Source organism: Podarcis melisellensis, assembly GCF_964234715.1.
Source record: "Podarcis melisellensis genome assembly, chromosome: 3".
NCBI classification, from domain to species: domain Eukaryota; kingdom Metazoa; phylum Chordata; class Lepidosauria; order Squamata; family Lacertidae; genus Podarcis; species Podarcis melisellensis.
The window spans coordinates 643036-703983 of NC_138530.1; the positions used below are offsets into that span (position 1 = coordinate 643036).

The 60948-nt window shown below is 54.2% G+C and overlaps 3 protein-coding genes and 1 pseudogene across 15 annotated transcripts; 1 reads left to right on the forward strand and 3 right to left on the reverse strand.

Annotated features, from left to right (window-relative positions):
- Positions 1-1969: 1969 nt before the first annotated feature.
- LOC309366611 (glucosamine-6-phosphate deaminase 1 pseudogene) lies at positions 1970-3307 on the reverse strand (annotated as a pseudogene). Its single transcript has one exon. The product of its transcript is annotated as a glucosamine-6-phosphate deaminase 1 pseudogene (transcript).
- A 19937-nt stretch (positions 3308-23244) lies between these two features.
- Positions 23245-24122, forward strand: OST4 (oligosaccharyltransferase complex subunit 4, non-catalytic). Its single transcript, XM_081904581.1, has 3 exons — positions 23245-23353; positions 23446-23590; positions 23948-24122. Exon 2 carries the CDS (start codon positions 23447-23449, stop codon positions 23558-23560), a length of 114 nt encoding a protein of 37 aa, XP_081760707.1. The 5' UTR covers positions 23245-23353; position 23446; the 3' UTR covers positions 23561-23590; positions 23948-24122.
- On the reverse strand, positions 24068-42773 carry AGBL5 (AGBL carboxypeptidase 5). Of its 12 annotated transcripts, none has more exons than XM_081903759.1 (19): positions 42673-42773; positions 39980-40286; positions 39285-39456; positions 38237-38403; positions 36764-36898; positions 36207-36384; positions 35261-35439; positions 34412-34931; positions 33707-33876; positions 32851-32986; positions 32439-32626; positions 31329-31531; positions 31005-31193; positions 29524-29694; positions 27189-27274; positions 26899-26945; positions 26488-26648; positions 24870-25001; positions 24068-24673 (listed from the first exon to the last, which is right to left on the reverse strand). In XM_081903759.1, exons 2-19 carry the CDS (start codon positions 40219-40221, stop codon positions 24354-24356), a joined length of 3396 nt encoding a protein of 1131 aa, XP_081759885.1. In that variant the 5' UTR covers positions 40222-40286; positions 42673-42773; the 3' UTR covers positions 24068-24353. The 12 variants fall into 12 exon arrangements, 11 of the variants coding, with proteins under 11 accessions (XP_081759885.1, XP_081759887.1, XP_081759886.1 ...); XM_081903761.1 differs by lacking the exon at positions 42673-42773 and adding an exon at positions 40911-41045; XM_081903760.1 differs by lacking the exon at positions 42673-42773 and adding an exon at positions 40889-41044.
- A 1661-nt stretch (positions 42774-44434) lies between these two features.
- Positions 44435-60652, reverse strand: TMEM214 (transmembrane protein 214; the record flags this gene model as incomplete). Its single annotated transcript, XM_081906728.1, has 17 exons — positions 44435-45745; positions 45980-46131; positions 47011-47179; positions 47329-47425; positions 48212-48329; positions 49158-49271; positions 50363-50411; positions 51619-51710; positions 52830-52971; positions 53659-53760; positions 54277-54358; positions 54676-54781; positions 55158-55240; positions 56235-56369; positions 57865-58015; positions 59514-59813; positions 60434-60652. The coding sequence occupies 17 exons, from the start codon at positions 60650-60652 to the stop codon at positions 45619-45621; spliced, it is 2238 nt and encodes a 745-aa protein (XP_081762854.1). The 3' UTR covers positions 44435-45618.
- Positions 60653-60948: the final 296 nt, after the last annotated feature.

The following is a 60948-nucleotide window of genomic DNA, read 5'->3' on the forward strand; positions in this document are numbered from 1 at the left end:
CTGTGTGTATGTGTGTTGCGCGCCTTGCTTGGGCTGTTATTGCGCAGGGAGCAGGGCTTCAATCTCTGGCGGGGCTTGCCATAAAATGCCTCCGCCCTCCTAATGGCTTTTGAGACAGCCCCCTCAGCTACTGTTTGCAGAAGAGCAGAAGGGATGATCAGAAGTGAGGAGGAGCCGAGGTGGGGTGGGGGTTGTGGGCCCCATTTCCTCCCCACCCCCATAATTTGATCATTGTGCATGAGGGGCTAAAGTGACCTCCCAAATGAACCCCCCCCCCCTTATCAAACCACACCAAGTCTTGCCTTTTCTCTTGGACAAAGGACTTTTCAGCAGCCAGCAGGAGATTCGGCGGGTGCTGCTGATCCCTCAATGCGGGGCTGACCCTACCATTAGGCAAAGTGAGGCAGTTGCTGCAGTCTCCCCCTCATCCTTCACCTGCAGGCAACAGGTGTGGTGGAGGAAGTTGCCCCATTGACAGAGCTGATTCAGCTGCCAGCCTGGTCAAATTCTATGCAGGGACTGTGGGGACGCCATCTTGTCCTTTGCCTCAGGCAGCACAAAGTATTGGGCAAGCCCTGCCTGCATCAGTGTGCTTCCATGCTGGGGGAGTGTGTGTGTGTGTGTGTGTGTGTGTGTGTGTGTGTACACGTTTTACATTTCTGCCCTAATAACCATGCAAGAGACTTGCAATGCTGTCAAAAGTTGCATTCCCAGATTGCTCACTGATCTCAGGTGACTAACAGAGAAAGAGCGAGAGAGAAATATACTCTTTGCATGCTCAAGTGCATCCTTTTAGTTTGGAGCATTGAAAACAGCAGCAGGCAGGAATCCAAGTCTGGTTCCTAGTGCTGTGAAGCAGGGTTAGCCCTGAGCTCAGAGGAACCAGCAAGCAGAGACCCCCCCCCCACCTCAAAAAAAAACCACTCCTCCTGCACTACAGCCAAGAGCAGAGCTGTGATGGGTGGGGGCCCCTCTCTCCTCCGCCAGCGTCCCCTTGAAGACCCCTCAGTCACATGTGTTACATTATGCCTCCAACTCATGATGCTCCCTTCCCCGCCGTGAGTGGGGGGGGTCTTGAAGAAAGTGCAGCTGCCCCCCAGAGCTGTAGCTAGGTGATCTTGTGCTCCTGGCAGAACCATCCAGAAAATAGGGAAAAACAAGGCCCCTGCATATCATATAAAGACCCTTTATTTAAAACCTTTTCTTACGAGGCAATAATCAATATTTTTATTTATAGGCATATTTATGGACATATTTTAAAGCCAATTTTGTGGGAGGGGCCTCGTCTGTGCCCCTGGTGGGGGCCTTCCTCACCACCCCCTAACTACGGCCCCGCTGCCCCCTTCCTCTGTGACCTGACTTGGACAACTAAGGTTCTGCCCCACAGGTGTCACATGACACACACACCCCCGAGACCCCCCACGACCACCACCAGAGAGGAGGAAAACCTTGGGTGGAGCTGATTGCTTCCTGTAGAACAAAGAGGGCTTTGTGTGTGATGCCCCAACACAAGCCCTGCATCTGCCTTCTGGGACCTACAGCCAGCCAGGGCGACCCCCCATGGACTGCCGAGTGGTTGGGGCCGAGCAGGTCAACGGCAGTGATACCCCACTCCTCACCAGGGTGCCAGCTCTCCCCTCTCCTTCCTGCTAGCGATGCCCTCCATCCCCGCCCCTCAACTGTTATGCACTGAGTTGAATAGGATCCAAAAGGCAGCAGTCTGATTGGTCCTACACAATGGGCCCCACGTGATTGGCTAATTCTGGGATTCACCTGTAGGCCAATCAGGTTGTGGATTCACTTCCACCTGGAGCTGGATTGGGTGGCCAATCAGACTGCTGCCTTTTGGATCCTATTCAACTCAGTACATAACACCGACACCTTGCCTCAGGTAGCTGATGAGGTGTGTGGAGAAGACCCCTCCTCAACATGGCTCCATTGGGAAGCAGAGATGACCCAGAAAGGCTCCTTGGTTGTTGGTTTTTTTAATGTACGGAGGTTAATGTAAAAAAAGATGAGTAGCAAAAGCTCCACATTTTCACGTCCCATTCTTGGTTACAGATCATCTTTTTGCTATGCAGATAACATGTTCACATTTTCTTCTCCGTAACCCTTAAGTTATGCAGTGCTCTGTTAAGGAGAAGAGACAGCCTCGGTTTCCTCATTTGGACTTTAAAAAGGGGCAAGCTGACAATTAGTTCCATGGTGCAGCTGCATCTGTTGCTACTGCCTCACCACTGAGAAAATGACATTTTCCAATAATGCGTTTTGCCATAGAGCGTTCCTGAGATACAGAGGCAGAGGCTTTCAACCAGCTCCACGTAAGCGTAAGGACCAGGTGCTCCGAATCGCAAGAGGCTAGTCCTTATAGGGCTTCTTGGACTGCCCTCTGCCTGCTCCCATTTCTTTTATGCTGTATAGTGGATCCACAAGCTTGTTGTGAACCAGCATCAGACCTTGGAAGTGCTTCACAGTTTTCACTTTGAGCTCCAGCGTGGCATCTTCATCGCACACAAAGACAGTGCGGGGGTGTTGCTGGAAAGCAGACACCGTCCACATGTGGCTGACTCCTTCCTCAATGGCCTTGTACAAAGCAAACGCCTTGTGGGCTCCTGTGATCAGGATCATCACCTCTCTGGCGTCCATCACTGTGCCCACCCCAACGGTGAGTGCCATGGTGGGCACTTTGGAGAAGTCTCCACCAAAGAACCTGGCATTGGCCAATATGGTGTCCATCGCTAAGGTCTTCACTCGGGTTCTGGACACCAGGCTGGAGCCGGGCTCATTGAAAGCAATGTGACCATCTGGGCCGACACCTCCAACAAAGAGCTCGATTCCTCCAGCCTCTTTGATTTTCTCTTCAAAAGCCTCACACTCCTCTTCCAGGTTTGCCGCCTTTCCATCCAGAAAGTGGGTGTTTTCAGAGGATATGTCGATGTGCTTGAAGAAGTTGTTCCACATGAAGGAGTGGTAGCTTTCGGGGTGATCCTTCGCAAGACCCACATACTCAGTCATGTTGAAAGTTTTCACATACTGGAAAGAGAGATCTCCGTTCTTGTAATATTCTATTAGTTTCCCATAGCACCCTAACGGAGTACTTCCGGAGGGAAGTCCAAGGGTGAAATATTTGCTTGGACCAGGACTAAACTGGATGATCCGATTCCTAATGTACTTTGCTGCCCATTCGCTGACCTGAGCATGGTCCTCTAGAATGATGAGTTTCATGCTCAACTTCTACAGCCCCGACTTCTCCAGTCCACTCCTGGCCCGCCTCCTCCTTGAGCCGAGAGAGAGGCTCCTTGGTGACATCACTTGCGCCACAGTTCACTGCTGTGGAAGTGATGATGTCACAGAGCAAAGAAGAATGACATCACTGAATATATATTCAGCCAGCCTGGCTGTTATCATTGGGAGGGTTCTGCCTGTGCTTGTGCGTAGAAGGCCCTGGAGACTTTCCTCACAACAGTTTGTTGTTAGTTTATAAAACTATATACAGTACCACTATATCATAGAAATACTGTACGTCACAGTGGTTTACAACTTTATAAAACCATAAAACCATATTGTTGTTGTTTAGTCGTTTAGTCATGTCCACCTCTTCATGACCCCCTGGACCAGAGCACGCCAGGCCCTCCTGTCTTCCACTGCCTCCCTCATGCTGGTAGCTTCGAGAACACTGTCCAGCCATCTCATCCTCCGTCGTCCCCTTCTCCTTGTGCCCTCCATCTTTCCCAACACCAGGGTCTTTTCCAGGGAGTCTTCTCTTCTCAGGAGATGGCCAAAGTATTGGGGCCTCAGCTTCAGGATCTGTCCTTCCAGTGAGCACTCAGGGCTGATTTCCTTCAGAATGGAGAGGTTGGATCTTCTTGCAGTCCATGGGACTCTCAAGAGTCTCCTCCAGCACCATAATTCAAGAGCATCCATTCTTCGGCGATCAGCCTTCTTTATGGTCCAGCTCTCACTTCCATACATCACTACTGGGAAAACCAGAGCTTTTACTATACGGACCTTTGTTGGCAAGGTGATGTCTCTACTTTTTAAGATGCTGTCCAGGTTTGTCACTGCTTTTCTCCCAAGAAACAGGCGTCTTTTTATTTCCTGACTGCTGTCAGCATCTAGTAAAATAATAAAAACTTGCCTTTTTAAACTATTTGCTTGCTGGCCATCCAGTACTTAAATGAATAAAAACAGAGCAGTTTTAAATATGTAGTTTAAAATAGAGCATCAAAGTGCATTGCCCTTTCCCTCTCTCCCTCTCCACTTTCAGACTTGTGGTCCAAGCTGCCACATCTAAAGGGAGCCCTCGTCCTCCCTCCATTGTGATGGGGGGGGGGTTAAGGAAGGCCATGCCCTGAGGCTGGGACTTATTCCAGCCCCCTGAGCTCCTGGGGTTCCTCGGCCTGTCTGCACAGAGACTGCGCTGACTGCCGCATAATCCCTGGGATGTGGCTGATTGGCAGGGGGGGGGGGCTGAGCAAACCAGCTTGGAGGGGCAAGCAAGGCAGCAGCTGGCATGTGAAGAGAGATCAGATCCCGGATCAGCACAACATGGGTGGATCTGGGTGGAGCGCCTGAGTCAACAACAAAGCAGAGCTTGCCCTCCGCAAACAGGCAGGCGGGGGGGGGGGGAGGGGAGCAGAGACAAGGTTGGGCTTGGTTTGTGCCAACCATTTCTATAACATTTTAGTTTCTCCCCAAGAGGTTGCAAAAGGGATACAGGGAAGTCCGTGGAAACGGAGCACGACATCATAAAAGCTTCCTTAAAGTGCCTGCTGCAATCATAGCAATGTAAAAACTCTCCAGCAAGTACTGGAGGTTCGGCAGGGAGAGGCCCCTCTGAGCTCAGTCAGGGGGGAATTCCACAGAATCGGGCCCACAATACTCCTAGCAAGTATTGTGGGGAGAGAGGAGGGGGAGTCCCTGGTTAGCAATGGCAGGGGAGACGACAACATCGCGCCTCCTTCCTCCTTCCTAAAACAGCAGCCTCGGGCAGCCTGGTGCTTTCCATATAGAATCGTGGTTGGGAGGGACCCCCCAGGGCCATCTAGTCCAACCCCCTGCCATGCAGGGATCTCAGCTGAAGCATGATAGATGGCCATGCAGCCTCTGTTTAACAAGCTCCAAGGAAGGAGAGTCCACCACTGCTCCTGGGAGTCTGGTCCACTGCGCAACAGCTCTTTCTGCCAGGAGTTTCTTCCTGGTGTTTAGTCGAAATCTCCTTTCTCGTAATTTGAAACTGTTGGTTCAGGTCCTGCCCTCCAGAGCAGGAGAAAACAAGGTTGTTTCCTCTTCTATGTGACGGCCTTTGAGATACTTGGCTCTCACAGCTCCTCTCAGTCTCCTCTTTTCCCGGCTAAACATCCCCAACTCCCTCAACCGTTCCTCATCAGGCTTGGTTTCCAGACCCTTGAACCTCTTGGTCGTCCTCCTCTGCACACCTCCCAGCTTGTCAACATCCTCCTTAAATTGTGGTGCCCAGAAGTGGACACAGGACCCCAGGTGGGGTCTGACCAAGGCAGAAGAGAGAGGGGCTATGGGGGAAATGACTGGCAGAATCCGAGACCAGGGAGAAGAGTTGGTGGAAGAAGATTGGAGGAAATTTAAAATTTATTTACAGAAACATTGTAAAATTTCTGAATGTTGATGACATTGAAATGAAATGAAGGGGTTCTAGCAACAAGGTAAAATGTAAGATTGAATTGATAATAGATGAAAATTTGAAATTATAATATGTGAGGAAAAATAACTAAGGATAAACTAATAGGATATGAATTTGCTGAACCAATTTTTAAAAGGGATACAAAAAAGGGAGGCGTGAGGAAGTCAGGAAAATAAGTTAATTAAAGATGAGAAATTAAAAGAGAGGGATTTTTTGTGTGTGCTTTTTTCTTTTTCCTTTATATGTTAAACGTTTGTATTTTTGTATTTTGTAATTTTGTATTTTTGTTTTTTTCTATTTTCTTGTGTATTTCTTTTTTTCTTTTTCTTTCTTTCCTGTTTTTTGCTTTGGAATTTCTTTATTGTTAAAACTTAATAAAATATTATTATAAAAAAATAGAGAGGGGCTATGGGGTCCATGGGGTCACGAAGAGTCGGACACAACGAAACAACTAAACAACAACAACAACATGACTTCCCTTGATCTGGACACTAGACTTCTGTTGTGTGGGATGTGATCCATGAGAGGCAGTCATGTACAACACTCCTTGTGATGCTCGAGGAGACATGCGAGGGAATGTTTGGTCCAGCCAGTCAAAACTTCCTGTTCCTCCTGGCTGGAGCACCTAACCTGTCCAGGTAACAAAAGGATGAGTCACACAGCACCCTCCCCCTTCTTTTTTGTCTTTCTTCTTCGTTTGACCAGCTTTGTTTGCTCTCAGCTAGCAGAAGCACTGGGATTATTCTCCCATATGGAGTAGATCTGCATGTACATATTTGTAACTAAGTCTGCCTTCAGGAATCCAACCGTGAACTGATGTGAGTAAACTTCTTTTATTGACTTTGAATAAGATTGTGGTGTCTTTATTCTTTTAAGAGGAATTAAAGGGAACTTGCCAGGAACGTACAATTCGATCTGAGACAGACTGAATTGTGTAATAATGAGAGGCTCACACGAGCCTGCAACCAGCTATCTGCTGGGCATGTAAAGGATATTCATAAAGAATATATCCTCTCTTGCCACCCTGAACATTCCCACATTTTGGAGAGTCCATCCCCTTCCGCTGTCATGTGTTTCACTGTCGCGCTGCTCTTGCGGACCAAAATCTTTCCCTGGTGTTTAATCAGAATCTTGTCCTTTAAATCCCTTGGCTGGAGTCCTACCCTCTGGAGCAGCAGCAGCAGCAGAAAACAAGCTGGCTCCACCTGAGCCTCTGGTGATGGGTCAGACTAAAACTCCCAACAGGTTGGAAGCCTCACTTGTGCTAAAGCATCACCACGTGTGATTCCTGCAGGGGGTTGGACTAGATGACCCTCGGGAGTCCCTTCCAACTCTACATTTATATGATCGCAAAAGTTGGGGAACCCATCGCCGCCACTCCTTACAGCAGGCCCATCTGGTCTGGCCTCTCCTTCTCCGAGGGTCGGGGTCTCCCCCGTCACCTGATGCAGCGCCATACTCGCCCGGCCCCCTGAACACGCACACCCGGCCCCTCTCCTCTCCCGAAACACCCCCCGCCCTTAGCCACAAGCTTCCTCCTGAATCCGGAGCCCGGCTGGTCCCTTCCCTTCTCGCCTTCGTCTCTCCCGCCTCGGTTGCGGTCTGCCTTGTGTCTCCCGCCTCCTGCCAGAAGCAGCCCCAGGGAGGGAGCGGCAGGGGGGGGACACGGGGGGGGGTCCCAAACAGGCCATCCGAGTCCCACGCTGGATGTTGGGGGGGGGGGAGGCGCTGGAAGAGGTTTCTGAGTGTTTCTGGTGGGGGGGGGCATCGCAAGGGCTGCCGCTGTTGACACGGGAGGGGGTATTTCTCCTGCCCCCCCCCCATTTTTTTGAGCTTCTGGAGCCAAATAAAAGCTTTGGCCGGGGAAGCAGCTCTGGTTACAGCCGCCAGGATGCTGTTGGTGTCCCCCTCCCTCCCCTCCCTCGCCCCCCGACTTTCCTAAGGCAAACAAACCGGGGAGGGGGCGCTCCCTTCCCCCCTCCACACACCCATCAGGCGCTGGCAGGTAGAGCATCCTCCCCCAGACAGAAATAGGACCCTGCCCTCCCCCTCCGGCTATTTTTAGCTGCCTACAAATAACTTGTTTTGAGCCTGGAAATGGAGGCAGTCCTCCCCCCCCCCAGAGACCAGGAATTGGGGTGCGTGCCATTTCCACCCACAGTGGAGAGCCGAGATTGCTGAGTGTTTGTGTGTGTGTTGGGGGGGTCCTCTTTGCACGTGCCCTCACCCCGAAAGCAGCCACCCCGGGGACGTTTAGGAAGCTGCTCATCAAAGGACACTCTCTATTTTATTTTTTTTGCTGGGGCGCAGGGGGCCAGGCAGGCAGCTATCCCCCCCCCAATACCCCTCTTTCCATCTCCTGCCTTTTCCCTCCCAGCCCTGCAGCACCTCCTCGTGGCGGCAGGAGGAAGCGCTGGTGCCTCAGTGGCTGCCGGCCCGGGATGCCTGCGGCTGCCTGCCTGGGTCCGACGCCCCAGGCAGGGCGGGCGGGGGGCTCCCCTCATCTCTGATGGAACCCACGACCGAGGGGTCTGGGGTGGAGGCTTAGGGGGCGCTGCCTGCCCGGCTCCCCGACCCCCTCACCCCATGATGTCCTCGCAAGCGGAGGCTTCTGGTCCTCGCCCCCCCCGTCCCCTCCCCGACTGGCTCCCATCTGGCGGCTCCTTCCCAGTCGAGGCTCTTTTGCCTTTTATGGGAAAAGCATCTGGAAGGCGGTTGTGGGGGGGAGGGAGGGGGCGGCCACTCCCCACCGCAATTCAGCCCAATGGCACTTTCCTGGCCGAACCCCCGAGAGGGGCCTGGGGGGGGGAGGCAGGGAGGAGCCTCTGCTGGGAGAGGGAGAGCAGCCCTCGCCCACCGTCCAGCCCCCCCCCCGGACACAGGAGAGCCCAAGATCCGCGGGGACAGGGGCTGCCCCCCCCCCCCGGCTCAGGTGCCTTTCCTTCTGCGCATCTCTTCCCCAGGCGCTGCCCAGAACCCAAAAGGAGCTGATCTTGTAGTGGACACGTGGCTGGGGTGCCCAAGGGGGGGGGCAGCAGGCGAAAGGACCTGCCCTGAGTCCCATTCAGTGGCGATGGGGCGGGCAGGGTCCATATTCTCAAGTGCCAGACTGAGCCAAATCTGAGCTGGGTCTGGTCTGCGAGGCCTGCAAGAAGCCTGGTTCTGCTTCTGTCTCCCTCAGAGTGTTAAAAAGAGTCGGGAGAAAAGGGGAAGGAAGTGTGGAGGATTTGAGGGTTTGTTGGTTTGTTTAAAGGGAAAGGGACCCCTGACCATTAGGTCCAGTCATGGCCGACTCTGGGGTTGCGGCGCTCATCTCGCTTTATTGGCCGAGGGAGCCAGCGTACAGCTTCCAGGTCATGTGGCCAGCATGACTAAGCTGCTTCTGGAGAACCAGAGCAGCACACGGAAACGGCGTTTACCTTCCCACCGGAGTGGTACTTATTTATCTACTTGCACTTTGACGTGCTTTCGAACTGCTGGGTTGGCAGGACCTGGGACCGAACAATAGGAGCTCACCCCTCGCGGGGATTCAAACCACATTCCTTCTGATCAGCAAGTCCTAGGCTCTGTGGTTTAACCCACAGTGCCACCTACGTCCCTGTTGGTTTGTTTAAAGAACATTTAAAGAAAGCATCCATCTCTCCTGGATGCACTAACTGAGATTGCAGGGGGTTGGACTAGATGACTCTGGGGGTCCCTTCCAACTCTATGATTCTGTGAGGGGTTTGACCAGCAATGCTGTTTTCCTGAGTTTTTCCCCTGCAAAGCTAGTTTACCGTGGTTTCCGGTTAACCAGGTTGTGATAACTCTGCCACCTCTATAAAAGCTGCTAAGTTCTGTATGTGAGCAGAACACCCTGTGGATGAGCTCAGAAGGAAGTCTGTCCGATGGGGTCTTCTCCAATGCAATTGAACAGACCTTTGCCCTATTATGTACTGAGTTGAATAGGATCCAGAATGCAGCAGTCTGATTGGTCCTCGAACAATAGGATCCAGAATGCAGCAGTCTGATTGGTCCTCAAACAATAGGATCCAGAATGCAGCAGTCTGATTGGTCCGCAGGAGCCACCCAATCCAGCTCCATGTGGAAGTGAATCCGCAACCTGATTGGCCTACAGGAGAATCCTGGAACTAACCAATCACGTGGGGCCCATTGTGTAAATAATGTATATAAAGCAGACATTTTTTGGGGGGGGGGACTCCATTCCTCACTACTATGAGCTGAATAAAGAGCATGAAATAAATCCACACTTGACTCTGGGTATATTTCATACCCCAAACACAACGCAAAGGCCTGATTTTCTCCCACACCTGGGAGATGGTGTACAGGAGACAGGATGGGGCCGACTTTGGGGTCTAGAGCTATTCCGGTCTCCCTTTCTTCAGCTGCGTCTGCTCATCTCTCCTGGCCGCAGGGATGTATCAGGAGAGGCTGCAGCTGCACCAAGCCAGTGTTCTCATGGGGGCCTCTTCAGGGAAGCCCCCCAGGCAGGACTTGAGTGCAGCAGCCAATGGCAATCGGGATCATACCGCCGGAGGCAGAAAGTGGTCATCTTGGCTAGTGGCTATTGAGCCCTCATGCTCTGGTAACGTCCAGATCCGATGACTTTCAAGCGTTATATGTGAGGCTGCCTCCTAAGACACTTTGGAAATGGCCAGTAGTTCAAACACGGAAGCTGGCAATGGGGCCGGCCAGTTTCACCCCATGCCACCCATCTTAGAATCTCTCGTGGGGCACCATTGACCAACCAAGTGGCAAAGGGCTTGGGAGCCACCAGATGACTCTGAAGGGCTGCCTGCCTTAACTGTTCGTTTACGGTGTTTATAAAAGTATTTATAAAAGTATCTCTACCACCACATCAAGGCAGTGTTCACTCTAAAACATCATTTAAAAATTAATAAATAAGTAAACAAAGCCTTCAAGTCAGCATTCCAGTGGCAGGAGAATCGAAAGTTCGTCAGCTGCCAAGGCTGTTCAGATAAATGCTCCTGCTTTCAAAGTCTGCTTCAGGAGTCCTTCTTCTGAGATCTGCAAGGCCCCAACTTGATTCTCCTTTGCTTCCCACTCGGGAAGCCTCTGAGTGCCTGCTTTGCAGTTTGGCTGCCGCTGACTCTCTTCCCTTGCAATGTCTGCTGTTCTCTTTAGTTGCTGTTTCTTGCTCTCTGGTTTTATAGTTCCTGGTCCTTTTATTATTGTAATGTGTCTTGAACTTTTTTATTTTATTTTTTTGCTTCGTGAGCTACTCTGAGGACTTTGAAGTAAACAGTATTTTAAATAATCAAACCATCTGCTTATTGATATTTTAAGCATTTATAGGCTGCCTTCCTGGACAAAAGTCCCCTTGGGGCAACATGCGAAGCAAAAAGCTCTGGAGCTGGGCATCAGGGCATCACTTGCGCCAGGGTCAAAGGGGTCTGCAATGCTCAGGCTTGGGTTCCGGCACACCTGCAGGCGGGGAGGGTCCCACAGGTGTGGAGGCAGCCTGTGGGGACACCTCAGCTCTGTAGGTGTCTCACTTGGGGGTGGCTGTCAGGGGACAGTTCTGCCATCCTCTCCTTAGTGCAGAAGCTGGGCTGGGGAGAGGGAACTGGGTGAGTCCCCCGTCTTCCTCTGGGTTGTTGTTTTGGTGGTTTCAATGACCTCTCTGCCCACCCGGTCACTCTTCCAAGCGGAGTTCTCCCCCCATTGGCTCCCCCCTCCCTGCCCGCCTCCCAGGGAAGGAAGCAAAGGGGAAAGGGCAGCAGGCAGCAGGAGCCGCCTGCCCCACAGCACAGATGCAAGGTGGTTCTGCAGGTGCTTCCTCCCCAGTGGCGACACTGGACAGGCTGCCCGGATGCCTCCTCCCTCCCTCCCTCTGCCGGGATGATTCCTGGAAGGGCAGTGACACAGGGCCAGCAGCAGCACAGAGCAGGTGCCCCCTGGAATATCCGCCTGCGCCATCAACACCCACAGCATCCCCCACTCCGAGAGAGGAAAGGGGGCAAGCCCCAAAACAGCGGCAGGCCACAGAGGGCCCATCAAATCCTGCCTCCTGTTTTTGGAGTGGCCTTTCCTGGGAGCCCATCAACTTAAAATAGCATTTGGTTCTTAGTTGTTGCAGCATCACACTGTCAACTTGTGTTATGCTTGTGGTCTACTAAGACCCTGAGATTAAGGTTACCAGACGTCCCCGGATTTACAAATCAGTTCCCATGCAAAATCAATTGAAGTTGAAAAGTGTCCCCGGATTCGTTGGGGAAAAAATCTGGTAACCTTACCCTAGAGCCTTTTTTCACTTGCCCTGGGGAAACTCAGCCAGATGGGTGGGGTATAAATAATAACTACTTCTTCTTCTCCTCCTCCTCCTCCTCCTCCTCCTCCTCCTCCTCCTCCTCCTCCTCCTCCTCCTCCTTCTTCCTATTACTGCTGGCAAGCCAGGTGTCCCCCATCTTATATTTGTGCACTGTCTTAAGTGCAGAACATTGCATTTGTTCTTCCTGAAATTCATTCTGTTAGCTTGGACCCAGTTTTCCAATCTGTTAACATCATTCTGAATTCTGATTCTGTCTTCTGTGGCATCAGCTCCCCCTCCCAGTTTGGTGTCATCTGCAAATTTGATGAGCACCCCCTCAATTCCTTGATCCAAATTTATAAGGACATTGAACAACAACGGGCCCAGGACAGGCACATCCTTATTTTTTGGTTAAAAAGTGTGACACTTACTGTGACGACTTCATGATGAGTATTTGCACCTATTTTTCTGGGGGGGGGGGGGACACTGTTTTTAACCTCTCTTGCAAGCCTGAGCTCATTCTGAGCTTTCGCCAGCCTGAACTCCCCCTTGCAACTGTTGGCTACCCCTGCACACTCCTCCTTTGTGATCTCCCCATTCTTCCGTTTCTTAGACATGCCCTTCTTAACTCTCAGCTCATGTTTAAGCCCCTCATGCAGCCGCACCGGTTTCCTTGCTTCCCAGGCTAGAAACCTGGAGCCTCATCTGCTAGGAGCTGCCCTTGGACCTCAGCGGGGAGATCTGGCCCCCTGCCGCCTTCAGCTGTTCGCTCCTTTGCACACGAGGAGTGTTGAAGAATTCAGAAAGAGCCACCTGTTTACATACAGATCTCTTGGAAACGCATTTTTCCCCAAACGCGGCTTTTCTGTCCGTTTAAATTTGCTTTTTGTAATTCTCTTCCCTTTTTATCCGAGCATGTTCCAGGTGCCTTGCCAACACATCCCTTAACAAGAGAGCTTTTCCATGTAAACTTCCACTTGCAGAAGGGAGAAAGAAGGGCGCCTGGTGGCTCCTTATCTGCCGCATCTCGATGCGTAACCCGATTCCCGCGGCACCTGGGAGGGGGCCACCTTGGCGCGGAGCCTGGACTCCGGGGCTGCAAGCCCAGCCTGGTTCTTCTAAGCCTTCCCTCCTCCTCTGCTCCGCGCAACATCCTGCTTGGCAGAAGAACCCTGGACAACTTTGAAGCTTCCCACACTTTCGTGACATGCTGGCAGCTCCCAGCTGCGCCTTCTGCAAGCCAGCCGTCGCTGTTCCAGGCTGCGAGCTGCGCTTTCGGGTCCAGCGGCTGCACCCAGTTCCCTGCCGCTGATCCAGGGCCAGCTCGGTGCGGTGGTTTGTGGGTCGGAGCAGGGTTTGAATTTCCGCTTGGGCTTGAATGAAGCTCACCGGGTGACTGTGGGCCAGTCGCTGCGTCTCTGCCTAACTTACCCTAAAGGGTTGTGGTGGGAGTTAAATGAGGGTGGGGGAGAACAACGCAGGACACCGCGTGGGATAGAAATGAAATAAATAAAATAAATACAAAGAAAATAAATGGAAGGAGATTTAACACCTGGCTGAGGCCAGCGCAGCTATTTGCAGTACTTAATTCGCCCAATTCTCTGGAGAGTCCCATGGACTGCAAGAAGATCCAACCTCTCCACCCTGAAGGAAATCAGCCCTGAGTGCTCACTGGAAGGACAGATCCTGAAGCTGAGGCTCCAAGACTTTGGCCACCTCAGGAGAAGAGAAGACTCCCTGGAAAAGACCCTGATGCTGGGAGAGATGGAGGGCACAAGGAGAAGGGGACGATGGAGGACGAGATGGTGGGACAGTGTTCTGGAAGCTACCAGCATGAGTTTGACCCAACTGCGGGAGGCAGTGGAAGACAGGAGTGCCTGGCGTGCTCTGGTCCAGGGGGTCAGGAAGAGGCGGACACGACTAAGCGACTCAACAACAACAACTCGCCCAAAGCATATGCACCCTTACCTGTGAGCCCACCACAACCTTGAGAGGCAGCTCAGGCTGAGAGCAGTAAAAAAGGGGGATTCCATGCTATGGAGCATCAAGGGATTGAAACTAAAACTGCTAATATTATCATATCATTATATAAATCTATGGTGTGATCACACTTGGAGGAGGGTGCGCAGTTCTGGTTGCCCTTCGAGGCTCATCGCTGCTGGGAATGGGGGATGAATGTGAGAGAGGGAAGGCTGGCCTGCTGGGAGCCTGAGGGCCCCGATCCTGCCTCTTTCCACCTGACAGGCTTCATAAGAACTGCTGCTGCCCAGCAAGGATGGGGGTATTCTAGGGGAAGTTTTGTTTGGAGTTTTTGCTTTTACTGATATTAATTTTTTGTACAGTGGTACCTCGGGTTACAGACGCTTCAGGTTACAGACTCCGCTAACCCAGAAATATTACCTCAGGTTAAGAACATTGCTTCAGGATGAGAACAGAAATCATGCAGTGGTGGTGCAGCAGCAGCAGGAGGCCCCATTAGCTAAAGTGGTGCTTCAGGTTAAGAACAGTTTCAGGTTAAGGATGTACCTCCAGAACCAATTAATTACTTAACCCGAGGTACCACTGTATCTTTATTTTTATGTGAAAATTGTTCAGTTTGGTTATGTAGATTTGATGTGTTTTAAATGATAATAATAATAATAATAATAATAATAATAATAATAATAATAATAATAATTTATTTATACCCCGCCCATCTGGCTGGGCCTCCCCAGCCACTCTGGGCGGCTTCCATAAAAACCAAAAATACAGTAAAATATCACATATTAAAAACTTCCCTGAACAGGGCTGCCTTCAGATGTCTTCAGAATGTCAGGTAGATGTTTATCGCTTTGACATCTGATGGGAGGGCGTTCCACAGGGTGGGCGCCACTACCGAGAAGGCCCTCTGCCTGGTTCCCTGTAGTTTTGCTTCTCGCAATGAGGGAACCGCCAGAAGGCCCTCAGCGCTGGACCTCAGCATCCGGGCAGAATGATGGGGGTGGAGACGCTCCTTCAGGTATACTGGACCGAGGCCGTTTAGGGCTTTAAATGTCAGCACCAACACTTTGAATTGTGCTCGGAAACGTACTTTTTACTTTTATGACTGCTATGTTTGTAAATCTTTTCCTATTGCAAGCCGCCTTAAGCATTGCTTTAACTGTGAAAAGGCGGAATACAAAAAAAATGATGATGATGATGATGAAGTCTCTCCATCCCTCACTGCTGGATGCAGTAAATGCCTCTGGATTCCAGTAGCTGAGAATCCCAAGTGGGGAGAGGAGGCACTGCTGCTGCTGCTGCTGTTTGCATCTGTTTGCATCTGGCTGGTCTCTGAGAACAGGATGCTGGAGTTAACCCCCTCTGGCCTGATCCAGCAATCTCTTCTCCCTCTTGCAGCCCCTTCCTGCCTCTTGTCCTCCAGGGTCCCTGCAGCTGGCTGAACCCACTCCTGGAAAGGTGCAAATATTTTCTCTACAGCTACTAACCCAGAAGCAAAAATAATTGTAGGGGGCGCTGAAGGGGGTGGGGAGGCCATAGCAGCAGCAAAGGCCGGCAGTGCACTGTGGGGACTGGAGTCTGGTCCAGCTGTTCTTCCCCCTTTTCCTCCCCCCCCCTCACTCCTTTCCCAGACCCCCCTTCTCCCCAATCCATCTTTCCTGATCTCTCCCAGCTGCTGCTGGAGGAAGGAGAAGGTGACAGGAGCCTCCTGGACTGGATGAGCGGAGCTGAGTCAGCAGAAGCACAGGTCATGCAGGGCCCCTGGGAAAGGAAGAGGAGGGGGCTTCCCCCGCTGCTCGTGCTCTGCAGGGTCCCAGAGAGAGAATCACAGAACCACAGAATTGGGACCCCCAGGGGTCATCTAGTCCAACCCCCAGCCATGCAGGAATCTCAGCTAAAGCATCCATGACAGATGGCCATCTAACCTCTGCTTAAAAACCTCCAAGGAAGGAGAGTCCACCACTTCCCATGGGAGTCTGTTCCACTGTCGAACGGCTCTTGCTGTCAGAATGCTCTTCCTGATCTTTAGTCAGAATCTCCCTTCTTGTAACTTGAAGCCATGGGTTCGAGTCCTAACCTCCAGAGCAGGAGAAAAGAAGCTTCTTCCCTCTTCCACATGACAGCCCTTGAGATATTTGAAGATGGCTCTCATATCTCCGCTCAGTCCCCCCCTTTCTCAGGCTGAACATCCCCAGCTCCTTCAACCATTCTTAATAAGGTTTGGTTTCCAGACCCTGGATCATCTTGGTCTCCCTCCTCTGCCCGCCTTCCAGCTTGTCAATATCCTCCTTAAACTGGGATGCCCAGAACCAGACACGGGGCTGCAGCTGGGCAGAACAGAGTGGGACTGTGACTTCCCTTGATCTGCACACCAGATTTGGTCACATCTTGGTGACATGTCCAGCCTGGTCTGGCCAGACAAGGGGCTCCTCCATCCAGGCTTCTCCTGATTCTTCTTATCCAACAGGAGCTAGCATAAGCCTACCAGATTTTTTTCAAAGAATCCAGGGACACTTTTTTTTTTTTTTAAAAAAAAGAGAAGTCAGTTGACCGGGTGGCCGGGCGCACTCGTTCCTGGTTTGATTTGGGTCATGGTATGTGTGTGTCAGCAGTTCCCCCTTGGCAGTGGCAGTGGCAGTCTCAGCAGCCCGGAGTCTGCCTGGTAGCGCAATCGGCTCTGGCTGGCTTCAGGATCTGCTCTCTGCCGTGGCGCCTGACATTTTGCCTCGTCGGAAGTCCCCATATGATGTGTCTTGTGCCGTTGAACCGATCACGCAACGTTCATTCCCTACTAATAAACCTACAACTCTTAAAATATAAATCCGGCGACATTAAATCAAATCCGGGGACATCCCGGGGACGGATTTTGTCTGGGGACAGATTTGTGAATCCGGGGACTGTCCCTGAGAAAGGGGGACATCTGGCCACCATAAGCTAGGAGGGTGTGTGTGTGTGTGTTGGGTCTCTCTCTCTAGAAAGTGAGACCCATGCCTTTCCTTTCGGGGGGCATCCTTGGGCTCTCCTGTCCCAGGGATCATTCTATCTTTGCTCTATCTGCTTCACCAAGTTGGCTGAGAGAAGGTTCGTGCTTAGGATTGCTCCTAAAGGCAGAACGTCCAAGAACCAACCATTTCCCCAGAAGGGCCAAAAACACCAGAGTGACCACCGAACAAACCGACCGGATGCAACTCAGACACGAAGGTGCACCATCCAGGCTTTTGAATTCCCACTGGGTTTGCTTGGGCCAGAAGTTCTGAAAACTTCCAGTGAAAGAAGAGCCGATTCCATGAAAACCCTTTTCTCTGGAATTGTCATCATTTGTTCTCTCTCTCACACAGACACACACACACAACCTCCCAGGAGAGAATCCAGATGGCATTGCCAAATCACAGAACTGTAGAGTTGGAAGGGACCCCAAGGCTCATCTAGTCTATCCCTTGTCGTGCTAGAAATGCAGCAAATTCTTGCCCTTAATCTTCCAATATTCAGTTTCCTTAGTTGTCCATGAGTTCTAGAGTAACGAGGAAAAAAACACCACATCTCTCCACTTTCTCCCTGCCATGTGTGACGTCTATCATGTTGCTTCTTCCTGAGAGCAAGACAAAATTCAGGCCGCCAAGTTGGTGACCATTCCTGCCTCCAGTAGGAGAGAGTTCCATAGTCTAACTACACGCTGCATAAAGAAGAGCTTTCTTTTGTGTGTCCTCTCCTCCCTTGTCGCTGGGCTCTGCCCTGGCCTGCCCACTTTCTCCATCTCCCCACTCGGCTCTGCTTTCCTTCGTTTCCCCTGGATCAGGGCCTCCCCCAGCACACCAGGCCTGCCGTTTCTCTCCCAGGCCTATGCTGCCCCGGCCATCGCCAGATAAAAGGCCTGCAAGCATTCCATGACATCAAACGCAGCCAATCTGGGACGCGGCCCCCACAAGTCCCACCCCCATGTGCTCTGGCTCTGCAGACCGCTCTCTTCCCAAAGGCGGCTTTGTCCCCACTTTCAGCTGTAGCAAAGCGCACCAGGAGGGTTTCCGCTCCGGAGTCCCAGGACCTGGAAGAGAGGAGCCTGGAGCCTTGAGCCGCCTTCCTGCTGTCACATCAGATTTGACTGGGAGGTCAAGGAGAAGTTCCTGCTCTGTGGAGGTTTCCTGCCTGATGCAGCTGACGTGGTCAAAACTGGGGCTGCCCTGCATTCATTTTTATTGATTTTCCAACAAAAAACAATCAATTAAATATCCAATCATAATACTTCAATTAAAAAATTAAAAAACTAAAATAAAAAAGATCAAATGATAGTCCAAATTGTATTTGTTAATTTCTTGGGGCTCCCCACGGTCTGGACCTCTGGAGCATATCTCCTGCCCTGCATTGATTTATTCAGAGAGTTTATACACTGCTTTTGCTGTTTTAAGTGGTTTAAATCTCTAAGTGGTTTCCAGCACATCTGAAACCTTCATAGATAAAGATCAGCAAGGACAGGCCTTTGCCGGCAGTGAGGGGTGGGGTGGGGAGTCTCTGGGTCAGGCAGCCCCAGCAGATAACACCAATTCTGGCCCGCCTGCAATGAGTGCCAGTCGGGGTCTGGTCCAACTCAGAGCAAGGGCTTGGTGCTGTAAAGGGCCAGATCCAGAGGGCCAGATCCAGAGCTCTCCCATCCCTCTGGGCAAGTGAGACTTGAATCAGTCAGATCTCGAATTCCAGATACAGCTGCAATGGAGCTTCTTCAATGATTGCATTCACATCCCACCTCCTTTCTCCAAGGAGCTCAAGGTGTCCTGCACCCTTCTCCCCCTCCTCATTTAAGCTCCACAACAACCTTGTGAGGTAGGTTAGGCTGAGAGGCTGGCCCCCAAATCACCCAGGTGGGGATTTGAACCCTGGTCTCTCCCAGGTCCTGGTCACTCAAAGCGACTGGGCAAGCACTCATCCCGTCCTCCCCATTGCTAGAAAGCCTTTAATTGAATTTTACTGTGATTTTATTGGTGTTAGCCACCCTGAGCCTGGCTCTGGCTGGGGAGGGCAGGGTACATCGTATTTTTTGGTCTATAAGACTCACTTTTTCCCTCCTAAAGAGTAAGGGGAAATGTGTGTGCGTCTTATGGAGCAAATGCAGGCTGTGCAGCTATCCCAGAAGCCAGAACAGCAAGAGGGATTGCTGCTTTCACTGCGCAGCGATCCCTCTTGCTGTTCTGGCTTCTGAGATTCAGAATTTTCTTTTCTTGTTTTCCTCCTCCAAAAACTAGGTGCGTCTTGTGGTCTGGTGAGAGCCAGTATGGTGTAGTGGTTAAGAGAGGTAGTCTCGTAATCTGGTGAACCGAGTTCGCTTCCCTGCTCCTCCACCTGCAGCTGCTGGGTGACCTTGGGCCAGTCACACTTCTTTGAAGTCTCTCAGCCCCACTCACCTCACAGAGTGTTTGTTGTGGGGGAGGAAGGGAAAGGAGAATGTGAGCCGCTTTGAGACTCCTTAAAGGGAGTGAAAGGCGGGATATCAAATCCAAACGCTTCTTCTTCTTCTTCTTCTGGTGCGTCTTATAGAGCAAAAAATATGGTAAATTATTATTATTATTATTATTATTATTATTATTATTATTATTATTATGATGTTCAGGACCCCAGGATCACAAGGTCTGCGTCTCCCCAGGCTGTCCTCCCCAAGAAGCCTTCCTTGGAGGCAAGTGCAGAGGCTGCCAATGGGAGGAGAGGCCTTGCCAGTGGTGGCCCCTTGGCTGTGGGCTGCCCTCCCCCTGGGAGGCTCACCTGGTGCTTTCAGGCAAAGACATTCTTATTCTCTCTTTGATGAGGTTCAAGGTTCTTCTGCTTGGGGCGGAGAAGGATCTTTTCCTAGCTTTCAGTATTCCATATGATGCGACTGTTTTGACTCTCCTGTTGCCTTTTCTTCCAGCCAACCCAACTTGTTTTTGTAAAAAGTGATGGATGGAAGAATGAAATAACCCAAGGCTGCTTGAGACAGGATGGAGCCAGGCGCCCATTTAGGGGTCCAGACTCAATCAAGGGCCAAACCAGTTAAGCTTTTTGTTATGTAAATAACAGCTGCTAAGGAGCCTGAGCAGGATCAGAGCTGGAGGAGTTTTGAGAGGAGGAGGAGGAGGGAGCCAAGTCTGTCCCTGAACAGAGCCTCTTCCTCCCTGGGAGGGGGGGGGGGAGCCCTGTGAAAAGACCCTTTTTAGCGCATTGCTGACATCTGCAGGGCGAACATGCAAAGGAAGCCGAGCCGAAGCGAAGGCTGCAGAGAAGAACACTTACAAAGTTGTCCTTAGAGTCACTGATAACAGAACCATAGAACTGTTGACTTGGAAGGGACCCCGAGGGTCATCTAGTCCAACCCCCTGCAATGCAGGAATCTTTTGCCCAATGTGGGAATTCGAACCCACAACCCTGAGATGAAGACTGTTGCAGGAATTTATGTATAGTTTGGGGAGGGGTTGCCCCTCCAGCAGATATCATGCACTACCAAAATCAGCACAATCACTTTTGTGACTTTTGTGATTTATCCCCACAAAACACTTCATCACAGTTTCTTCCTATTTATTCAAAGGGCTTTTGCTGCATGATACCAAATGTAAGAATTCGCTGATCAATGTATCTCTGTACAGGCTCACTGGGAAAACTCCAGAAATTCCTATAGACATGTGAGCTCAGGTCCTCAGCAGCCCCTCTGCCTGTGGGATAATCCCTGGCCTCCTGATACCTGAGGGCCAGACAGGTAGCCATGCCAGAAAGAACAAACCCAGATGAAGACAAAAGGGTGGGATTGACTTGGCTGGGAAACAGGGAAATGTAAATCTCTCTTTTGTTCCACTTGATGGGTGTTTGGTGGAGGGCAAGGGGAACCACGGGGCAGGGTCCAGGGTGCTCAGATTCCTGCCACCAGACCTCCCCTTTCATGATGTAACCATGATGTATGAGTGATGTAGTTGGGGTGTAACATGGGGATTATCAGCTAATAAAAGTTTGGGGGCTCTTTTGTTTGGGGCTTCCATCTTGTTCCACCTGGTGGCAGGTGGGAGTCCTGTCGCGACAGTCTTCCATAAAGACCAAGCCTTCTGGCTGCTGTTTTGCTCTGGGATTCCTGGCTGGTGTCCTTGTTTTTGGTCCAAAGGATCCTCAGATTTCTCTGTTAACAAGACTAAGCACCTTAAAACTCCCAACTCCATGGACAGAACGGGACTCAGGCTGGGCGCCCAGAGAGGCTGAGCTGCTTGTAGGGTTGGCGGCCACTGGCTGGACCTAGCAAGGGGAACTGGCATCTCCAGAGTGACCAAGCAGGCAATGGGGTGGCTTTGGGCTGCTTCCCCACTGAGTGCTGCCTCAGAGGAGCGAGAGGAGCTCTCCATCAGGACCAGTTGCCCTTCTCTGCCCAGCCTACAGCCAAAGGTTGCAGCCCTGGCAGCTGTTTAGTCTGGAGAAAACACGCATGAGAGGCGACAGGATGGAGGAAGACCCCATGGGACCCCAAGGGGCTCCTCTCCTCACCCCCCTGCTGGGGACCCCACACGCCTCTTGGGCAAAAAATGCTGCCCTTGCTGGTCCTGGAATAACAGACATGTAGAGTTGGAAGGTCCGTATAGTTCAAGCTCTGGTTTTCCCAGTAGTGATGTGTGGAAGTGAGAGCTGGACCATAAAGAAGGCTGATCGCCAAAGAATGGATGCTTTTGAATTCTGGTGCTGGAGGAGATTCTTGAGAGTCCCATGGACTGCAAGAAGATCAAACCTCTCCATTCTGAAGGAAATCAGCCCTGAGTGCTCACTGGAAGGACAGATTGTGAAGCTGAGGCTCCAGTACTTTGGCCACCTCATGAGAAGAGAAGACTCCCTGGAGAAGACCCTGATGTTGGGAAAGATGGAGGGCACAAGGAGAAGGGGACGGCAGAGGACGAGATGGTTGGATAGTGTTTTCGAGGCTACCAGCATGAGTTTGACCAAACTGCGGGAGGCAGTAGAGGACAGAGGTGCCTGGCGTTCTCTGGTCCAGGGGGTCACAAAGAGTCGGACACGACTAAACGACTAAACAACAACAATACACTTGTGTTAAAATTAAAAGACACCTGCTTCTTGGGAGAAAAGCAATGACGAACCTAGACAGCATCTTAAAAAGCAGAGACATCACCTTGCCAACAAAGGTCCATATAGTTAAACCTATGGTTTTCCCAATAGTGATGTATAGAAGTGAGAGCTGGACCATCAAGAAGGCTGATCGCCGAAGAATGGATGCTTTTGAATTCTGGTGCTGGAGGAGACTCTTGAGTCCCATGGACTGCAAGAAGATCCAACCTCTCCATTCTGAAGGAAATCAGCCCTGAGTGCTCACTGGAAGGACAGATCCTGAAGCTGAGGCTCCAAGATTTTGGCCACCTCATGAGAAGAGAAGACTCCCTGGAAAAGACCCTGATGTTGGGAAAGATGGAGGGCACAAGGAGAAGGGGACGACAGAGGACGAGATGGTGGGACAGTGTTCTCGAAGCCACAAACATGAGTTTGACCAAACTGCGGGAGGCAGTGGAAGACAGGAGGGCCTGGCGTGCTCTGGTCCAGGGGGTCACGAAGAGTCGGACACCACTAAAGGACTCAAGAACAACAACAGTTGGAAGGGATCCCAAAGGCCATCTAGTCCACCCCTCGCAATGCAGGGAGGTGCCGAGGGTGGATTCGGGGTCAGCCCCGCCAGAAGGACCAGCAAGAGCAGCGGGGGGGGGGGGTGTCCTCTGATGTGGGGCTCGGAAGGCGGGGGGGGGCCATCCCAGGGTCCAGACGGGAGCGAAGGAGCAGAGCCCAGGCTCCGCGGGCAGAACGAGGCGAGGGAGGAGCGGCAGCTGGAACATGCTCGTATAAAAAGGAGCCATTCCTTGCAAGAGGCGCTGGTCTCTCCCTTGAGCGCTTCTCCTTCCAAGCCCCCGCGCTCTTCTTTGGCGGTGCAGCGCCTTGCACGCCTGACACGCGGACTGGGCGTAACGTGTGAATGTGCGGGGCGGGTCTCCCGTGCAGGAAGGCGATGGGCTGCCAGAGGGAGGGCGAATCGGGGCCGGGAAGGGCGCGCGGCGGGGAGCCCAGTTCCCTTCGCTCGCCTCCGCCAGGGGGCGCCCCAGAGCCGCGCCTCCTTCGCCCGGCGGGGAGACGAAGAGCGCTGCCAGACTCTGCCCGCAGGGGGCGCCGCCTCTCGGCGAAAGAGAGAGGCGGAGCACAGAGTAGCCGAGGGCCAGAGCGGAGGGGAGCGCGAGAGCGTGGGATGTTTTGGGGCCTACAACTCCCATCACCCCTTTGCTAACAGGCCCAGCGGTCAGGGATGCTGGGAATTGTAGTCCCAAGTCATGCCTGGCCTAGAGCGTCGCCGGACGTCCGGCCCGCTTCCCACAAGGCGCCGCGGCTGGAGCTGGGCAGACGTGTCTCCGCGATCGCCGGACCGAGAGATCGAGGGAGGGATCGGGATCCGCCAGGTGAGGAGACTCGGCCCCCCCCGCGCCCCTCCCTCCCTCCCCCCCTGGCTCGCCTGGCCTGACCCTCTCCCCCTCCCTCTCCCCCCCCCCAGGATGGTGACGGACGTGCAGCTGGCCATCTTCGCCAACATGCTGGGCGTCTCGCTCTTCCTGCTGGTCGTCCTCTACCACTACGTGGCCGTCAACAACCCCAAGAAGCAGGAGTGACGCCCCGGGGGAGCCGCAGGAGGAGGACAGGTACCAAGGGGGGGGGCAAACTCCTAGCCAGAGGGGGATCAAAGTCTATAGCTGCCGCCCTGGCAGTTCTCTGCCTCCACTCTTGCAGGCAGTCATGCTGGTGAGAACCAGCTGGTGGAGACCATGCGGGGGGGGGGGAGTGCTCTTGGGCTTGAATCCTGCTTGCTGCTTTCTCACAGGCCTCCAGTTGCCACTGCAAGAAGTTCTTAGTTCTAGCTAAGCTGGGAACGCAAAGGAGTCAGGCTTGCTCCTTGAATCTCTGCAGAAGAAAGAGACCAAGATGTCTCCTCTGCAGAGGTGAGCTCGAGAAGCCCCCACCCCCGCCTCACCTCTCCCCATTTCTCTTCCCACCCTCAGGAGCTGCTGCTGCCACCAAGCAGGGAGCCATGGCTGGAGCGACACCCCCCACCCGACACCCTTCCGGGTCCACGCGGCCCCTGCAGACGCCGCCAATGACGCCCGCCGCTGGTTGTTTTGTATTTTTCATTTTGTCAAACAAAATTTATTAATAGAAACGTGTTCACAAGACAAATCTCCTGTCCAAAAATAGCTTCCGAGCCAGTAACAACTATGTACACAGCTGCTGTGGAAAGAGCCTGGTGGGTGGGTGGTGGGCGAGGCTGGTCTTTCCCAGGGGCTCCTTCCCAGGCCAGCTGGTCCGCAGGGCAGAGAAGGTGGATGCCAGGGAGCTAGGCCCTGGGCGGCGCCTTGTGTAGCTGGCCGCCGCTGGGCGAGAGCGGCCCCTCGTAGGCAGGGAGGCGGCTCAGAGCCAGGACCATGGGCTGGCGAGTCCCAAAGAGCAGCTTGGGCTTGAAGGGGCAGGGGCGGGGGGGAGGGCTGGGGGGAGGCCGGGGCAAGCGCTCGCCGGACGGGGAGGGTGTCTCGGGCGGTCTCTGGCGCACCACGGGGGGAGGCGTCGGTGTCGTCGGCGTGTCGCTGGCGCGCTGCTGCGGGGCGGCTGCGGAGGCGCTGGAACGGGTGGGCCGCAGCTGCTCCGGCCCCCCTGGCGGATCAGGCCTCTGTGCAGAAAGACAGGATCTTGTGGTAGGTGAGCTGGGGGGGATCTGCTCGCCCCGGGATGTGCTGCAACAGAGAGATCTGGCTCAGGGGGGGAGGCGAGCGGCGTCACCGTCGGGGCGAGGCTGCCCCCCGAGCTGCTTCAAGGGGGAGGGTGGCCGCTGCCTACGCCGCGGTGGATGCGCTTCGGCTTCTTCTTCTTCCTCTTCGGCCTACAGGGCGGGGGCTCTAGGGGAGGGCAGCGGCTGTAGGGGAGCCATACCTCGTCCAGCAAGACGTTGGGGGGGTTGCACAGAAAAAGCGGCTCTTCCCTCTGGCCCGTGACCGTCAGCTCCGGCACGTCCAGCGGAAACTCTGCAAGGAGAGCAGACCATCAGCAGCAGGAGCAACTCCACTAGGGGGAAAGGGGAAACACGGGAGGGAGGCTTCGCAGGAGGGTAGTCTAACAGGAAGTAGCTGGTCAATGGGGGGGGGGGGAGGCCCAGCCTGCCTGCCAGGGATGCTGTCAGGGTGGCACTCCTGAATCAGTAGGGGCTGCTTAGACTAGATGATGCTGGATACCACTTTCTTTATAATATATATATATACACCTCTGTATCACACAAATATACTGCAGCGATTTACAACAATATAAAACAAAACCATGCAGTAATACCATAGAAAGTTCAGAACAAGTTAAAAGCCTCATCAGCTCTGGGAACTTGCAGCCCCCATTCTAAGGAGGGACATGTTAGAGCAGGCATAGGCAAACTTGGCCCTCCAAACTCCCATCAGTGGTCAGGGATGATGGGAATTGTAGTCCCAAAACATCTGGAGCAGGGGGCAGCAAACTTTTTCAGCAGGGAGCCGGTCCACTGTCCCTCAGACCTTGTGGGGGGCCGGACTATATTTTGAAAAAAAAATATATGAATGAATTCCTATGCCCCACAAATAACCCAGAGATGCATTTTATATAATAGGACACACTCTACTCATGTAAAAACATGCTGATTCCCAGACCGTACACGGACCAGATTTAGAAGGTGATCGAGCCGGATCTGGCCCCCAGGCCTTAGTTTGCCTACCCATGATCTGGAGGGCCGAGTTTGCCTATACCTGTGTTGGAGGCTTACAGAATAATGGATAATGTGGAGAAAGTGCCCCCCCCGACTCCTAATACTAGAACCTTTGAATGTGGGATGCCATGAATCTACTGCAGGAGAGAGAACAAATAGGAAGGACTTCCCCACAGGATGTAATTAAAACAACTACATTCACTTCTACAAAATGTGATGTTCACCAATATTGCAGGTGGCTTTCAAAGGAGACTACTAGACAAATTATTTCATTTATGGGCTCCTTCTCTACAAGGCCCCCCAAAGTGGTTTACTATGCAGTAAAAGCAAACAGAACAATTGTATTTGTGTGTGTGTGCCTCCATTGAAAGGCTTGTGTTAAAAAAGGAAGAAAATGTGCCTGTTATATGACAGGGAGTTCCAAGGGGCAGATGCTGCTACAGTGAAGGCCCAATTCTGACACTATGGATTGGACCTCCTGGTGCAATAGTATCTCTGCAGGTGTCCCCTCCTGTAGAAGACAGTGACTGGTTGGGCGTGTAGGAATTCATGGAGGACAAGCCGTCAGTGGTTAATAACTAGGCAGCCAACCTCACATGCTAGGGGCTTTGCAGGGAGAATGACGTTGTGCTCTAACTTGGAGGCTTCCCACAGGCATCTGGTTTCCACTGTGAGAGGGTCTGATCCAGCAGCAGGCTTGCCTTATGCTGCTGTCTGACCCAGGAAATGAGGGAGCTGAAGGCTCCCAAGGTGCCATCTCTGGAAGCCCAACAGGCCTGGGCATAGGGCATCTCCTGCCCCCGGGCACTTAGCAGAGGAGCCTACCTGGCAGGGAACTCTGAGCTGGCAGCTGTGAGGGGGCATATTTCCACACCTTGAGAGAGGAGTCATCACTGCAGCCATTGAGCCTGAGCAGATGCTGGGACTGTCCAGCCGGTCTCCTGCGGATAGGGATCCGGCTCGGCCGAGGCATCAGTATTTCCAGCCTGGGGAGAGAAGGCACGGCTAGGAGGGGGCTCAGCAGCCAGGTCACTCAGGCAAGAGAATGGGGCAATGTTGAGCAGCAGCCCGAATGTCTGCCTCGCTTCCTGGGGAGGGATAAACTTCCAGAGGGCCGAGGCAGGCTCTGTTTTCCTGATCTCATGCCTGTTCCAGCTCAAGCACAGCAGGGGGGTCAGTGCACTCTCCGCCCCCCACCCCCGGTGCTTCCACGGTCTGCTGTCTTGCAGCCATTACCTGGGTGTCTCTGAGAGCTGCTCGCTGTTCAGCCGCCTTGAAATATTCTGCCAAAGAAAGAGAAGTCAGAGGCTGCCTGGCTTGCTTGAGTTGCCATGAGCAGTGGGTGAGGGGGCAGGGGAGCCTTAGTTTGGGGAGGAGGGGGAGTAAATCGAGGCCCGCGCCACCTGTTGATTTCTGGTTGCAAAAGAGGACTGCTGCCCATGACGTCTGGCTCAGGGCCGCAGTCCAGCTGCAAGCTAGGAGCTGAGTCCATCCCCCCCCCAGCTGTTTAACCACTGCCCCTTTACCTGCAGCAAGGCTAGGCCACAAGGCGGAGGCGGTTTCAGCTCCTCACTGGGGTGCTCTGCCTCCTGCAGTCCATTGCAGCCAGGCCCTGCGTGACCAACGAGAGAGGGAGGGAGGGAGATGAACATCCTTGGAGGCAGCAAGAGGTGTTCCTGGTTACAAGGACTGGCTGGCAAAGGGTTGTGCTGCCCCACAGCACAAGGAGAGAGGCCACCAGCCAGGCCATGGTAGCCCTTCTGGGCAGGAGGGACCAGTTTCTGCTGTCCTCTGCCTAACCAGCCTCCAGGAAGCAGCAACACAAGCTCCAAGGTTTGTCAGAGAGGGTGGGGTGATCCCCTGAGAATATTGGTCCTTGCATATACAGTGGTGCCTCTGGATATGAATGGGATCTGTTCCAGAGCCCCATTTGCATCCTGAAGCAAACAAAACCGGCGTGGGTTGTGATTCACCGCTTCTGTGCATGTGTGTGACGTCAATTTGACTGTCTGCGCATGCGCGAGCAGTGAAACCCAGAAGTAACGCGCTCCGTTACTCCTGGGTCGCCGCGGAGCACAACCCGAAAGCGCTCAACCTGAAGCAACTTCAACCCGAGGTATGGGCTGCACCATGAGGCTCCAGGACTGGTTGTACCCTCAAGCAAAGCCCTGGAAATTATGGAGAACTCCCCTTGTTATAGGTCAGCAAATCTTCCAAGTAATCGGCCAAGCTCAAAGCAAAAGTACTCAGGCTGAATGCCAAGCTCCAGAGAGGCAGCGATGCCTCTGAGTACGACTTGCTGGAAGCAACAGGAGGGGAGAGGGCTCTTGGGCTCAGACCCCGCTAAGAGGTTGGCCCCTGTGAGAACAGGATGCTGGACTAGATGGGCCACTGGCCTGATCCAGCAGGCTGGTCCTAGGAGAGCCTGGCACATCCCTTTCTCCACCTGGAACAATTCCAGGCCTCAGTGACAAAAGTGGGTCAAACCGCTGGCTTGCCTACCTGCCGCCCCCCCCACCCCCCAAATGCAGGGGCAGGAGCTGCTGCTGGCTCCCTGCTGCTATCTTCTGCTGGCTTTTTCTGAGCAGCTCCCACCCCCAGTGCCAAAACAGCGCCAGAGCCTCCATCTCTGCTCCTTTGCCCCAGCCTGAGAAAAGGCTCTCCCACCAAGGCCCTCGCCCTGGGTCACTTTGCAAGGGAATAGAAAACACTGGTGTGTATGGCCAATCTGTGGCCCTCCAAGGGATGCTAAACTGCGGTTCCCATCATGCCAGGCCACGGCCTGAGGAGAGCTGGGAATCTGACAATATCTGGAGGGTCGCATGTGCCGCCTCCCCCTGCTGCCATTTGGGCAGGGCGTTATCTGAAGAACCCCCTCTTCTAAAACCAAAGTTTTACATTATCTGACTGCACTACTGGCCACCCCTTTTAAAAGATAAAAAAAAATTGAAAGGCTCGAGTTTTACATGCTAACAGGAAGGGAATACAGTTGCAATGCTGGGTTTTCTCGGTCACTTTGTGTCCTCATGTTCCACCACCCCTGGGCAGCAATGCAAATTTCTGGCCAGAATCCTTAATAGGGTCCCAGGCAGAAGCTGCTTCAACCATCTGTTACTTAGTGTCAAACCATGTCATATTTAAAGGGTTACAACTGGAAAGAGACACTGAAGAAATTATATATTTTAATACTTTGAAAGCAGGACGAGACCCAGATGAGGTGAAAAGCAGGGGGCACACTTAACAAGAAATCACTATGATGCTGTGACTGGGGTGGGGACCCTCTGCTCAAATGTGCTTCCCAGAAAGACCCTGCAGATCCTAGTCTTGCCCCCTGGAGAAGCAACAGAGAAGACGCCTCATCTGCAGGCCTCTCTGAAGGCAGCTCTCCTGTCTGCCTTTCCTTCTCTTCCCCAGGGTGAACAAGCTAAGGAGGGAAGCGGCACCAAGGGTTCAGCTCTGCTCCCTCCGGCTGCCCACGCAGGACACAGCTGAGTCAGGGGCTGTGCTGGGAAGGAGAGCAGGAACTGGGAGGCAGTCCCCGCTCTAGTAAGACCTCTGAAGCTATTAAGTTCAGAAATATACACCGTGGGTCTCTACTTCTTTTATCACCACCTCCCAACTGACTGGGGACTTTTGGTAGGAGAAAGGAAGGCAAGAAGTTCCCTGCTTCTGCTGCTTCCGTCTCTCGCCTGACTCAGGCATTGGCGGCACCCGAGAACGGGCAGGAAGAGGCCAATGTTTGACTGGCATGCCGGCCTCTGCCCCGGGCTTGCTCCAGCAGCCAAGAGGCTCACCCTTGTGTTGCCCAGGCAGCCTTTAGTCAGGCTGGGTGGGGGGCAGGTTGACCGAAGGAAGACGCACCTGTCATGTTGAGGGTGGCTGGGAGGGGGCAGGAGCTGAGGCCGGTCGGCAGCTGGAGGTGAGAGGCCGTCCTGGTGGAAGAAGAGAGAGGTGGGGGCGCCTGGATGTTGCTCACTGCTGCTCGCAGCAAGGACTGGTGCTGGTGACGGCGCTTCTCCTGGACGCGCGACTCTGAGCAGGGAGAAAGGACAAGGCAAAGCCAAGTTCTGCGAGGGGGCAGCGGGGTGGGGGTGGCCCCATCATGCACCTCCCCTCCTACACAGGGCTTCAACACATTTTGCCCAGAAGAAGCCGGGGGTGGGGGAAATCCATTCTCTTGTCTCCAACAAAGGCCAGTTCTTGAGAGCGTGGCTCTTCTGTTCACTTGGGGAGGGGGGCAGATCTGTGCCCCCTATCTGCTGCTCCAAGGGAGCCCAAAGCGCCTGCACAGTGGCAGCCAATTCTGGAGGGCTGTCGGGCACCAGACACCACCGAGAAGGGGGGCAGCAGTGGGGAGAGGCAGCGGCTCGGCCGGGGCGATGTGGCCTTTTGAGGGCCTCCAACCTCAGCCCAGGGAGAAGCCCATTTTGTGGGGGAGGAGGGAACAGCAGCAGGTTGCTGCACCTGCAGAGCTACAAGGTGGTGAGCCCCGCCCCTCCTGATACACTCCCAAACCGGATGCTTTCCTTGGGTGGGTGGGGGCACAAATCCCACAATCCTTTCATGCATTCAGTGATATATATATCCGTCCAGGCTATCTCTATCCTTCCTTCAGCAGCAGGAGAAAAGAGAGAGGGGCATCTCTGCAGCAGTGCGAGGGCTGCCTGCCTGTGCGTTGCCCAGGTCCTTCCTCCTTTTTCAGCAGACCATTATCTTCTTCTCGAGGTGGCACTTGCCTGATGGTGCTCTATCAGCCCAGCCGACCCCCGGCTGAACTCCTCGACAGTGGGAGGGAGGGAGGCGGCTAATCCATGGGGAAAGCTGGCTGGGTCAGCAGAGCTGGTGATGGAGGACGATTGGCCCTTGGCAGAGAGAGGCTCAGGATCTCTGCCTGGGCACAAAGCAGCTCACTGGGCAGCCTCAATCAAATTACTCTTGGCTTAATCTGTCTCGCAGGGCTACAAAGGATCCCAAAGGCCAGGGGTGGCCCAGGATGTCTTTGTGGGCAAAATGCTCAACCCCACTGCCCCTGCCATTGCCCCCCACTGCTGCTGGCAGCTGCACCCTCACCTGCCATGGCATCTGCAGTGCCACAATGCAGCAGTAGCCGGGATGGCAAGGGGGCGTTGGTGCAGGTGGGGCTGGCAGCGGTGCAATGGCAGGGAGCCCAAGGCAAATGGCTTTGCCTCACCTCATGGAAGCACCCGGAGCTTCTTGCAGGAAGCTTGGGAGAGGAACGTGGCCCACTGCCACACGGGGGTTGGCCTGGGAGAAACGCCCCCCCTCCCTAGCAGGCGCCCTGCTGCTGGAGAGCCCCCTCCTTCCCTGCAGGACCAGCTCACCTGCCACTTCCTCAGGAGTAGCGCCACCACCAGCAGCAGCAGCAGCACAGGCCTCTGCCCAGCGCTCTACATAAGACCCCCACGAGTCCCCTGAAGCCTGGGGTTCCCCTCGGTTCAGAGAGCAGGGTGGGGGGCTCGGGTTGACTGGGGGCCAGCTCTCACAGGATGACTGGGATCTATTGTGGAACACTTTTATTTCACGAGAAAGAGGGAGGGAGACAGAAAGAGAAAAGGCGAGGTTCTTGCAAGGCTGTCACTTCTGCCAGCGCAGCCACTCCCAGATCCTCCGGATTGCGCCCAGCACGGATCCTCCGCAGAGCTTACCTCGCACGAGCGCCAGCACCCTTGAAGCACCTTTCGGAGGCCCCTGGCCCATGCCCAGGGGGCCATCGTGTTGGGAGCAGCTGAAGGTGAAGCTGGGCGAGGTCTTGACCTGTGGGGACGCCGCCTGCTGGTTGCTGCTGCTCCCGTTGCTGAAGCTGCGGCCCCGGCAGAGGGAGTTATCGGAGCTGGAGGCAGAGACCCCGCTGGGAGGGAAGGCCAAAGGGAGGGCGTCACTGCAGTGGCAGAAACCCAGCACGCCCACCCTGTGGGCCCAGGAAGAGGCAGCCTCTGACACACCAGGCTTCATTTCTCAAGGTGTCTGAATAGAGGCACAGGTGGGGATTCCGCCCCCCCCCCCCAGGCCTCCATCACTGACTCTGTCTTGCAACATAACACCATCCCTTCTTTAGCCCAACCTCTCAGTCCCTCTATCCTGCTGGAAAAAAAGTATGTGGGCAATGGGCACAAATGCACATTCTCTCCCTTCCCCCGCCGATATTTAAATCCGCGCAGTTGCATATTGCCAGTGTCACTGTGGTTGTGGGCATTTATCCCATGCTGGTTCCAAAAGAGTAAAATGGGCCCTCGTTGACCCCTGCTGAAGCCATGAAGCCATGGGGAACCAAGGCTGGGGAAAAGGAGGCTTCTTTCTGCAAAATCTGACTGGGATCCAATGCTGTGCTTCAGACCAAGCCTCCCCCTTCCATGCTAAGACATCCCCGTCCCTTTTGAAAACTGCTGTTTCAAGCCTCGCAACCTGAAGGTGACTGAGTGGGCCACCCAAAAATGAGACTTAGCAGTAATTCCTGCACTGCAGGGGGTTGGACTAGATGGCCCTAGGGGTCCCTTCCAACCCTACAATTCCATGATTCTATGATAATCCTCTGGGGAGAGGGGCGTCCGCCTGCTCTACTGCCTGGTCCTCCTCCTGAGCCTTCGATGGGACCAGGAGGAAGAGGCTTTGGCGGCAGCAGGTGCAGAAGAGCAGCAGGGCCCCAGGGGCTTGTGGGACATAAGCCAAGGTCCTGACTAGTGCAGGAAGGCCTGTCGGAAGGGACCCTGGGAGCCCTGGCATCACCCCACCGGCCTCCCCAGCCCCAGCCTCCGTACTTGGTCCCCTTGGGTGGAGTCTTGGCCCCCTTCCTCCGGGAGCAGCCGGCCACGCCCCTCATGCTGCGCACATGCTTCATCATCCAGGCACGGAGGTTGCTAAGGCAGCTGTGTTCGGAAAGGACGATCCGGGGCCAGGGGTTGCATTCGGCCATGTCCAGCGCTGCGATGGCCAAGGCCCTTCCCACCTGGGCAGAGGGAGAGAGACACCAGGAAGCCCTGAGCACTCTGAGGCCCCAGGCAAAATCACGGCTCTCGCAGGCAACTAGGAGAGGAAGACTTGCTGCTGCTTTTTCTTTTGCCTGACCGAAACCACTCAAGGCGGCCCCATCCGCCCCGGGGGCAAGTCCCTGGAACTAGGCACCCGCTGACACCCACACAAAGCTCATCTGATAAAGAGGGGGGCTGATACCTGTTCAAAGAGCTCCACTGTGTATTTGGAGGGGAATGCTGGCAGAGGAGGGGGGGTCGCCCGCCCGTTATCGTGACAAGCGGCTGGAACTGCGTTGACAGACCGTCCCGTGTTGTAATTGCACTCCAGCGTGTAGCTAGAAGGAACAGAGGGTTATAGGTTGCCTCCTGCAAACGTCTCTACACTTGTTACAAAAACACACACAGTTTAAAAGACAGCAGTTCAGTTCTTGTGAATGTTATCAATAAAACGTGTTCCTGTGGACACCCAGCTACACTGACATGCTCACCACAGGCTCCCCCCCCCCCTTTTAAAAACTGATCCCACACCAAGAAGCAGCCAGGTAGGATAAAAGACATTTCCACCTGGCAGTGTTTAGGATCCACCAAGTACCAGGCTTTAACGGTGGAGGGGAAGAGGGCTAACTTTCGACCGAGGAGGAGGAGAAAGAGGAGGAGTGCCCCCAGACCAGAAAGACAGATCGGAATATAACCACCCTAACCAACACACTCTACCTCTGCCCAAATGCAGACTCCGATCCACAATGAACTGGGCCTCATCCATCACTCCTGCCCTCAGCCAGCACTGCCACTATGGATGCAAAACTACTTTGGCCACCCAACTCTCCCTGGCTGCCTATTCTGCCAGGATCCTCTAATGAGCGGCTCTCAAAGGAGGAGAGGACTGATGCTCCCGACCGTATTTATTCCATGGTCCAAATCAGCTCTGAACTGATCTAGAGGGGGTCTCTCTTTACGGAGGCAGAATCTTTCATATTCTGAAGCTGTCTGAAGGCAGGTGTGGAGCAGAAGGCATAAGTGGCTGGTCTGTCGGTGAGGCTGTGTCCTCTGCTCACCTGTGAATGATGCCCAAGGCCTTGTAGATGGCCACGCGCCCGCTGCCCTCCTTCGACTGCCCGTCCCGCTTGTCCTTGGCGTACATGTTCTTCTCGGAGAAGTTGCAGCCCGAGAAATCAAAGTGAGCAGAGTTCATGGCGATGAGCTTGGGGAAGAGCATGTTTTCAACCTGCGAGATCAACCAGAGAGGTTGAGGCTGCCGTTTCTCACCGCTCAGGCACTGGGAGCTGAGCTCGCCCAATGAAACTGACACCAGCAGAGTCCCCAGTGCTACTCAGCAGCCACCCCCAGCGGACAGCTGCGCCTCTCCAGCCCAGCTCAGCCTCCTGCCACAAGGCCAACACAACATCTGGCTGGGCATGCGCAGAAGGGAGCATGCCCCATGTAGCTGATGGAGTTGGGATCCGAGGCAGCAAATGATAGAGACCAGGAGAGGAAAAGGCTGAGGCTCAGCCGACCAAATGGAGACACCCAAGAAGGGGAGGAAGTCTGCAATGGCCCTCCCTGATTGCGCCTAGAAATAGGAGAAAAAAGCACAGCAGCAGCAGCTGTTGCTCTTTAAGTGGCACTAGAGCCTTGGCTGGACTTGGAAGGGGGATCTTCAATCACCTCAAGCCTGGGACTGTGGGTCCCGTTCCCCTCCCATTCCCTTCTTGCCCACTGTTGGCTCACGGACCTCCGGCTCCTCTCCTCTTCCTCCTCACCTGGAGAGCCTCTTCGAAGATGTTGTTCCCGTACATGAAGCAGCCTCTCTTGGAGGCATGCCCGTGCAGGTCGACGTAGTAGGCCAGGCCACTCTGCTGCGGTGGGATGGCTTCCGGGGCGGGAGGAGAGCGGACCTCGGCTTTCTCCTCACAGAGCGTGGGAGGCAGGTCTTCCGAGAGGATCCAGACATCCTGGTCCTTGCTCCCTGGCGCCTCTGAGGGCTGGTGGTCCTGAGGCGAGGGGATGCCAGCATCCCTGGGACAGTTGCGAAGGTTGTTGGCCTTCTCCAGCTCAGAGAGGGGGGCCTCCTCGCTGGGAGTGCAGTTGCGGGTGGAGCGCTGGTTGGCAGCCTTGGTGCCGAGGGGAGGGATGCAGGCCCGCCAGTCAGGCGAGCCCGGCTGAACGCGGTTGTGGACGTGGTGATAGAGCATGACGGCCTTGGCCCCGTAGACGGCCGGGTGCAGATCAACGTCAGGGTTCAGATACTGGCGGTTGAGGTTCACGCCACGAGAATCTGTCCTGTGGGGAAGAGAAGGAGCCAGAGGGGTCAGCCACGCTGGGCAAAGACCCCTTCCTCCTGGGTACTGTCGCTTGGGTGTCTCAGGCAGGAAGAGACAAGCACCAGCCAGCACCAGCTCCCTTGAGATGGGTTGGGGGTGGGAGAGGAACACCCCCCCCCACCCAAGGGTGTCTCCCTCCAGGCCAAGTGAACTGGCCAGTTGCCTTCGCCCAGCCTTCACCTAGCATGAGTCTGCAGTGATAGATGCTTCGTAGAGGGATCTGCCCCACCAGCCTGGGACTTGAGCTGGGGCTGGCTACCCCTCTGTGTTTATGCTGGCTTTACTCACCGGTAATGGCCCCGCACCACTCCGTCCGGGTTCAGCATGGGGATGAGCTTGAAGACAAACATGCGGCGCAGCATCTGGGCCCGAGGGTCCTCTTCACGGAGGATGAACTCCAGGAAGCCGTTGAAGACGAAGCTGGAGGGTGTCTCTCCTGGGTGCACCCTGCTGCTTAGGAAGAACACCTGCTGGGGCAGTGGGGGCACAAAGAGAGAGAGAGGGGGGGAGGATGATCTGCTCCTTTCCCAAACTGGACATCTTCCGGGGTCTCCGCAAGGACTCTTGCTCCTCTCAAAGCTACCACAACAGGCCTCCTGCCCACCCATCTGCTTGTGTGGTCATTTATTTCCCCACCACTTTGGAACTAGTTATCCCCAGGCATCAGTTGGAAGGAGCTCACTCCTGCCTGCAGCCTCACCCAAAGGAAAGGGGGAAGAGAAGCAGAAGGAAAGAAAAGCGGGAGGCTGACAGATCCGAACTTGGGAGAGGCAGCTTTAAAAGGGGTTTTCTATGCTCTGTTTAAGAAGAGCAGAGCTGGGGATCAGGAGGAAGGCAAGAGGATGGCAGGAGAAGGAAGCACATGGCAGGAAGACAGAGGGGAAACAAGGAAGGAACAAAGACCTAGGAGCCAGAAGCAGAAACTGAAATGGGATATGCTGAGGCACGATGAGCCAACACAGAGCAGGAAGGAGGCAGAAATTGGAAAGGGTGGGTGGGTGAAACGGGGGTGGCGGTTGCAGAGAAAAGCACAGGCATAGAGGAAGATGCTCAAGAGGCAAACCAGGAAGGATGGCGGCGTTGAGGTGGCTGCCTGAGGCAATGTGGGCCAAAAGGGCTTCTGCTTGTGTCCAGAAACAAGGGCAGGCCACGCTGCCCAAGCCCCATGCTCCCCACGTGGGCACCAGCAATGGCGGGGTGTCCTGCCCAACGGGGGCGGCAGCAGCCAACTCACTCTCTTGCCCACGAAGCTGTGGGGCCGGGGGGTGTGCTTGTCCGGGAAGAGCTTCTCCAGGCGGGCCTCCCTCTCCTCCCGCAGGCCGTGGAAGGAGCTGATGGTGAGCAGGTCCACGCGCAGCTTCTCCAGGGAGTAGCACAGCAGCTCCCGGTGGTAGTAGATGGAGTCCAGGGAGCTGCAGGGAGAGAGCAGAGCAGACAGCTTGTCTCCCAGCCAGCAAAGCCCCGCAAGGCCAGAAGGAAGGTCTCTTTCTTTTCTCAAACTTTCTTTCCCACAGTCTCCCCTTCACCTGCCCAGCATGCAAGGAAGCCTCTTCTTTCCCCTCCCGTGATCTGATTCCCACTCCAAGATCCCAAGGATCCTCCCTTGCGCTCCTTCCCTCACTCCTGTGGCGAGGGAGGTGGCCAGTGGGGCTTCCTGTCCTCTTCTCCCCCTGCAAAGCCAGGCTCTTGTCCAGGAGGGACCTCTAGGCAGCCTGACTTTGCGCCTGGGGCTCCCCTCCCTCGTCAGTGGGGCCACCTGGACCTTGCGAGGGAACCAAAGCAGGCACTTACGGTGTCCCCCGAAGCAGGGCCTCCTTCCTCCCCTTTGCACGTCCTCCTTTAGGGCATTTCCTCGCTCTGTGGGCGGTGGGGCGTGGCTTCCCCTCCGCCTTCCGAGAGTCCGCACCTGCCTTCCGACTGACTGTGCTATAATGTTGGACATGAGTTTAGATGGGAAGGGAGGGTCTTCCCGCCTTCTCCTGACCCCCGAACCCACCCCTTTCACTGGTTCTGGCTCCACAACCCTGCCTGCCTCCCTCAACAACAGCAGACCAAAGGAGCCTCTTCCTCCCCACCCTGACCAAGGTGACCTCAGGTGAGAAAGCGGGAACAGTGGGATGGGGATCCTCTTCCCATTCAGACCAGCCTTGCCCTTGGGTCCCTGCCCATGCCAGGTATCTTGGAGAGCAACATAGGAAGTGCAAATGCCCAAGGCTGACAGGCTGGCAAAGGGGCAGAGTCCCCGGCCTCACCAGCCAGTCTGTCTAGACAGCTGTCCCTCTGGCTTCTGTCCTTGCCGCTAGGCTAGCAGTGGCCACTGCAGATATACAAGGGCAGGCAGCTGGCAGGCCCCCAGCAGAGCAGCCTGAAATCAGGCTGAGCAGACCTTCCTTCACGCAATGCTCATTTTGCCTGAGGAATACTCCTTTGCACTTGACCAGGTCATGGAGTGAGCTCAGATAACTAAGGAAGAAATCTGCACTGCTCGGAAGCAGCCGTGTCCCTCACACCACCCAGCAATGGCTGTTCCATTCATCCAGGCTGCCACGGAGGCTCTGGCTAGCCATTACTGGACTGGAGAGGCCCTTTCCCAGGAGGGCTATTCTTCTGCCCGCAAGTGCTGCCAAGGCAGGAGGTGGCAACAGAGGCCAAAGGAAAGCAGCGGTCCGAGAAGAGCCCTGCCCAGCCTCAGCCCAGGAGGGCTCCTGCAGGCTCCACTTGTGGAAAGCATTCAGAGCCCCCTTCTCTCATCCCGAACAACATAGAACAACTAAACACATACAGCAAAACACATCTTCAAACAACAGCCAGCTGGGGGAAAGGCAACACAGCAGAAACCATTAGAAATAAGGTGGCATTTGTGCAAAAGCTGCTCTGCCCCCGAGCGCTTTCAGGAGGGGGGCGGGGCATGGAGCTAGGAGGTGAAGGGCCAAAGGGAGCTCCTGGGGACGGTTACCAAGAAACCGCAAACAAGCACAGGTGGGAAAGGAGCCAAGTGTTCCAGGCGGTGCCAGAGTCTGCACCAAAAGGGAGACAGAAAGTCCCCACTAGGATCTTTGCCATGACACAGAACCCTGGGAGAGAACCACAGTCCAACCAAGGACCTATCTCAGGGCACCCCAATAACCTCCCTGGCAGCACCCCAACTCTTCCCCACCAAAGGAGTTTGGCCAACTTCGCAGGAGCCGGTGTGGAGTGACCAAGCGGGAGGGGGTTGGGGGGCAGAGAGGAGGATGGCAGCCATGTGTCAGGGGCCAGGCTCACCTGCTAGCAGAGAGGTGCCTGCACTCTGCAAAGTGGGCATCCAGCTGTGCCAACATTTCCTGGCACTCTGTGTATGAGAAGGGGTAGCAGAAGGCAAAGAAGGTGGTGGCACCTCGGCAGTCCAGGAAGCGGTGCACAAAAGAGAGGACAAACTGGGTCTCCACCATCTGTACGGGGAAAAGGAAGAGGCAAAATGGGCACTGAGTGGCCATTGCCCAGGCATAATCCTTGTGGCTGAAGCACAACAGACATCAGTCAACACACGCAGCCTGCTATGGTTCAGGGCCGGGCTGAAGAGTCTTTGCTCTCTGCCACAACCTGAATCAGATACCTGGCAATGGACACCATGCTCACAGCCCACCTGCCAGGTCTCCTGACCTCCAGCACTCTGCCCTACACTTTTGTGGCAGGGTCATAACACAAGCCGGTTGCGGGGAGAGGGTCATTTCGCTGCTCAGAGCCCATTCAAGGGGCCAGGGCAAGAGGAGGCAGAGAGGGGAATGATCCTGGCTAAAATCCGGGACTCTTGTTAGGAGGGCGGTGTAGGCCAAGGGCTGCCCTCAGTGCCAGCCTCAGGGTCATGCCGTTGCTCCCTGGCACGACAGTAGGGAGCCAAAGGGAAGCCTGGCAGACATAATCTGGAGTCTGGCTCATCTTTCTGGGCTGCTTGCGTGCTTTTTCTCACACAAATAAACACAGGCACGTCTATGTGACTGAGCAGAACAGCCTGAAATCAAACCAAGCAGGCAGTCGACTCTTGGCAAGGGGGAAGCAGGCAAGGAAACGGCTTTCTGGTCCCTTGGAAGGACGATGGAAGGAGTCTTCAGGCAGGGGAGCCAAAATGTCAGAACTCCACTGACTGGAGCCTGGAAACCTCCTTGCGCCTCTCCTTCTCCAGCCATTTGCAGCCCAAAGCTGGTCTCGTCTCACAGAGATTCACGTCCTCCCCACAAGGGAAAGCCAAGCCCTCCCCCGTGACACGCTGCTTTCAGAAGCCGTGCCCACACCAGTCCAACGTCCTTCCCCAAGGGTCTTGCCCAAGAGATACCTCGAAGGCAGGCCGCTCGCGGATGCGCTCCCAACGAGGCCTGATGGGCACCGTCTTGACCAAGGGGGCCATGCCCTGCGAGTACAGCTTGGTCTGCTTGTTCATGTTCACAATGTGGATCTTGATCAGCTTGCCTGGGGCTCCGCCCCTCACGCTAAAGTAAAACCAGGATCTGGGAAGTGAAGGCAATCGGGAATAGTCAGGGAAGGGTCTGGCAGGGGTCCTGCCCCCCCCCCCACAACAGCCCAAGGCCCTCTCCACCTCTGACCCAAGAGGACAGGTGGACAAGGAATCCAGATGTCTCATTTGCTATGCAACCTCCCAACACTCCACCCTGGGTGCCCAGGGGACAAGCTGCCATGCCTCACACGGGAAGGAGGCAGCCACAAGACCTTTGCAGCATCAGGCAAGCACAGAGCCAGGGTGAGGCATGCCTTAGCAAGGGGCAGCAGAAGGAGCAGCATTTTTTAAAGAAACCCACAGCTTTGCCATGGGGGCAGCGGCTGCCTAATGCCACAGGCAATGTTATCTTCCATTTGGAGGAAGACTTTGGAAGCGACAACCCGAGAAGTTTCAGCACTTCCAGGGGAGGTGAGACGAGTGCTGGTGTAAAGACCTGGGCGAGAAAGGCCTTACCTGACAACCCCATGCCTGGTGCCTAGCAAGACCTCACAGAGGGCTGCTACCTCCTTTACCTGTTTGCATTCTCGTATTCTGTGTCTCCGCAATCCGGCTTGGTCCACACATTGAACTCGTAGTCAGCAATGGGGAGGGAGGTGCCAAACACCACTGAAGTAGCAGAGGTGCTGCTGCTGCCGCTGCCGCCATTCCCGGCACCGTCCCCATCGCCCTCCAGGTGCTCCACCTTCTCCACATGAGCCAAGTTCCCCGAGTCAAACTTGGAGCTGAACAAGAGGCCACCGCAGCGCACCTCCATCGTAACCTCGCCGGCAGCAGAGGGGGCTCATTCTCCTCTTTGCAACAGGTGGTTCTGAGGATTTCCTACAGGGCAGAAGGGAAGAGCTGTGTTTGGTATGCACAATTCCTCTTTGCTGCAGAATGAATCCAGTTTCCTTATCCTACTAGTGGAAGAAGGCTGCTAGGAGAAGAAGCCCACAGCCTAAGGGAAAAACCCCAAGGGTCCATTTCTGGCCTTGCCAATCACAAACCATCTTCTCTTCTCTTTCCTTCTTCTCCCACTACCCTGAGATGTTTGTCTGGCACACTCCAAGTACAGTGGCACCTCGGGTTACATACACTTCAGGTTACAGACTCCACTAACCCAGAAATAGTACCTCGGGTTAAGAACTTTGCTTCAGGATGAGAACAGAAATCGTGCTCCGGCGGTGCAGCGGCAGCGGGAGGCCCCATTAGCTAAAGTGGTGCTTCAGGTTAAGAACAGTTTCAGGCTAAGAACGGACCTCCAGAACGAATTAAGTACTTAACCTGAGGTACCACTGTACTGCAAAAGCAAAAGACAATTCCCTTGAAGGCCTTCCTAAGCACAACAAGGGAGGTGTTGCAACTCCCCCCAAAACCTAGGGGTGGGGACCACTACACAATCCAGAATACAAAAGCATAAACACATACCCTTGGTCATTTACCTGCTGTGGGGAGCAGGCTTACCAAAGCAACCTCTTTGTCCAGCAGCACCTAGATACAGGACATCACCCAGGGAAACAAGCCCGACTCTTTGATGTTGGGGACTATTTGAGCGGCTGGGCAGCCTCCATCCCGCCCTTTCCCCTCTCCCTTCCCACTCTAGGACTGGGCCAGAATGAAAATGGCATGCCAATAGGGAGACTTCTTGCAAGAGGCCCATTGTGCCATCATCGCCACAACTATCGTCATCACCAGCATCACCATCAGGGCCACCTGCTCCTCTTACTCTCTGGCCCCCTCCAGCGTTGACAGAGAGCACCAGGCTTGGCTTAGGAAGGAAAGAAGGACCTCAAGGGGGCACCCTGCCTGCCAACAGGAAGACAAGAAGGCTGCCCAGCCAGATGGCCCAGCTGGTGTTTCCGAGGAGGAGACCCTGGAATGGCACAGGTCTGGCTGCTTGGCTGGCAGCACCCCGGGGACAACATGTCGTGGGGAGGCAGGGTCTGCCAGGCACCTAGTGTTGGGGGCAGAGGCAGCAATAGGAACCTTGAGCAAGCAGCCACCTGCACCATTGTGAGCCTCTCTCCATGGAGAAGGGCTGGTCCTGTCCTGCAAGAGGCCATTCCACTCAGCCACAGAGATAAGAAGCTGGCACAGCCAGCACTATGTGGCAGTAGAAGGAAGAAGAGCGTGAGGTGTTCTCTCTCTACCCCCCAGGATCCAAGCTGGGAACTGTGCTTTTTACCCAGAGTTATGAGTGAGCAGTGGGGTAGTACAGTTTGTGGCTGGCACACAACTTTTCAAGGTGGTGAAAACCCAAGCAGGCTGCAGGGCTCCAGAAGGATGTTTAGACACCGGCTAGATGGGCCACAAAACAGCAAATCCACCTCAATGAAACTGAGGGGGGTTGGACTAGATGATCACCAGGGTCCCTTGCAACTCTACGATCTAAGATTCTAGGATGCACCTCAGGGCAAAACCCCTTAACTGCTTATATACTGAAAGCACCAGAATTTGCAGCAGCTAATCGGGGAACAGGCTTAAGTTGTCCAGGGACAACAAAATGGAAAAACATCAGCCTGGTTTGCAGCAACCGTGGAAAAAAAGATCATCAGGAATAGGAAGGAGGCTGGAAACCAACCTGCCGGTATCACAAGCCCAGTATAGCAAATCCACGATGCCCAGTTCGGGTCTCTGTGCCTTTAAAGCAGCAGACTGCGGGGCTGAAGAAGTTTCAGAAAAGGGCAACGGAAATGGATCGGCGGGAGGGAGAAGCTCTCCCGCGAGGAAAGGCTGCCGGGCCGCTTGGAGCTTGTCTTGCTGCCCCCCCGCCCCCCCCCCGGGTGGGGAGAGGAAGAGCAGAGCCGGCGAAAGGGGCGGGGACGGGGGGCGGGACGTAGCTGTCAACTGTCCCCCTTTTTAAAGGGAAATCCCCTTCTTCCGAATAGGATTCCTCGCAAGGAAAGGGAAAAGTTGGCAGCTGGGGGGGGGGGGGAGGAAGGGAACCCCTCTCCCCTTGACGTCATAACTGGGGAGGGGGCCCCAACGAGGCTGGCGGCAGGGAGCTTCCTCTGGGCGGGCAGGTCCTGGGGAGCCCAGTCGAGAGCGGAGCCTCCCTGCCCCGGGGCAGTCTACCCGAGGGGGCGAGGGAGGGGCCCGGCGCCTCCGCGGGGGGCGAGCTGGGGGGCCCCTCTGCCCGCCCCCTCCCACGAAGGGGCGGGGCCCCGAGCCCGGCGCTCCCCGTCACGACCCTCATTTGCATGCGGCCTGGCCCGCCCCGACCGACCTGCCTCAGCCGCCTCAGTCGCCGCCGCCTCAGCCGCCCGGGGCCCCGGCCAGGCCAGCCCTTCCCTCGCCCGCTGCCAGGCAACAAGAAGGCCGCCGCGCATTGGCCGCGCCTCGCGCCCCCCACCACCCCGGCGCGCCATTGGCCCGCCCGCCCTCTCCATAGCAACGCGACGCGCCATTGGCTGGCCGCGCCCCGCCTTCCGGGGAGCTGTTTGGTCGCCATGGGAACCGCGCGGGGGGGGGAGAGGCGGCACGTGACTGCGGGAGGAGGGCGGGTGGGCGGAGCAAGGTGCCTGCCGAGGTTATAAAGCGTCGGGGCAGCACGTGGTGTCTCAGTCCAGCCCGGGAGGAGCCGAGGGGAGGGTGGTGGAGAGTGGCCTTCACGGCCTCAGGAGGGGTTGCTTCAGACTGCCAGGGGAAGAACATGGCACGCCGGTTGAATGTCTTCCACTGGCAGGTCGTCCGTGGAGAGATTGACAGGGAAACGGATCAGACCTGAGGTAAAAATCTTGGATTTTATTTTTTGCTCTGGGGAGGAGGAGCAGCATGGGATTAAACTCTGATACTCTGTAAAGGTCATTTTCTAAATCGGGAGACTGAGAAGCTTGTCAGCTCCTGGGAGTTTAAGAGAGGAGGATTCAGCTTGCCCTGGAAGACCTCTATTGCGAGTTGGGTCTGCAAAAGCCTCTCTCTAGCTATTTTAGAGACGGTTATAATTTATCACTGAGAGGTTTCTGTGTCTGCTGCTTGAATTTTACATCTGGGGTGGGGCAACAAAATGCATGTTCTCATTGTTTCAACCTTTAAAGTTTTAAGCAATCAAGGAAGCTCTGAATGCCAAGAATCTTTATTTTCTCGTTCTGTTTTGCCAACAAAAGTGTTGCCTTTGTTGAACTGAACATAATTTTTCTACGTCACATTTCCTCTGTAGAAAAGGAATGTGGTTTGATAAAAGATAAAGCTGTAAAGTTATTAAGGTGCAGACTGAATTGTTAATAAGACCAGGAATATGCAGTATGGCAAATTCATCATCGGCCATTCCATTGACTGTTGGCATTCTTCAGCAATTGTTTGATGAGCAAATCAAAGAGTTTAGAGCAGAGATTTGAACAAAAGTGGACCAGAGAAAGATGAAGTGGAAAGGAGTTAAACAGGACAAAGAAACTTAGGACAATATTGGTGAAGGAATGCCAGGAGGAGGATGAAATGCTAAAGAGTTGGAGGCAACAGAAGGTGAAACAGAGAAGTCCTTCACACAGGTGTTTAGAGGAATGAAACAGTCAAATGATGGAGCTGTGATGTTGGAGGAGTGGAAGGAAGCCATGGATGGAGAGATAAGAGAGAAAGGGCTCTGTACATCTTGGCGTGAATTTAGAGGAAAAGGCTATCAAACATCTGCTTCCCTTCTCTTGCTTCTGCGTCATCAGCTTCCATTGGACCCCGCTGCCCCCAGCATGGGATAGATAATGAGGGAGGCAGCTTGTTTTCAGACTGCATGGCTGATGGTTTTCTTCCTGCTTCTCTACAGACCCAATTCCACAGGGACATGAAACAGGAGTGTGGGGGAGAACCCCCAATCCCCACCAGTCATTAGACTGGATCTCCTACTGCCCCAACCACTGGCCATGATGCTCAGTCATTTTTCCTCCCAATACTAGGCCCTAAAAAGCAACTTATTAATATGTTTTAAAATAAAGAATTGGGGCCAACCTCAGCAAAAAAGGTCTTACAGCAAAGAGAAATAATCAAAGCACAGCGTGTAACCAAAGATATTTCCTTTATTGCACATGACAAAAGCCGCACACCGTTGTCATGACAGGGTCCCATCACCTCTGGAGGTCTGGCTGCAGGAGAGAAATGTAATTGGGGCAAAGCAGCCCCAAAGTCCCCACATGGGTCTGGCAACTCACACAGCACCTGGTGAGCAGGAGCTGCTTCTTCTGACCCACTATTTCCCACTGTGCCCTCCCAAATAAGGGCTCGTCCTTATGCCTGGCTGGGAGAGAGGAGGGCAACTCAAGGTATTCAGGACATGCTGGGAACAGGGTCACCACACAGACTTCAAGGCCACCCACAGGCCCTGGGAAGAGACCAAGGAGTGGGCATTACAGAAGGCGAAAGACGGACCCCAACTAAGCTAGTTTTCCTTCAAGCCAGGAGTTGGCACAGTTCTTCTTTATGGAACTTGCAAGAGGAGTGGCAGCCCTTCCTTGAGAGGGATCCACCAGCCTAGCTGACTAGCCCTCTCTCCCCTCCGCCCTGTTCCTACTCTCTGGGCCCTGCAGTCATGAGCGCTCCCTGCTGCATAATATGAGCTCTCCCCTCCTGGGTCCACGATAAGGCAAAGGCAGCTCTTTGGGGGAAGGCGAAGACTCACAGTCACCTGAGAGAAGGGGGCAGCTTAACGGCTCAGGGAAATGCCCACAGAGCCTCTGCTCAGGCCACAGGGCGATGGGTGGGAGACTGGCAAGGCAGGGTCCCAGGCAGGCACCAGCCCTTGAGACTGGCTTGAGCTGCCAGGGGCAGTTGCAGGAGCCGCAGAGAAAAGGCTGAGGGCAGCAGCAGGCGCTCCATGCATAGAGAGATAGGGAGGGGGTCACTGCCCCAGCAGCCTATTTATTTGGGGTAACAGCACTGAACGTAGGATACAGAAAGTGCTTGCTTCCTGGGTGTGCACTGCTGCCTCCCATCAAACGGACAGCAGACAACTGGCTTTTTCAGCAAGGCTGGAGTGGAGACAAAGAACGACTGCACAGTGGGTGGGGAGCTGGGAGGCTTCCGGCCTGCTGGGCAGACCTGGGCTTCAGCGGCAAGTCAGAGGTGGAGGCTGCCCCTCGCTTTGTGGTCTGCCCGCGGAACAGTGAGTTGGCACATCCTGCTGCCAGCAGCAATGGGAGAGCAGTGACCCAGACCTCACGCCCAGCTCCTGAGCCCTGGGCTTCGACTAGTGCCCGGAGACGATAGCCAGAGCCCAGTCTCTGATGGCCACGGTGGTGTCTTGCAGGTACGTCCAAGAGGAATGGCTGAGGCTGGTCACATGTTTCCGCAAGCACTCCCAGGACCCTTCGCCACTGGAGGAGAGAGCAGAGGGTGAGCATGCATGCTTTGAGGCCTCCTGGATTACTTTGGGACATGCCTTGTTTTGTCTCCAAGCAGTTTGGTATCCCCCCCCCCCCCCCGGAACCTGAAGTGGGTTCCCCCTCCCCATTCTGTGTTCTTCTCTTCCTACTTCTCTTCCGCAGTCAAGCGGCCCCTGCTGTCTGCTTTGCGTGGCACCAAGGATGCTGTGCGCAGACCATACTCACTTGCAGGAAGCCACCCAGAGTTTCCAGGCCCCCTCCAGCGACCCAGCAACGTAGTCCACCGCAGGCAGGAAGTAGTTCCGCATGAGGAAGAGCAGCAGCTCCTTGAGGTATTCCGCCCCGTGCAGCACGGAATCTGGAACTCTGGTCTGGAGCTGGCAGGGAAGACAAGGCGGCTCAGCCAGGCTCAAGTGCCAGCCCTGCCCTTGCTAGGCAGAGAATCTGTGGCTGGCCAGACACACCCAGAAACTGGAACACTCCTAGCTAGAGGGTGGGCAGGGCCCAGGTCCCTGTTCCTCTATTACAGACTGGCATATGAATCAAAAGGAACTGTGGTCTAAGAGAACAGGGTGGCCACCAGCAGAGGGGGAACCATAAGCACAGGTCCAGATCCCCTTAAGGAATTTACAGGGAAATAGGATCCAGGGATGGGGTGGGGAAGAGAAAGGCAGGCAGGCGGACAGACTCTGAAAATACTGGGAGCAATATTTGGCTTCTCTGCAAAGGGAGCTCAGGTCAAGGGCCTTCAGCTGCCACTGCCACCTCCTCCTCACAGCTTCTGCCCATTCTTGCTACTCAATGGAGTGGCGGATACCTCTGCAGCTGTATTTCCTCAGCGGCACTGCCCACATGCGCAGAACCGGAGCCTGTTGACCCAGGTGAATGGGCCGGTGCAGAGGGTGCTTGCCAGTGAACTGGCTTTCCCACCCTCCAGCTTAGCAGATAAACGGTTGATGGCCCCAAACAACGACATCGCTTGACAGTTCACAGCCCAGCTGTGCCTCTGAAGGTGGGGCAACCATCTGCCTGGCTCATTCTCTGCACAGAACTCTGCCTTGCCTCGTCTGCTGCTGACCCCCTTAAGAGGCGGCAGTGTCAGATGCCTCTTTTGGGTGGTCCACTGTCAGGGCCTGCATCTCACTGCCACTTTCAACAACCCTCTCTGCTGATGCCCACCTCTCTCCTTTGACGCCCCAACACATCTCGCCTTCCCTGCCTCCAGCGAGCAAGCGGGGGGGCGGCCCCACCCTTACCCATTCGATGAACCTGGGGAGGTTGTCACTGAGCCAGGTGAGCTGAGCAGAGCACTTCCCAGAGATGTAGGCGGCCGTTTCGTTTGTCTTTGCCCACACCAGCTCCAGGTTGGGTCCCAGCACGGTGGCCACGCGAGAGTAGTAGAGAGGCATGTTTGCTTCCAGCCAGCTGCAAGGAACAAGGGGCGGCAGCAGGGTGAGACCCTGGCAACAGGCTCCCTCCCAAGGGCCGCCCAGAGGGAGAGCGCTCTTCTGCGCTGGTCCCCCTTGAAGGGAGGGGGCCTCCCTGCCGACGGAGTGCCAGCGCAAGCCACTGACCTGTACCCTTCCCCAGAGAAGTGGGAAACTCTGCTCCAGGCTTGCTGGGATGCGGAGAGGATGCCGGAAGAGCGGAGCACCTGAGCCGAGGCAGAAGCTGGAAAACACAACATGCTCCCCTGAGTGGGCTGCTGACACAGGGGGGGGGTGTCTTTGGGGCAGCCCCCTCCCACGTGCCTCCTGCGGTGGTCAGGTGGGATTGCTATGAGGAATTATGCAAAATGGAGCACGCCATTGTGTCCGCGATGAAAGCATTGCTTTGACTGGGCTTGATTCACTGACAATAATTTCTGATTAAATCCCTCTGCCCATCTTCTCTACTGTTCATTTTCTCTGCCTGACAGGCACGTATAAGCATTCTAAACATAAGACTTCACCAGGCATCCTGAGCCATGAAGATAGAAGGTAGCTTTGATGTAGCTTTTGTTAGTTTAGGTAGATCTTAAGGGCCAGGAAGAGAGTTCGCAAGGATGCTAGAGATGCCTATCTTTCCTTGCCATCCTTCCTCTCCTGTTTACTGCTGTTTATGACCTCCAGGGTTTGCGAAATGCATTCCTCCTGGATCCCTGTTTTATTTAGCCTAAAGACACGTATGCATGCTCAAAGTAGTTTTTGTAGTTACAAGGATTTCTCTGATCTGACTTTGTCCCACATGAGGATGTTTTTGAAATGCTCAGAGGACATCTGATTGGTTCTGACAAGTGCTGTGCTAAAAGTTCTTTTGTCAATAAAGGGACCTGGGCCAGGGCGTGACAGAGGATTGTTGCCAGCTCCTCCCAGAGTCTTGCTGGCCAAGCCTCCTGTGTATTTTATTAATCAGGGTCCAATCCTTCCTTGCCTTTGGACCGCAACACCTCCCTTTCCTCCAGGGGCCGGGCCTCACCTTCAAAGGAGCCATGAGTCCTGATGTCATGCATTAGGAACCCTGCAGTGAATACCAAGGCGACCAGCAGCAGCCGAGCCCAGGGAAGGCCACTGGCTTTCATCTTCAGCAGCAGGTTCTGAAGGGGAAACACAAAGAGAGGAAACAGGTAGGAGAATCTCCGGGATGCAGATGGCTAGCCCACCGGGTCACCCACCCACCCACCCACCCCCAAGGATGGAGATTATTCTGGATCCTTTGCTGTCGCTTGAGGCTTCAGTGGTCCAGAGTCCCTTCCAACGGTGGCCCAGCTGTGCCCCCATCTGGACAGGGACAGCCTAACGTCTGTTGTCTATGCCCTGGCAACCTCTATGTAAGATTATTGCAATGCGTTATACGTAGGGCTGCCTCTGAAGACAGTTCAGAAACTTCAGCTAGTGCAGAATTGGGCAGCCTGGTTGCTCTCCAGGGCAAGACGGTTTGAGCATATTACATCGATCCTGGTCCAACTGCACTGGCTGCCAATTCAAAGTGCTCGTTTTGACATATAAAGTCTTAAATGGCTCAGGACAGCAATACCTCAAGGACCGCCCTTCTCCATATGAACCAAGCCGGATCCTGAGATCTTCCTGCGAGGCCCTTCTTTGTGTAATTTCTTCAAGGAAGGTCGAGAGGGCAGCAACACAAGAAAGGGCCTTTTCTGCAGTGGCTTCCCTTTTGTGGAATGCTCTCCCCAGGGACGTTCAGCTGGTGCCTTCATTATACACCAGGCAAAAACATTCCTTTTTATCCAGGCCTTTGGCTGACTAACACCCGAGGACCTTTGAAACGTGTTGTGGGAGGGGAGATTAGGGGTTTGTTTTTGTTCGTTTTTATTGTGTATTTTCTGTTTTTATACTATGTTGTGAACTGCTCTAAGATCTACAGATGAAGGGAGGCATACAAATTGAATAAATAATAACAATACCTTGCAGGCAGCTCTGCAAGCTGCAACATCCTGTTCACTGTTTGGTCCTTTCATGGTCAGTTCCTCGTTTGTGACTTTGAACGAATGAACTGTTTCCTGTAAAGATTTCCGCATCTGGAAGAGAAATAGTCCACAAACACCGTCACAAAGCCACAGGTGAGCCTTGGACCACACCGGGATGGTTGCAACCCTACAGAAGCAGCAGGAATGGGGGCAGGGGCTGAAGGGCCAGACAGCTAGGTGCTCTGCTGCCCTCCCCACTCCCCTCACCCATCGGGGGCCTTGCCTCTGTGCACCCCCCCTTGAGCCCAGGGTGGATAAAAATCAATGGTTTCTTAAGCAATTTTTTAATTTAAATCAGATTTTTAAAATAAAATGCTTTTGGAGGAAAAATCTTTTTAAATAAAGTTTTTCATGTGTGCTACAACTCAGTCTAAGTTTTTTTTTTTAATTGTTTAACCACATCAGTTAACAAACATGGATACATAGGCTATAATGTTATTGCTTTAGTTAAATAAATGGTTTAAATTGTTATTAAGGGAATGATTGTTTTTCTCCTTCCAATAAAGTACAGAAGAAAAGTTGTCCAAATATAAACAGTTAACTTATTAAACCGCACAATAATTTCATAATTATCTGTCCATGTATTTCTAACAGTATAACCAAATCAGTAATTTTTGCTAGAATTGTAAAAACTACTCTAAAAATTATTATTCCAAAAATGAAACCTTCATCTGGTTGTAAATGTTAAGATTATACCAGCAAGAAGGAGTCTTTCAGTAAAAAAACGATTTAAATCAAGTCTTACTGACTAGTGATTTAAACTGATTTGATTTAAATGAAATCCACCCTGCTTGAGCCCCACTCAAGCCAGATGGGCGCTTCCCAGGCCCTGCTCTGAACCCAATGCAAACTATGGAGAATGTGGGCAGCAGCAGGATCCCTTTCAGAGTTCAAACTCACCCTGTCCATGCAGCTCATGGGGGACAGCAAACCTCAGAAGCAGAGAGAACTAGCAGGAAGCACAAGCTGTGCTGAGCTGGAACGACTGAACCTTAGCAATGGAGCAGCCTTTGGGCATGGACTGCTGCCTAGCACTGGCCTGCTTTGGGCAGGGAGGCCATTAATTCATCCGTGTTGTCTGTCCCTAGCGCACAAACTACTGCTTGAAGCAAGAGGCAGTCCAAAGAGCAGGAGCCACAAACCTTTTTGGAAGTGCTGTCCCAGGTCTGCACAAAGTGATTCAGGAGCAGGCTGGGAAAACAAAGCGAAGGCATCAGCTCAAGGATCTCTGCAGAGCCTGGCCTGTTTTTTGAGTTTGGATTTGATATCCCATCTTTCACTCCCCTTCAGGAGTCTCAAAGCGGCTCACAATCTCCTTTCCCTTCCTCCCCCACAACAAACACTCTGTGGGGTGAGTGGGGCTGAGAGACTTCAGAGAAGTGTGACTGGCCCAAGGTCACCCAGCAGCTGCATGTGGAGGAGCGGGGAAGCGAACCCAGTTCACCAGATTACGAATCCACCACTCTTAACCACTACACCACACTGGCAAGTCAGGGACTAGGTGGAGCCACAGGGAGTGATGGCTGCATTCTGGGGAGAAGGGGCACTGGAGCCTGACTTGGGAAAAGGGATCAGTGATCGGGGGTCACAAGTGGAGAGTGAAGAACAGCAGCAGAGGAGGGAGACGGCTCAGGAGGGGGGAGAGTCAAGGGCTTCCACACCGCCGTCTCCTGCCCCCACCTCTCCTGCCTGGCAGGACCAGGAGAGGATGGAAGAGAGAGAAGCAGAGGCGGGTCACGTGCAGGCGCAGTCTTCTCCTGCTGGCAGGCAGCTCAGGTGGGGAAGAGACCTAAGCGGAGGTCTCTGTTGTGGCAACCGCCTGGGAGGAGCTGAGAGATGTGGGGCTGAAGGACATGCCTTTCCCCCACTTGCAAGCGTCCCTTCGACAATGAAGAGTCAATTCCTTGCTTGGCAGCCTCTCATGCCCCAGGCTCCCTCCCCTCCCCATGGCGGGATGGGGGCAACAGGGGGTCCTCTCCCGTTTCCCGTGGGGTGCCTCCACCTACCACTCCCCGTTCCCAGATGACAGCCATGTGGTTCCCCAGATTACGAGACTACTGCTCTTAACCACTACACCACACTGGAAGGAATTTTTTTTGTTTTGACTATGGCAGACCAACACGGCTACCTATCTGTAACTACACCACACAGGCTCACTGTTGCATGCACCTTGCCAAAGAGAGACACCCCACTGCTCTCCCTGCAAAACAGGGGAGGCTCCGCCGCTCCCAGGCGGACTTTGCGCCGTTTCAGCAACCACGAGGGCTCGAAGCACAGCCTTTCCAAAAAGTTCAAGCGGACGTTCAACCACCATGATTGTAAGCAGGACTGGTATCCTGCAGGTTTCCAAACCGTCAAGCAGGGCATGCAATGGGGAAGCATCCCTGCCGAGTCTCACCTTGACTGTGGGAGGTGTTTGATGTACAGCTGCCTCCAGACATTGAAGCTGAGGGGATCCAGGCGGAGGCCTTCGGCCAGGCAGTTGAGCAGCTGCACAGGACAAGAGCAGAATTGGTCCCAGGAGTCTAATGGCCAAATAGCAGCAGCAGCCACAGGACTGAAGACTTCAAGATAGCGCGACAGATTTATGACATTCCTTGTGCCCCACTTATTGATCCCAGTTGGGGTCAGGAAGGGGTGCCTTCCCTACAGCCTCCCCTCTTTCTGGAACTGCCTTTTGGCTGAGCTCTCCTTCCTATTCTGGCTCTCAGTGCCCAAAGAGGTTCCTCCCCATCTAACGGTTCCAGACAGAGAGAAAGGAGGCTATAGTTCAAATCAGTGGGGTTGGATGCCACAGTGTGTGTGTGTCTGTCTATCTGAAAGCATCATTTGGCTGCTGCACCCCTGTCTCTGCAGCAGAGGGAGAGGGAGAGAGCCATTCATCGCTCGCACCTGCGTAGCACACAAAATGCTCCAGCCTCCATCCCTGGCACCTCTGTCTGCCCAAGACACAGCCAGAGTCGGCAATGCACCTAACGGCAAGTCGTAAGCACCTGCCCTGGGCTCTGATTCAATGATACTGTGGCCCTGTTAAAAGCTGCTGTAGTCAACCACGTGGATGCCAATTAATTATATCTGCAAATATTTGCACCTAAACAATAGCCATGGTTCCCAAGTTAAGACATGTTTTCCTTGTTTTTAGATCATTAAGAGGACATTTAATTCTTCCAGAAGAGATGGGAAATTCAAGGTTGCCACATTAGCTACAAACAAAACTAGTTTGCTTGCATTCCAGTCTCTCGGGGGCTGAGGGAGGGTCCTGCACCTTTCCAGTCTGCCCGGATTCCAACCCACACTTTGGCAGCCAAGCAAGGGGGAGAGAAAGGGAACTGGAAGCGAGAAGAGCCAGGAAAACCCTGGGGCTGAGCCCCCCAAGGAGGGCCCAGCAGACATCCCCTCCTATTTCAGAGAGAGACGCCCAGTTTATCAGAAGAACTGCCGCCCATGGGTTTGGCACTGGAGGGAATTAAGACACAAAATAGATCCTCTGACTGAACAAACTGGCGGAACCTTTTCATCCAGAGGTTTTAAACTCCTCAGTCTAGCTCAGTTGTTGTCTAAATGTGGCAGCCCCACTAGATGCCACCCCCCCTTCTGCCCCCTCCTCACCTCTTTCTGCATATCAAGGGGGCAGCTGGGCAGGGCTCTGGAGAGGAAGGAAGGGAAGTAGGTGTGCAGGGTGGTCTCAGGCTTAGCCCCAAAGGCCAGGACTTTCAGGCGGGGATACAACTGGCGCAGCTGCTCCTGCAGGCTGGGGAGAAAGAACGTTTGCTGCATATGAACTGCTGCATTTTTACATGCGCACACACACAGTTCTGCCTGGATTTTATATAAATAGTTGTATCTGTTAACGCTGTCCTAAACTATACAGTGAATACATTTGCATCCTCTGGAAGAAATGCACAGCTTGTACAGTTACTGTTGGGGGCCTGAGTTCAACATTTTATTTTAAATTTGGCTTGTAACAGTTCAGTAACCCGTTATGTAAACTAGAAGCATCAATTTGAAAGCTATTAAAATCTCAAAATTGAACTCTAACCGTAACACCAGTTGAATTCTATGCTAACAGCAGGGTTTTTAAAATGCTGCCTAAACTACCAAGGGTTTAGGTTAGGAAAGGAAACTTGCTCAGATGTGAGGCATTTTGCAGAAAGGCTTTTCTGTATCTCCCTGTTATTTACTTCATGTATTAATTGCTTCCTGCGAAACATCTCAAAGCAATTGAAAAACAATTTCAAGTAAAAATAAATAAATAAATGCCCAGGAAGGAAGGAGATGCCCTTCTGCTGGGGGGGGGGGCTCCACCGCAGTGTTTTGGTGCAAACAGAGACACACCAAAGTAGACACGACACCCCCCCTCAGTCTCCCCAGGAATGGGGCGGGGCTCTGACTCTTCCCATCCATACACCGTGAGCCGGTCTCCCTTTAGGTGTCATACCTGGGGGTTAGAGAGTTGTTGGGCATGAAGGCAAAGTCCATGAGAGGGAAGAAGTCTTTGGGTCCTATCATACCAAAGCCTTTGGTCAAGTTGGGATGCATCCTGTCAAGGAAAAAGCAATGCCTGTCAGCTGGGGAAAGCCACTCCCACTTCATTACAAACTCCGCCTCCGCTCCCCGTGCTGGAACAAGGGCCTCCACAGGCCTCCCTCGCAGGGCTATACTGCAGGAAAACCAAATCCGCCCTGTCTGTGCCCACCATCCCTGGCTGACCTCTTCTTGCTGTTGAACCCAGGAGCTGCTCCTTCCAGAGGCCGCCTCCCGGACATGAGAACCCAGGGCATGCAGCACAGCTGCCTTTTGGGATCCAGCAGCAGTTTATTGGCCCACACCCAACCCATCTGAACCTCCAAGCACTGGTCTGACTCCTTAACTGCCTCTGCTGATTCTGATGGAACCAAGAGATAGAACTGAGTGTTATCTGCATATTGAGGACACTTTGCTCCAAATCTCCCTGTGACAGCTCCCAGAGGCTTCAGAGAGATGTCAAATAGCACGGGGGGGGGGGGGACTTGGAACCCTGCTGAACAAACAAACAAACAAGGACATGGCAACTCACAACAGCAGCCGATCCAGGTAGGCAATGGCGTATGGGGAGAGAGATTTGATTCCCAGAACAGGGAACATAATGCCAAGCCACACTGTGGAGAAAAGAGTTGGGAGAGCAACAGCATTACATTTCTGCCCTTGCCTTCATTCGAGGATGGAGCTCAGGGCTGCTGAGCTTCAGAAAGGCAGCTGCTCCATGTGCCTTCAGGCCACGCAACATGCTCTTGAGCCACACCACCAGAGGGTCTGGGGCAGGCTGAGAAGAGGGCATCACCGTTCAAGGGGCTGGAGCAGCTCCTTCTAGCTCCTGATCAGCCCTCCCCCCCCATGTCATTTTTATTAGGTCTCCAAAAATATTCCAAAGTGTTTATCATCACATACATTTTTTTTTAAAAAAAGGTTGTCTCACCTTTAAGTCCTTCTGTAAGATCAGTAAATCCAGCTTGACCCAAGGCCCACATGATCGTGAGACATTTGGCCGGACGGCTTTGATGGGAGCTCAGCAGCTCAAGATACTGAAAAGGGAAAGACTGCAGGATTAACTCTCGGTGGCACAGAGCCCAGTGGGAAAGGGGGCCAAAGTGACAATGCTCCCTCGCAAGCAGCTGGAGCCCTCTAGCACAGAACATCAGCCCCTGACTTCTCTGGGATATGAGATGTGAGGGACTGAAGGTGGGACTCCCAGCACAGGGAAAGGGGGGTCGGGGAGGGAGGGGCCCTGTTTCATGCGCATGCAGGGCAAAAGTATGCTTTCCTATTCCGAAGATGATAGCTTTCCACTTTTACTACCTGTCTCAGTAAAACATACCAGGAACCCTGGGAACCTGGGTACCTTGGAGAGGGACAGAGGGCTGCCTCTCCAGGTTGGACGGGGCAACTGCAGCTACCCACCTTGCTCAAGTTCATGGTGGCAACTTTAGGCCTGTCCATCAGCATGGCCTGAATGCAGATCCTGTAGCCATGCAGGGAGTCCCCTGAAAGACAAGGATGGTGAGGAAGACTGTGAGGGCCCTTCAGGGAGGGCGTATCAGCCTGGAGCCCAGAGCCCCTGCGCACCGCAGACTCCATCACACACTGGTGGGATCAGAGCAGGAGGAGAGGAACAGAGGCCCACCCGGGTATGCCTGTCCCCCTGGTGTCCCGCTTCACTCAATACAATATAGAGTGGCAGACGCTTTAGAGCCCATAGTCCTTGCCGTGGCCCCCAAACCCCTCTTGAAGTCCCCTATAAGAACACAGCCAGCACCATGCTTCTTCACTAATGTAGCCGAACCCTCGTTCCTTCACTGATCCCACCCCTTGTCCTCCCTTCCCCCTTGCTCTGACTTTAATTTGCTGCCTCTCACCCAACTCCTGGCTGCTCTTGCTGGTCCACGGAACTGCAGGGCTGGGACCCCTCAAGTCTTCTAGTCCAACCCCCTACAATGTAGGTATCACAGCTGGCACCTCTTTCCCCCTTAGGGTCCCCTCAGGTCTCCACCCCACACGCCTCTGCCCTGATGCTCCCCATCTTTCAATCCCTCACCACAAAAGTCCCAGCTTCACCAGAGGCTTTTCACCTCCTTGCTGCACCCTTTAGGGTAACAGCATTGAGAATTAGGTGGGTGTGAAATCAGGTTTGTTCACAACCTCAGTGGGCAGCCCTGGTCACTTTTAGTGCCACTTCCAGCACATAAACTGCCTTGAGGTACATGCAGTACCCACCAGGGCCCTGCGTACAAATACAGTGGTACCTCTGGTTGTGGACACGATCTGTTCCGGGGTGCCATTCGCACCCAAAAAGTCTGCAACTAGTATATACTTCTGGGTTTGCCGTGTTCACAACCCGGAAAGCCACAACATGAAGACAACAAACACAACAAGAGGTATGACTGCAGTTTGGCTCAACTGCTCTCTGCCCTCAAGGGAGCATGTGTGGCAGAACCTTTGACCCAACGGCTGGTTTACTGGGCTGCACTTCACACTCACCAGGAGTCTTGTCCAGCTCTTGCAACATTGTGTAAATACAGTGGTCAAAGAAAAGTTCCAGGACACCCGCCGATTTCGACAGCAAGGACTTGATGGTGCTCCTCAGCTCTTTGTTCACAAGGCAGTAGGGATAGTCTGCAGCCAAAAGCAAGGTGGCAGTGTGAAGGAAGGGGTGGCGTTCGTTAGCCCTCACTGCTGCATCAACTTTCCCATGAGTAAAGCACAGGTGGGAAGCCACATCCCTAAACAGCAGAGCAGTCCAAAACTGCGGCTTGATCAGACTCTCGGGGAAACCCAGTTCAGAATTCTACCTTGGCAGCACAAGGATAACATGGAGAGAAATGTGCAGAGGTGACTGGCCTGCCCTATGAGAACCAAACCAGGCGCAGCCGCTTCTTCACCAGCGCAATGCCAGAAGCCAATGCTGAAGCCACCTTGCCAGAGCTCGAAAGTCAACCACAATTCAAATACTGGTGAGTCTGTCAAGGGCTCCTGGGTTTTGGAGCAGAGATGCATTCTGATCAGGAGGACGAGTATAAGAGCTCTTGGAATGAAAAGGAAATAAGCGACCACCAAAGTCTGCAAGGCCCCAGCCCAGGATGCTGACCAAGTGCCAAAGCCAGCCTCTTCTCATTAACTCCCAGCATCCACGTCCCTGTGGAGTCGGGAAGAGCATCTCTGCATCATCCAGCCTCTGCCCTGCTGCCAAAGGCCACTGGGAAACGCTGAAGACAAAGGCAGCATTGTGCAGCCACGCCGGGAGCATTCGGCCCCTGACACCCTTCCCAAGCCAAAGCAGCAGACTCTGCCCTTAAGGCCCCTGCTTGGCTTCCAGCTACTTGGCATATTGGCAGGAAAGAGAGGAGCTGCTTTTCACCCTTCCCTGGGTCAGAAAAGGGCGAGAAAGGCATTCCCAGCAGAAACTGAACATGCCGTGGTTATGAGACTTGCTTCTCTAAGCACAAGCTCGGAGGGAATGGCTGGGAGGAGACCTCGACCCTCTCTCTCCCCTGGGCTTTTCCCTGCCCAGGCCAAACCAGGCAGCCAAGCCCACATTCCTCATCCAGGAGGCACAAAAAGGTCTGTGTGACAGAGTGTAGGAGACATCATCAGCAACCCTGAGAATGTTATCTTCTTTTACAAGGAGTAAGAAAGAAACCACCAGTGTATTTTCAGGTATATGAAGAAGTGAGACTCTGGTTTAGAATTCCAGGGGTTACAACCCTCTCCTTGGCTGCAAAAATTCTGCCGCTGGTGTCACAGCTGCACAAAAATGTCAGGTATTACTTTTGTTTCTGCAGTCCTCCAAAAACCGAGAACAACTTTCCAAATTCTGAAGAACAAGATTCCTAGCAAAACCATACAAATTCATGCAGCATTCAAATGCTGGCAACTTCCCACCCAATTTACAAGCGTGAGGCTTTCTAACTGTAGAATTCAAAATTTTGCTGACAGGAGCTTACTCACGTTTCTCCTTCTCTGATCACTGAACTAGAAAGTCTAAATGTTGTGCAAGCAGCTGCCAAGGCCACAAACCAAGCCCACACCAGGACAGGTGCTCTGGGTGTTCAAGCGAGCAAAATAGCCCCTCTCTCTCTCAGACACACACACTTTCCAAGGCAACACTTACCATGAGGGTGCTGGCTGAGGGTGGGGTCGCTCTTTGGAGCTTGCAGCTTGTAGTTCAAATATCCAGCCAGGTCTTTGACCCACACAGAAGGATTCTCGGGGAACATGCTCAAGCTTTTGTCCAGCTCCTTCTGGAGTTCTGACAAATCAAGCTGGGGGGGGGGGGAGAGTTAGCTGAGCGGCTGCAAAGGGAAGACCCGCCCCTCCCCACCTTAGCAGGGCACATTTGGGCTGTTTCTGGAACCGCTCTCTAAGTGAACCTATTCCACAAACGGAAGTGGCTGCCGCTCAGCCAAGGAGTCCCACCTCAACTCCATCGGCCCCCAAGGGAAAGAGGAAGCTGTCTTATCCTGTCTGTCCATCTGGCCCAGCACTGTCCACCCTCTTTGGCAGTCGCTCTCCAGGGTCTTGGGCAGAGAAAGACGTTTGACATCACAGAGCACCTGATCATTTAGCTTGAGGTGTCGGGGATTAAATTTTCAGCATGCAGGAGAAATGCTCCACTGCTGGTTCCTTGACTGATCAGCCAAAGGCTCTTTCTCCAGCGTCCCATCCATGCGCCAAGTGGAAAGCCCATTAAATGTTCAGAAGGACTGTCAGCTGCTTGCCCCCTCCCCCAGGCAAGGGGGGAGAGGGAGGCCGTGAGTCCCTAGAGCACAGCTTCCTTCCTTCCTTCCTTCCTTCCTTCCTTCCTTCCTTCCTTCCTTTCTTCTGCAGCTTAAAGCTGGTCCCTAGTCTACATGAACAAGAGACGCATTTTCTGTACTTCACCTTCCAAATTCTAGGAAAAGACACAGGAAGGAGGCAACACGTTTCCAGCTCATATATTAAGGAAGGCAAAGTTTAGGACTCCCTCCTCCAAAATAAAAAAATAGACGAGTTGCCTTTTTAGACTATTACTATTTATTCTGAAGCTAAAGGCTGTGCATGAGGTAGACACCAGCATCAATGCAAAGGCTGGCCAAAGGCACAGTCCCTTCTTGGAAATGGTTCAAAGAACAGTCCTAGATACATGGGGTAGGGAGGAGACCTTTCTGCACGTATTGACAACTTGTGGTTTCTCCTAAAGTTCCTTTCTCTAGCTAGGTGAAATATTCACCTCAGGGGGCAAACCCACAGCCAGTATAGCAATTCTGGATACTTTTAAGGAATGATGGCCTGCTTCCTCATCAAAAGAATCTCAAGGCAGCTGACAAATCAAGACATTGCACAGTGTTTAAAACGATGGGGTGGGCGCCGCTGGAGAAGCAGCCCTGGCGCAGGACAGCCCTGCTGGCCCGGATGGATGGAGCGGAGAAGGATGGGAGCATCTCCGCCTGCCTCGCCCTAGTCCAGGCATAGGCAAACTCGGCCCTCCAGATGTTTGGGGACTACAATTCCCATCATCCCTGACCACTGGTCCTGCTAGCTAGGGATCATGGGAGTTGTAGTCCCAAAACATCTGGAGGGCCAAGTTTGCCTATGCCTGGACTAGGCAGACCTCACCATGGGCAGAGAAGAGGTTAAGGAAGGGGGCTGGGGGCCTCTCGCCCACCCGGTGCAGCTTGTCCTGCCCTCCTCCGGTCCCCGTGACCTCCCTGCGCTTCTCCGCAGCTGCCATCCTGGGCAGGCAGCAGCTCCCACAGATCCCCCTTCCCGCCAGCCACTCACCGCCTTGAGCGCGTCCTCCAGGCTGCGGAAGCGGCCCTGCTTGGGCGCCGGGTCCCCGCCAGGCGGAGCCTTCTTGCTGCTCTTGCCGCCACCGGCCGCGGCCTTCCTGGACGCCGGCTGCCCCGGCAGAGGAGGCGGAACCTCATCTTTGCTCTGCTGCCGCCGCCGTCCAGATGTCACCGCCGCCGCCTTGTCCAGGCGCAGCTCCAGGAGGCTGTCCGGCACAGCCGAGTGAGCTGCGGGCCCAGAGCAGAGAGAACTGTCACAGGCTGAATGCGCAGCTGCCCCTGCCCCCCCACCCTGGGGTATTATAATAATATAATAATAATTTATTATTTATACACCGCCCATCTGGCTGAGTCTCCCCAGCCACTCTGGGCGGCTTCCAATCAAGTATTAAAAACAATGCAGCATTAAATATCAAAAACTTCCCTGAACAGGGCTGCCTTCAGATGTCTTTTAAAGAGACAATAGCTGCTTATTTCCTTGACATCTGGTGGGAGGGCGTTCCACAGGGCAGGTGCCACGCCCGAGAAGGCCCTCTGCCTGGTACCCTGGAACCGCCAGAAGGTCCTCAGAGTTGGACTGCAGTGTTCAGGGTGGAGAAGCTCCTTCAGGTCTCCTGGGCTGAGGCCGTTTAGGGCTTTCAAGGTCAGCACCAATAATACTAATACTGATAATAATATATTATTTATACCCCAGCCACTCTGGGCGGCTTCCAACAGAATATTAAAATACAGTAGTCCATCAAACATTAAAAGCTTCCCTCTTCAGGTGTCTTTTAAAGAGAAGACAGCTGCTTATCTCTTTGACATCTGGTGGGAGGGCGTTCCACAGGGCGGGCGCCACCCCCGAGAAGGCCCTCTGCCTGCTTCCCTGTATCCTCCTGGGGGACCACCAGAAGCCCCTCGGCGCTGGACCCTGGCGTCCGGGCTGGAGAGGCTCCTCGGGGTCTGCTGGGCCTTTGGGGCCTTTCGGGCTGAGCCCCGCCCTGGGCGAAGGAAGGGTCGCCTGGGAGGCTCGGCTTCGCACTCACCGGCCCCGCCCAGCGCCTTCCGCCCCGACGGGCCTCCTCCGGCGGCGCCCCTCCGGCCGGGCTTCCCCACCACCTCCCAGCGGCCCAGCACCGCCGCCGCCATCGCGCCCAACCGCCGCCTCAGCCGGAGAGGCCCGCCGAAGCCGCGGCCGGCGCGCATGCGCCAGGGCGGGCGGAGGCGGGGCCTCGCGCGGCTCCCCCGGGCGCCGATTGGCCGCGCAGCCGCCCGCCCCGCGCCCGCACGCTCTGCCACGTCCCCGGCCGAGCCCGCCTCCTGCCGCCACGTGACGCCGCCGGAGAGAGGGAGGGCCGGCCGCGGAGTTCCGCCCTTCGCCGCTAGGGGCGCTCGGCCCGCGTCTCTCTCCGCTTCCTCCCTGTCGCAGCTTTTCACCCCGCCAG

Coding starts and splice junctions, on each gene's coding strand:
- OST4 (XM_081904581.1), top strand. CDS start 23,447: ATGGTGACGGACGTGCAGCTGGCCATCTTCGCCAACATGCTGGGCGTC.
- AGBL5 (XM_081903759.1), bottom strand. CDS start 40,221: ATGGAGGTGCGCTGCGGTGGCCTCTTGTTCAGCTCCAAGTTTGACTCG. Junction 38,404..39,284: donor GCGAGCGGCCTGCCTTCGAG/GTATCTCTTGGG, acceptor TTCCCCGTACAG/ATGGTGGAGACCCAGTTTGT. Junction 26,649..26,898: donor CAGCTCTCAGAGACACCCAG/GTAATGGCTGCA, acceptor TTCTCTCCCCAG/GCTGGAAATACTGATGCCTC.